Source organism: Anabrus simplex, chromosome 7 (assembly GCF_040414725.1).
Source record: "Anabrus simplex isolate iqAnaSimp1 chromosome 7, ASM4041472v1, whole genome shotgun sequence".
In the NCBI taxonomy this organism is placed as follows: domain Eukaryota; kingdom Metazoa; phylum Arthropoda; class Insecta; order Orthoptera; family Tettigoniidae; genus Anabrus; species Anabrus simplex.
Genome location: NC_090271.1, coordinates 218,770,966 through 218,843,054, shown reverse-complemented (window position 1 = coordinate 218,843,054; position 72,089 = coordinate 218,770,966).

Here is a 72,089-nt window from a genome sequence, read left to right as displayed (position 1 = left end):
CAGACGAGACTTGTCAATTAAGTGTCAAAACTGACATTGATTCACGACCCATCACAGAACAGAACTTGACTCCATTAGCGTTGTTCTCATCTACAATATTCCAGTTTCAACGGGCTCTATATTTTTGCACTGGAAATGAGACACATCATGAGCCTTCGTATGTAAAGAGTGTTTTCACTGAGATAACCGCAGACAGTTTGAGATTACGTCCTGTGTCTTTTTCCCCGTTTACAGGACACGTTGCATGTTACAGACCCCGGTAAACCACGTTGTTGAGGAGGCATTCAACGACCTGCATGTTATCTACACACTTAAACTCTGCGTAACTATGGACGGTTAATGGGGTACCCATAATAACTTCCGCGGACCAGTAAGAAAATCCACAGCCTGTTTCCAGTCATTCGACCGGGTCAGGAATGGAATGATAGGATAGAAATTTTGCCGGCTGCTGAAGCCTGTCGCACTCTTCTGGGGCAATGAATAATGAATGACAGATGGAATAAAATGATATTGGAGAGTGTTGCTGGAATGAAATATGACAGGGGAAAACCGGAGTACCGGAAGAAAAACCTGTTCAGCCTCCGCTTTGTCTAGCACAAATCTCACAAGGAGTGACCGGGTTTTGAACCATGGAACTCAGCGGTGAGAGGCCGGCGCACTGCCGCATGAGCCAAGGAGGTCCGCAGAGCACTAATACTAATTAATTTTAGGTCGTACTGTCTCTGATGACCCATTAATTTAGACTGTCCGTTATCTCTTTAGTTTTTTTTTTTGAGCAGTGCAGCTTTGTACAATATACCAGAAATTTTTAATTTAAAAATTGAAGTCCCAAAACAATTTAATTATGCGTTTTTATACATTTTGCCGTCACTTACTGATTAGAATGTGGAAAGTCCTTCATGAACGATTGATTGATTGATTGATTGATTGATTGATTGATTGATTGATTGATTGATTGATTGCATGTGGCCTCCGGCAGTTCTAGTGCAGATCATTCTATTCGAGACCCATGGGCAACCTGCTCGTCTGGATGTGTGGTGATGATGATGCAGGGACAGGGTGAAACCTGGTGTTGGCACATAGCCTACTCCTGTCGAAAAACACCAAAGTGTCTGCCGAAGACTCAATGTATCCATCCGACGGACGAAGCACCATGAACAGCGTCATATGCCCTCACTCCATATGAGCACCGACGAGAGATTTCGAATTGAACCCAGTCTTTTGACTCCCAATCTTGTGATTATAAATTGAATACCACCACCTCTCCTACTCTTCCGCCCAGCATTCTGATGGTGACATCCTTTTTTCATCAACGGGACTCGAACCAGCTAACCACGGTATCAGACCATAGAGATTTGATGATTAAGGCTGCAATACGGTCAGTCTTTCATGATAGTTCTTAAATAGCTTTCCTTCATTTTTCATTCCACTTAACAACATATCTTAATTCTTAAAATAACAAAAATAATCCTCCAATGTTGAAAAATATTGAGCGATATATTGTTAAAGCCGGCCCTGCGGTCGAAGTATAGCGAGCTTGCCCCTTACCCAGAAGCCCCGGGTTCGATTCGCGGCCAAGTCAGGAATTTTTACCTTTATCTGACGGCTGGATCGAAGTCCACTCAGATAACGTGAGGAACATTGAGGAGCTATATGACATTGGGATAGCGACCCCAGTCTAAAAAGCCGAGAATAACGACCGAGAGAGTTCGTTGCGCTGACAACGGGTCTTCGCGCTGGTAGCCAAGGCCCGTCAAGGCTATAGTGTCATGAGGTTTAGTTTGATTTGATATATTTATAAAATGGATTTATACAGAATTCCATAAAACATAATACGAACATTATAAACTTGGTATGACATTTAATTCTGAAATAAATAAATTTTTGATTGAATGAAATTAAGCACTTTCAATTAGGAATTAATCCTATCGATTCCTAGTAATTTGAGGCTAATATATATTCCTTGCATTTAAAAATGTTCTTGTATGAAAATAGATGGACTTATTTTTCAATCTGGTGTAATATGATGAAAAGTTTACTTAGCAATCCACTTGTGGCATTGACTTTTCTCTCGCTGTTACTAGAGCGTGCGCAGTGTGTCCCAGTAACAACAATATGAACGAGGAAAGAGTCAATGGTGGCACTACCACCTAGTTTTTAGAAATAAAACAACTACGGGTGCGCACCAGGATGCCCTCAAACTCAATGTCAATGAAAGTAGCGCTACCGTCTTTTCTAAAAGATTAAGGACAGACCCCTCCCCCCCCCCCCCCTCCTCTAATCTTCTTTTCGGCGAAGTGATTAGGTGGACAAATAAAATCAAATACCTGGGTTTTACCCTCGACAGAGGCTTGACCTTCAAGCATCATACCGACCACATTATTTTCTGCTCAGGCACGTAGGCGCCATTCAGTCATTATTCCGCTTATGAAGGCTGATAAAGGCCTTATCTAGAAAACAGACTAACGCTGTATAAGTCCTCCGTAAGGCCAATCCTCGTGTATGCCAGTCCGGTCTGAGGAATGGCAGCAAAAACACATATATACAAAGTCCAGCGCATTCAGAACCGCGCGCTGTACTCATATAAGGAGCCCCATAACGAAATTGCGACATCCACTACGAGCTCAGGATCAACGAGGTTACTATCAGAATCAAGAAGAATTCCCAAAAATTCTATTCGGGACTTAACTCCAAACTCAACCCCCCTAATATCCTCCCTGGGCAATTATGATACCGAAGGTCTCAAATACAAAAGGCCTAAGGTCATACTAGATTAATCATTCATAGCGGGTGCAGGTCGCGATTTCGTTAACCAGGGCCTCCACATCCCACATCAATGAAATTTAGGTAATATATTGCAGAAGCAGCACTCAAAACGTAATGGATCGAAGGGCTCTAATGCTCAACAGATTCGGGCGCTATTGAGACATTGAGGTATGCCATGGCAGGCTGTGACATTTCGACTTGACAAGGGCTAACGCAGTGTAGCAGCAACGTGGACGCTTTTATGATATCTACCGAGCTCGATAGCTGTATTCGCTCAAGTGCGGCCAGCATGCAGTATTCAGGAGATAGTGATTTCGAACCTCACTGTTAGCAGCCCTGTTTTCCGTCGTTCCCCATTTTCACACCAGGCAAATGCTGGGGCTGTACCTCAATTAAGGCCACGGCCGCTTCCTAACCACTCCTAGCCCTTTCTTGTCCCAACGTCGCCGTAAGACCTATCTGTGTCGGTGTGACGTAAAGCAACTTGCAAAAAATTGCTTATAACATCTACAACGCCTAACGTCCCGAAAAACAATCTAAGCATGTGGAATGCTCTTTTGGGGGAGAGGGGAAGGGAGGGGGTTGGCGAGTGAAAGTTTTCTCTGTGGTAAAGTAAACGGAGAGTTGCAGGGCAAAAAACTATGCTATTTTACTCATCTTTTTCTGAGAATGTCTGATGAGTCGGAAACAACCATCCAGTCGATAAATAAACCCAAAAATTCTCCGCGTTGCACCTTCCGAACCAATCAGAAAGTAGAACTTCTGTCCAGTGCGGCTGTGCGGTAGTAGTTACCGAATTTCCGAACACTGGGATATACATGTTACGCCTGAAGTGAGCTCTTGTTTCTGTTTCTTCGCGGTGTTATTAAATATCGTTGATTTGTAGCGGTGCTGATAAATGTCACAAAAGAGATGTCGTTCGCTGAGTGAACGAGTTGTACCTTGCAGCGTTATTATAACGATGTACTCCAGCTAGAGAAAAGACCTTTTTGTCGTTTATGGACGTCCGTCAGTTCTGATGGATCAGGTTGTTAAGTGGACAATGAAAATATTAGGCTTCAGTCTGAAGGTTGGTTGTATCACTGACAGCTTCACCATAGAAAGCGCGGAAGTCACCAGAGGGGAATACGAAGGAAATGAGGAGCGAGGTAGAGCCACGCCTTCACACTTGCCTCCATGGCCGAATGGACAGTGTCCTCAAGGTCCTAAGTTCAAATTCCGGCCGAGTCGAGGGATTTCAAGCTTAAACAATTCATGTCTTTCCGTCAGGAACCCCCACACTCCTGTAATTCACAGACACCATTATCCTCTTCCGCACTAACACGAAGTTTACTGCCCATGGCAGATGTCGCCCTCGCTCGTCGGAAGGCCTGCCTTGCAAGGGCTGCGCCAATCTAACAACAGAAACAACAAATTATTATACTATTCATCACAGCGACTGGTTGCAAAAGAAATGGTATTACTAGCGACATACTTGCATCAAGTCACTTTTATGTTGTCAAAGCTAACGATAATACTGAGCCGGATTATTGAAAGTAAGAAACTCGATCTCTCTCAACTACTTGTTTAACGTCGAACCAACACATCGAAGGTTTTCGGCGGCAGAAGGACGAGCAAGAACTAGGGTTGGAAGGTAATGACTGTGGTCCCAGCATTTGCCTGGCATGAAAACAGGAAACAATATACAGTATAGTGCGCTGTCAACATTGTATCACACCAGAGATGATTCTGGACGGCGTACTGTTACTTTGTCTTACAATAATAATAATAATAATAATAATAATAATAATAATAATAATAATAATAATAATAATAATAATAATACCAGGCGTACACCTTAATCAGTCATTTAAACTGCGCGCCTTCTTTACGGCCATCTATGCCAACGGACTTGAACTTGTAAACTACCAAAGAATTTCGTCGTCTATAGTTAGGTGGCTCTACCATCGATTTATCTGCTCCTTCTACCGGAATAAAAACGAACTACTGATAGAGTAATGTTTATTTTAGGGGTTGGTAAACCTTTTTCTGAGGATTGTTTTTTAATGTACCGAAGTCGTCAACACTTCAGCTAGTTCCTCCTCCATTGTAATCTACTTGTCAGATGCTTGGAAATATGTTCTCAAGCCAATAGGGAACATGCATGATCCGGGGTTTTAGTTAAAAGTATGCTAATCTGATTCAAAATTTCATACAGAATTCAAAAATGTGATCAGAATGTACAAATAATAACTCCAAACATGACAAAAATGTAAATTAAAGTACGAAAATGTCACGTGACGCAAGTACGCGATCTCATTGGTCTGACGTCATCGTACAGGTTGACTGAATTAGCAGACGAAATAACACATAGTTTGCTGTGAGAAGCAGGATACACTTTGCGTATTTCTACTTTATGTTAGTGTCTGATATAGTTAAATTCGAGGTCTGTACATTGGATAATAATCTGAGTGGTATATTTTAGACTTAAAATGAATCTTGCGCAGACAGTGAGGCAGAAAACTTATAAATGGTGTATAGTTCCGATGTGCAATAGCACATCGCATACCATCCCAAACAAATTGTTTATAAATGTTCCAAAGACGCTAAAACTAGGGAGAAATGGATTTTGGCGAGCCGGAGAAATGCTGGTGGTATATCGGAAAAGTCTACAATTTATTTTTTTGAAGATAATTTTTTTTTTTTTGCTAGTTGCTTTACGTCGCGCCGACACAGATAGGTCTTATGGCGACGATGGGACAGGGAAGGGCTGGGAGTGGGAAGGAAGCGGCCGTGGCCTTAATTAAGGTACAGCCCCAGCATTTGCCTGGTGTGAAAATGGGAAACCACGGAAAACCATTTTCAGGGCTGCCGACAGTGGGGTTCGAACCTACTATCTCCCGAATACTGGATACTGGCCGCACTTAAGCAACTGCAGCTATCGAGCTCGGTAAAGATAATTTTAACGTTAAGTTGAATTTGTTTGAATTTTCAATCACTTTCCATGTCAGCAGTTCTAGTGGTAAAACTTTAAATTTTAATGTATGATGATTTAATTAAATGCTTCAATTACATCTTGGAATATGAAAGTAATAAACAGTGCATTCATTAAAGCTGATTATTAAAATATTCTCTAAACCTAACCTATAATTTGGGTGATCATGTCAAGGTAATAAACCAAAGGGGTTATGAACCATACTGATAGCTCTAATTATACCAGTTTATCTTGGCATGCGACAGTTATTTATGTCTTTATTGAAGAGTTTACATTTGTAAAGAAACTTAGGCTATAGCTAAATACTCTATAATATAAAAAAATAGGCGTGTACGTCATGAAAGACAAAACGTGAATTTAATAAATGTATATCTGTACACAAAACCAATGCTTGTCTGTTGGGGTCTTATAAGTTAACAACGCTCAATTATAATTGTTACCGTGTTTTTGTGGTAGTTATGCGTGAAAGAAGGTGCGGGCGTGAACGGGTCTCAAACTACGGAATCAAAGTTAATGTAAAATTTAACAAGGTTATATTTTCTTTTTAAAATGAAGAAATAACAAGCATTGCAGGTACAGAGTAGCAAGTCAACAAAATGTAGGTACAATATTTACTGGATTTGGGCTCAGCGCCCTTACTTCACAATTCGTGGGCAATCAGCCCAACCTTACTTCAAAATAAGTTTTACCAGAGGGGCAGAAAACCCCATTCATGTTCAGGAGCACTTGCTCCAAATTACACTGAAAAGCCTCCACGAGGCATACAACACTCAATTTTCGAAAAAGAGCCACTCGCTCTCAACTTTAAGCCTCTCAAAGGCCACACCAAACTCCACCTTCAAGTTGTCCTCTCAGGACATAGACACAGGGGTAACATACCCAACCTACTGAGGTCAATTAAATGAAAAAGGGTAATTACAATGACCTCTAAAGAAACAATTTGAGAGGAGGCAATCTGCACTCCTAATGTATTTGTTTCAAAACCTAATTTGGCTCTAGGCCACTGATGCAAGGGCTAATCCCATACTACGGAGGTGACTTCAGAAAAGAAACAATTTTACATAATGTTAAGGAAGAATAGGTTGAGAAAATAAGTTCACCTCAAAACAATATGAGTGGGAGCTCGAGAGGGTTAAGCACTCTCTATCCCAATATGTAGTTTAAAAGATAGAATAGATACAAGTTTCTTTACATTTAAGGAAGGTTACATAATGGAAAAACTTCGGACCCGCCCCGAGAGTTAAACTGCTGAGCTAGCAAAGAAGGAAGTTATTAAGTGGCCATTACCTTGTTGTTGACCGCTGCCGGAGAAAGAGGCGCTTCCCGCCCCCTGCTATGTACTTTACACACTGAAAGATGGAACAGAAGTGGCCCGGAGACCCTAAAATCAGCAGTTTATATTCTCTCGCGGAAGGTTCGAGGCGTTAGGGGAATGAAAACACCCTCCCACAAACTCTTTATTGGGTAGGATACAGCAACATATTCAAGTTGGGGGAAGATACATCCTATTGGTCAGAAATTACTAAAAGAAATTCGGGATTGGCTAAATACAAAACAAGGGGAAAAAGAGGGGTATACAGCCAACTTAAACAATAACAGAAAGAAATTTAACAAGAAACAAACTTTTGAAATAAAAACTTCTCCAAAAAATAGTTCTTTCACTCCGCACTAGGGTGCACTATTGTTGATCTTCAGTAGTGTCCTCTAGAAGAGAAAGTTCACACTTCTTACTACAAGCAAAACAAAATACGTCGAAAATGACACAGTTCAAAAACTCCAAAATTTCCAGGTAGTGACATCTTCTGAGAAACTTGAAAATTTATACCGACAATAAGGTTCAGACTTCCTCCAGCAGAGGAGTTTCAACTGGCGCACATTTTAAATTAGCGGCGTGGAGGTGTACCGCCCGGTACAGACCTCCCCCCCCAAAAGTTCCTCCAGGGGTGACACATGCAATTGTTTGGAGACAAGGTCCAAGTTTTGATGTTGATATGGAGATTGATTGCAGAAGCATTTATAAGATTTTCTTAATTTGGTTTGATTAAATTTCAAAAAATCTTGTAGTAACAGCGGAAGTACTGTCTTAATGTTTGTAGAAGGTTGAATAGAGAAGAAAAACTTTAGTTTTAAAGTTGAGGAAAAAATTTTCTAAGTCCACCAGATAGAGTTGTTGAATTTCCCTTTGACTGGGGGAAGGGTCCTACATAATCAATATACAGGCGTTCCATGGGGCGCGACGCTTGATGCGAAGACAAAAGGCCTACCTTGGTGGACATGGTGGGTTTACTGAGCAAACAAGATTTACCCCACAAGTACCCTGAGATACCGCTCGCCCGCACTATGAGGGGAGCAGAGGTGTTGAAGCACGCCGCGCCCGCGGTGAACATATACAAGCTGCGGGCAAGTAGCAGGTCGTGCGCCGCACATCAGCCTTGGCCGGGAGGAGAGCTCCGGCTCGCCGTGCACATGTCGTCCTCGCTGGGGTCGAGGGGGCCCTTCCTCTACCCCAGTCGCGGCACGGCGCCGCGCGGCTGCGGGGGGCACTGAAACATTAAAACTAGGCGGCAGAATTTGTTGGACCATCATCATTTTTGAGGGCACAGGCTTTGTGGAGAGGTTGAGGGGCCAGCGGCGTGCAGATATCCATGGCATTTAATATAAGCAAGCCACAGTGTGTATAGCAGGAGACGGGAGCGTGGTAATGGCCGTGGTAAGGACAGAATGGCAGTTTAACGAATCGGGGGAGGTTTACAAAAATGCTTAAATATAGAAAAATATTATAGAAGCGGCAGAATGCCTTAAAAGTGAAAACTCAAAAAAAAATATAACCTTCATATTCCTTTCAAGATAATATGAAGCAAGTTAACACAGAAATTACACCGGTTTCACCTGGGACAGGTGAACCCTAAATATCCTCTCGGTGGCTGGATTACTTAATAACAACGTAACCGGCGTAAGGAAATCGAGAATGACACACGGCCCATGGAATCTGGGGGCAAGCTTGCCCGCGGGAACAAAATTCTTGACCATTACTTGGTCACCTACCTTCAAAGGGGTGGGTCTCCGTCCACGATCATACCTTTCCCTAACCTTTTCATGAGACACTTTAAGATTGGCTTTAGCCTTCTTCCAAAGATCTTTAATGTTGTTCGGATCTATTGTCTCGGGTAGAATGTCACTCAGAGACCAGAGGTTAGAGAGCGGCGTGTTGGGAACAAACTTGAACATCAAAGAGGCTGGAGTAAATTTATGTGATTCATGAACCGCCGAATTCAAAGCAAAAGCTAACCAATGCAGGGACGTGTCCCACCTGGAATGATCTTCATGATGATAGGCAATAAGCGCGGACCTGAGATTACGGTTAACCCGTTCAGCCAGAGATGGTTGAGGGTAATAAGCAGAAGTAGTAACATGAGAGATGGACAAGTCAAAACAGAATTTACGAAAAAGATTTGATGTGAACGCCTTAGCATTATCAGACACAATATATTGGCACGGACCAAAAGAAGCAAAAATAGAATTTAGGCAAGTAATGGTGGACTGAGCGGTAGCCAGCTTAGTCGGAAATAACCAGGAAAATCTAGTAAAGCCATCTACGCATACAAAGATGAACTTGTTAGCATTTCCCTTTGACTGGGGGAAGGGTCCTACATAATCAATATACAGGCGTTCCATGGGGCGCGACGCTTGATGCGAAGACAAAAGGCCTACCTTGGTGGACATGGTGGGTTTACTGAGCAAACAAGATTTACAAGCTTTTACAAGTTCACGGATTTCACCGTCCATACCTTTCCAGATGAACATTTCACGAATCTTCTCACGAGTTTTAAAGATACCAAGATGCCCTCCTAATGGAGTCTCATGATAATACTTGAAGATGATAGGTACAAGAACAGCTGGAACGACAACTTTCATCATCTTATCATGCCTCGATGGGCAACATAAAACACCATTCCTCAGAACATAAGGGACGACATGTTCCCCAGAAGAAAGGGTTTCCATTATCGGAGCCAGCGTCGGATCTTCACGTTGGTATTTCTCGATATCCCTAAAGAGCATGGGAACATCTGTTAAGATGGCATTAACATCAGATAGTATGGACTCGGAAGGTGATGAATTGTCGACCGGTTCATGAGTCTCGACGTCGTTGGAAAACATACGGCTGAGTCCATCAGCAACATTTTCGGTTCCTCTGATATGCCTGACATCGAATTGGAAGGCACAAATACGGATGGCCCAACGGGCTATGCGACCAGTACGACGCGGCCTACCTAAGACCCAGCTTAAGGCTTGATTATCTGTCTCCAAGTCGAATTTGACATGTTCCAGATAGAGACGGAACTTTTCTAAGGCAAATAAGACTGCCAAACCTTCGAGCTCATAGATGGAATACTTGGATTCTTGAGCCGACAAGGTCCTAGATGCATAGGCGATGGGTCGCCTCCCTAGTTCAGTCTCTTGAAGAAGGACTGCAGCTACTGCTGACGACGACGCGTCAGTTTGGACGATGAATTTCTTTGAGAAATCAGGCATAGCAAGGACAGGGGCATTACAGAGAGCTAATTTAAGATCTTCAAAAGCGGCTTGTTGAGAAGGTCCCCACTCGAATTTGATGCCTTTCCTACGAAGAAGGTTCAAGGGCGCCGCTCTATTAGCGAAGTTAGGAATAAACTTCCTAAAGAAATTCACCATACCAATGAACCTGGCGATACCTTTAATGTCCTTGGGAGGTTTAAAATCACGGATGGCCTGTGTTCTAGAATGATCGACTGCTACACCATCAGGTGACACAATATGCCCTAGGAATGACATAGAGGGCTTAGCAAAGGCAACCTTGGACAACTTGACAGTTAACCCAGCCTTACGAAGGCGATCGAGAACTTCTCGCAGATGATCTAGATGTTCTTCAAAAGTCTCTGAAAATACGACGACATCATCCAAGTAGTGATATAAGTACTCAAATTTGATGTCGGAGAAGACCCTATCTAGTAGCCTAGTGAGTACAGCTGCTCCCGTGGGGAGCCCGAAAGGCACGCGGTTGTATTCGTATAAATTCCAGTCCGTGGCAAACGCTGTAAGATGTTTAGACTCTTCGGCAAGGGGAATTTGATTATAGGCCTGATTCAAGTCCAAGATAGTAAAGAACTTGGCCTTACGAAACCATGAAAAACAAGAATGAAGGTCAGGAAGGGGCACGGATTGCAACACCACCTTCCGATTGAGAGCCCTATAATCAATGACAGGCCTGAAGCCTCCTTGGGGTTTCGGGACTAGAAAAATAGGTGAAGAATACGCCGACTTAGAGGGCCTAATAATACCGTCCTTCAACATCTGATCGATGATTTCTTTCAGAGCCTTCATTTTAGGTGGAGATAGCCTATATGGTGGAAAACGGACAGGAATCGAATCCGTGACCTCAATTTTGTATTCAATAAGGTCAGTAACACCAATAGTATCAGAGAACACCTCTGGAAATGACTGACATAATTTACGAATGCTATCAGCCTGCTCCTCAGGTAGATGTCTAAGGTCTAACAACATCTCATCCTGGGTAGGCGAAATAGATGAACATGATACAGAATTACACTTTAACAAGGGAATTTTACAATTGGACGCAAATTTGAATGTGCACGACCTACTCTGGAGATCGAGCACAAGACCAGTGTGAGAAATGAAGTCCGCTCCCAGTATGATGGGGCAAGACAAGTGCTTAGCCACAAACAGTTTGGTTTTCCATGTAAATTTAAAAATACGAATTTTGACCTGTACAGAACCTAGAATTTCTAATGGAGATGAATTAGCCGAAACATATGGGTCATAGTCAGGTAGTTTACAAACAGATTTCAATTTAGAATACCATTCAGCCGAAATAATCGAACAAACACTGCCTGAATCTAAGAGAGCTGTTACAGGTTCATTATTTAACTCAATCTTAAGAAAAGGAACAGGTGCGGGGGTATCCGCCGCAATCCTAAGACATTCTTTGGGGCATTCGAAAGATGAATTTGAAGATAGAACATTCCCTGAATTTTCGACCTGTTTACCAGGGGCTGAGCCTCGGGAAGAGGGATTAGTCGACTCAGCCGAAGCCACTAGTCATTTTTTATTATTGGCATTGGTGGAGTTTGCACCAGAGGTTGAGCAGGAGGGGGTGCTATTTGAATTGGGACAATTCTTGGCGATATGTGAGAAAGCCCCTCATTTAAAGCAGCCTTGTGATGAACCAGCTCCATTCCTTGTCCCACTAGACTTGAGCAATGGGCACTTGTTCCGAAGATGGTCGGGCGACCCGCAAGCATAGCATTTACGAGGTGTGACTGGTCGGCGAGGAGGAGGAGGCCGAAGATTACCAAAAGAAGGCGGGGGTTCTTTCGCGACACGCAAGGAATCGGCGTATCTATCTCCTTCCGCTGAGACGACCAAGGCTTCAAGTTCAGAGAAGGTTTGCGGACACGCCGCGAAACACAAATATGACCTATAGGATGGTGAAATGCCTTCCACAATAGCTTGTACAATTTGATCCTCAGGGAAGTGAAGAGCAAACACCCTAGTGTAGAATTTAATGTCTAGTATGAAATCAGCCAGATTTTCATCCAATCTCTGTACTCGATAATAGTATTTCTGAATTAGAGATGACCTCGCGCGAGCAGGAATAAAATTTGCAAGCAAGTGTGCATGAAAATCTTCAATAGATGACTGTTCGGCTATGGCTCTTACTATTTTGTCAGAGAGAATACCTATTGCATAGGGATAGATAATTTGCAAAATCTGACATGGGGAAAGAGAAAACACAAGGGCATGATCCTGAAATTCAACTAAAAATCTTAAAAATGAAATTACTTCACTGGTGGTATTAACGGAAAACTTAGAGATACCTCTAAGCAACATTGCCAATGGATGAGGCAAGCTGCTAAACCCGGGTGACATCGTCGGTAAAGGTTTAAGTGGCAAAGAAGCTAATTCAGAACGTACATTATTCAATGAGTTACGGCGTTCAGACTCGTTGTCCAATGGGGCAGAGATGGTTTGAGCAGCAACGGTTATCCTGTTGACTTCTCCCTTAGGAGGCTCTTCCTCGTTACCTACATTCACTGTGGTGGGTAGATCGCTTTTGGGAGGAACCTCCCCAGTTAACAATTGAGTGACCTTGCTAGATAATTCAGAAATACTTTCAAGCAGCGTACTAGCTTCCTTCCTCTGAACGTCATTCAACTTCAGAGACAACAGATCGTTAACTCTATTTGAAAAGTGATATAGCCTGGCTTGCACACGCTTAATTTGATTAGGAGAAGGATCATTTTCATCAAAAAAACTAACTACAGAAGCTAGCCCAGTAGTATTCTCAGTGATCGTGGAAAGAGAGTCGTCAATTTCTTTCTCTCCCAAATTGGGGATGGAAATAGGCAAATCAAGGGACTCTCTAAGCCTGTTAGTGTCTACTGCAACCGTGCCTCCAGATTGCACATTTCTAATAGTTAATTCGTAGATTAACTCCTCCTTGCGCAAATAGTTAAGATGGAGAACATCGCGAGGGCCGGGCATGATGACAGAACAATTTTGAAAAACTCAAAAAATTCCAGCAACTGAGAAAATGGGTAGAGTTCGGATCAAAACAATGTTTAGCCGTCAAAAGGGGCTAAAATGAGTCTCATTCAACCACGCTCTGCTACCACTTGTTACCGTGTTTTTGTGGTAGTTATGCGTGAAAGAAGGTGCGGGCGTGAACGGGTCTCAAACTACGGAATCAAAGTTAATGTAAAATTTAACAAGGTTATATTTTCTTTTTAAAATGAAGAAATAACAAGCATTGCAGGTACAGAGTAGCAAGTCAACAAAATGTAGGTACAATATTTACTGGATTTGGGCTCAGCGCCCTTACTTCACAATTCGTGGGCAATCAGCCCAACCTTACTTCAAAATAAGTTTTACCAGAGGGGCAGAAAACCCCATTCATGTTCAGGAGCACTTGCTCCAAATTACACTGAAAAGCCTCCACGAGGCATACAACACTCAATTTTCGAAAAAGAGCCACTCGCTCTCAACTTTAAGCCTCTCAAAGGCCACACCAAACTCCACCTTCAAGTTGTCCTCTCAGGACATAGACACAGGGGTAACATACCCAACCTACTGAGGTCAATTAAATGAAAAAGGGTAATTACAATGACCTCTAAAGAAACAATTTGAGAGGAGGCAATCTGCACTCCTAATGCATTTGTTTCAAAACCTAATTTGGCTCTAGGCCACTGATGCAAGGGCTAATCCCATACTACGGAGGTGACTTCAGAAAAGAAACAATTTTACATAATGTTAAGGAAGAATAGGTTGAGAAAATAAGTTCACCTCAAAACAATATGAGTGGGAGCTCGAGAGGGTTAAGCACTCTCTATCCCAATATGTAGTTTAAAAGATAGAATAGATACAAGTTTCTTTACATTTAAGGAAGGTTACATAATGGAAAAACTTCGGACCCGCCCCGAGAGTTAAACTGCTGAGCTAGCAAAGAAGGAAGTTATTAAGTGGCCATTACCTTGTTGTTGACCGCTGCCGGAGAAAGAGGCGCTTCCCGCCCCCTGCTATGTACTTTACACACTGAAAGATGGAACAGAAGTGGCCCGGAGACCCTAAAATCAGCAGTTTATATTCTCTCGCGGAAGGTTCGAGGCGTTAGGGGAATGAAAACACCCTCCCACAAACTCTTTATTGGGTAGGATACAGCAACATATTCAAGTTGGGGGAAGATACATCCTATTGGTCAGAAATTACTAAAAGAAATTCGGGATTGGCTAAATACAAAACAAGGGGAAAAAGAGGGGTATACAGCCAACTTAAACAATAACAGAAAGAAATTTAACAAGAAACAAACTTTTGAAATAAAAACTTCTCCAAAAAATAGTTCTTTCACTCCGCACTAGGGTGCACTATTGTTGATCTTCAGTAGTGTCCTCTAGAAGAGCAAGTTCACACTTCTTACTACAAGCAAAACAAAATACGTCGAAAATGACACAGTTCAAAAACTCCAAAATTTCCAGGTAGTGACATCTTCTGAGAAACTTGAAAATTTATACCGACAATAAGGTTCAGACTTCCTCCAGCAGAGGAGTTTCAACTGGCGCACATTTTAAATTAGCGGCGTGGAGGTGTACCGCCCGGTACAATAATAATTATCATAATATTAATGAAAATAGTGATGTTGGTGTTTAGAATATTATCCAACTTAGCCTAAGTTTTAGATTATACAAGCCAAGGCAATAAACCGAAGGGTAAAAATGCCGGGCGAGTTGGCCGTGCGGTTAGGAGCGCACAGCTGTGAACTCGCATCCGGGAGATAGTGGGTTCGAACCCCACTGTCGGCAGCCCTGAAGATGGTTTTCCGTGGTTTCCCATTTTCACACCGGGCAAATGTTGAGGCTGTACCTTAATTAAGGCCACGGCCGCTTCCTTCCCATTCCTAGGCCTTTCCTGTCCCGTCGTCGCCATAGGACCTATCTGTGACGGTGCGACGTAAAAAAAAGGTAAAAGTAACAGCACCCAAAGACATTCCTGTATTGAACGACTAAAATGTCACCAAGACACTTTTCTTGCGTGATATGCTGAGCTTGTTAAAAGCCAAATGTAATTAATGTTATTGGCTTCACGCCCCGCTAACTACTTCTACAGTTTTCGGAGACGCCGATGTGCAGGAATGTAGACCTGCAAGAGCGTGCCAGTAAATCTACCGACACGAAGGTGACGTATTTGAGCACCTTCAACTACCACCGGACTGAACCAGGATCGAACCTGCCAAGTTGGGGTCAGAAGGCCAGCACCTCAACCGTCTGAACCACTCAGCCCGACTTGTGAAAACCAGATGAAGTCATATTTATCTTTATCTTTATCATGTTTAACTTTTTCCCTCCACCAAGATATTTAATGTTTCTCTTTCATGGGCCCCGGAAGTGGGTAGGCCAGTTGCCCCAACCATAAATATATATATTTTTTGGGAATGATAGATTATAGACCTATAGTACTATGATCTTTCTTTCTTTCTTTCTTTCTTTCTTTCTTTCTTTCTTTCTTTCTTTCTTTCTTTATTTATTTATTTCTTAATCAGTTTATCCTTCAGGGTTGGTTTTTCCCTCGGACTAAGCGAGGGATTTCACCTCTACCGCTTCAAGGGCAGTGTCCTGGAGCGTGAGACTTTGGGTATGGTGATACAACTGGTGAGGAGGGCCATTACCTCGCCCAGGCGGCCTCACCTGCTATGCTCAACAGGGGCCTTGTTGGAGGATGGGAAGATCGAAAGTGATAGGCAAGAAGAGGGAAGGAAACGGCCGTGGTCTTACGTGCCTGGAGGAGAAGTGGGAAAATACGAAAAACCACTTCGAGGATGGCTGAGGTGGGATTCGAAATCCCTCTACTCAGCTGACCTCCCGAGGCTGAGTAGACCCCGTTCCAGCCCTCGTACTATTTGTTCTCAACTTTCATGGCAGAGCCGGGAATCGAAACCGGGCCTCCGGGGGTGGCAGCTAATCACATTAACCACTACATTACAAAGGCGGACTAGTACTATAATGCTACCTATATGTTTATGTTAGTGCTGAAATCCGATTTCTTACTTTACTAATGCTGAAAGCCCGAAAATGTAATGTTATTCTTTAATATGGGAATCAGTCTAGAAGGAAATGTTGAAAGTGATGTGATTTCTGTCCAGGTTCGTTGTTATCCTAATACTATGAGTTACAGTACATTTGAGGTATATAAAAGATGCCACTTACAAACTTGCTTTTTATCCGCGAATATCTGCGGCCACAAAAGTCGCTATTTTTCAAGAGTGATGACATCTACACATGGTAGATTGTCTGACTGTGCTGTTTTGAACCTTTCTTCTGTTATTTTGAAGTTATTCGCGATCACTAATAATAAACAATCGGCTTTTATTAACGGCTGATGCACAATGGCTGGTAGAGCTGCATGCGTACTGTATCGTAACGTCACAGCGGGCCGCTTACGTCAGAGGCCGTTCAACTCGCCTTGCGGAAAGGCACTTTTAAATATTTCTTTAATGGTAAGAAACAAGGCAACTTAACACAATGTAATACGTTTACGTACTATTTCATTGGTGTACTTTTCAAAAAATTATTTTTGAAAATTATGCATGTTCCCTATTAAAACTGGGTGTATGTACAGTAATTCATCCTATCAGTAAATTGTTTTTGGAAGCTTCCCCTTATGGAACTATAGCACTTTAGGGCTGTCTTGTCTGAATTGCTACAGTGCTTGGGACTGTGACTTGACGGAAGCCCAGGAGGCAGGGGCGAGGCCTGCTTGAAGAACATCCAGCGATAAAGGTAATGCCAGAATTTTCCTAGACATGTGATAGTGCCTCCGGGTAGTTTGAGAGAAAGGTTTCAGCCGTTTTTGTCTTCTAATGTAATTTTATAAACTGGTGGTTTCAGTGTAGGATTATCGGCGAAGTCTGAGGACTATGTTTCTATTCCCAACTGGGAAATATGTAATGTAAGGGAACAAAGAGTGACGACCCTCTGTCGTTTCCCATTCAACCTTGCATTGGGTGACTAAAGTTTTCAAGCTTAAAATTCTGTTTCTTTATTACAATTTGTTTCACGTAGCACCGACACAGGTAGGTCTTATGGCGACGATGGGACAGGAAAGGCATAAGAATGGAAAGGAAGCGGCCGTGGCCTGATTTAAGGTACATCTCCAACATTTGCCTGGTGTGAAAATAGGAAACCATATTCAGGGCTGTCGACAGTGGGGTTCGAACCCACTATCTCCCGGATACGAGCTCTCAGCTGCGCGTCCCTAACCGTACGGCCAATTCACCCGGTATTCTGTAAATCTTGTCTCAGTTTTAAATGTGTCTCCTTTAGTCACACCTTGTAGTTAAGGATTGGCCATTGTATCATTGGGCCATAAGCCCACTTAAGTTCTTAGCAATTTCTATAAGGAGTGCATGTGTTTCTCCTCCTTGCCTTTTGTTTATGGCCGGTTATGTGCAACCCTTTCTTTTTACCATTAAGGCCACGTAGTACGGGCAATTACGCCCCTGTTTAGTCTGTACCTGTTTTTGCGTTTTGGTTCCTTTTAGGAACAGTGCTTAATGTTATTGTAAAACAATTGATGAACACTTTAAAGTGGGGTCAGACGATGGGTTGCCTAGTGTAATTTATTGTATCATAGGAAACATTGCTTCTGCTAGGCTAGACTATATTATCTTGGAGCTCATACTCCTGTGTAATGTACCTGCTAGGAGCAAACTTTGCTCTTTTAGAATGTTGTACCTCTTCTTCTTAATATGTTTACCACCTATGGTTGGTTTCTCCCCCGGAGTCAGCGAGGAATCCCACTTCTACCGCCTCAAGGGCAATGTCCTAGAGAGCGAGATTTTGGGTCGGGGATACAACTGGAGTGGAGGATCAGTGCATCTTCCAGACGACCTCACCTGCTATGCTGAACAGGGGCCTTGGTGGGGGATGGGAAGGTTGGCAGGGATAGACAAGGAAGTGGGAAGGAAGCGGCCGTGGCCTTACGTTAGGTACCATTCCAGCATTTGCCTGGAGGAGAAGTGGGGAAACCATGGAAAACCACTTCCAGGATGGCTGAGGTGGGAATCGAACCTTCCTCTAACTCAGTTGACCTCCCGAGGCTTTGTGGACCCCATTCCAGCGCTCGTACCACTTTTCAAATTTCGTGGCAGCAGAACCGGGAATCGAACCTAGGCCTCCAGGGATGGCAGCTAACCACTACACCACTGTGGCTGAGGTATGAGCGACATTCTCACCGCAACCAGACCTTCTGATGAACTGTGTGAAAATGATGCTCTTAGGTTTGGTTAATGTATGCTTTTCGGTGAGCTTGGCAGACTCGTATGTAACAGCTCGGTGGGAAAAGCAGTAAGAAACTAAACTCTCTCCTCATTTCTGTAGTACATTTTCTTCATGACACCGAGACTACCTGTGGCAGCTGAAGTGGACCTGTTGAGGATCTAATCAGCCTGTGAGGACTTAACATACGTGCAGGTGTCTCACTAGTACAGAAGAGAGAACTCCTTAATAATAATATTATTGGTTTTACGTCCCACTAACTACTTTGGCGGTTTGCAGAGACGCCGAGATGCCAGAATTTCGCCCCGAGGGAGTTATTTTACGTGCCACTAAATCTACCGACAAGGCGCTGTCTTTTTGAGCACCTTCAAATACCACCGGACTGAGCCAGGGTCGAACCTCAACCTCAACCGTCTGAGCGACTCAGGCCGGACAAACGACACCTCTACCGCGTTGCAGTCCAGAACCACACTAGTTATTTGTTAGCCATGCAGCACAACGATTTTAATATCTCTAGATGGTGCCGTTGTTGGATTACGCAATGAGGTCATACCGAGATGATACTCTTGTTGCTAGGTACACTTGTCGTCGCACGCTTTGTTCAGAAATTATTTTCATTTTCATTTTCATTCATTTTTGTATCGCTCACCGGCCCAAATCCTATGTCAAAATCACGCGTTTGCCACTAATTCAGAAGAGCCAAATTAATTCATTTTCCTCATTCGCATAATCCTCTGGTTCAAACCAATTTCCGCTCGTGACATTTTAACTGCTTTATTTAGACCTACCACATTTTAATCCATGAAGCTTTCCTCTGGTTTCCGGCGAGCTCTATTTATACATAGTATTGCTCCTTTTATATTATATAATATCTTTATATTAATGCCGGAGTTCTAGTCTAGACGTCTTTTTCATTAATATTTAGCCAGCTTTATTAAAATGAATACAGTATCGCATAATATACATACAAATCCATATTTAAAATTAAAATTAAGCTTGGCTTTTAAATCATTGTATAAACGTGTTCTCCTATTTCAAAACAATTCAATGAATACATTACATTGCTTTTCGAATGTATGTATTTAATAATTAATGTAATATGATCTCGCAATATAACAGCTAGTGGGGAAATGTAAGTCCAGCTACTGTACACTTCTGATGTTTACAATGCTCAATATCTTTTATAAGGCTTCTTCAATTGGAACTTACGTACAGGTGGCAATACTGCAAATAACTGACAGGACAGCCAAGAGGTGGCAGCACTGCATAGTTTGGTGTTTGTAGTAACACTTAGAACGTGGTCAGTCTGACAATGGGAGGTCACGATGTCCGCATTAGGGATTTTGTTCAGACTTTGTAAGTTGGTAGTACTAAATGACGAAAGCACACTGGCAAAGTAGTAGCGCGCAACTCTCAAAAATTTCCGAAAAAAATTATTTTAAAAATGTCGAGAAAAGTTACGTGAGGTTTAGCATCAAGCGAGGGACTGTGGTCCGGTGGTCATGTTGTTAAGGTTCTCCACTTCAGTTATGAAGATGGCGAGTTCGGGTCACGCTCGTCTCAACTCTTTTATTCTGATATTTCCTGATTCCCATTTTCCTCGTGTTGCGAATGAGAGCAACAGTTAGTCACTGTCTGACCGCGTTGTGTCGTGTAACTGTTGTGTGCGATGTAACCAGACGTGCTCATCATAAGTTCGTTCGGTATAGAGATCTCGCATGTTGAATTATGTTCGAACGGAAGTGTTTTGAAATGTGAAGCTACGTAAAGTGCAAACGAGTTCCCGGGAGAGCAAACAACAAATGAACAGTTGAAAAGGGCCATGTATTACGTCGAGCACCTTCTTTGTATGAATCGCTTACTGGATCCCGGCGACGCTGTATAGAATACAGAAGAGGCCGAATTATTGGGAAAGAAAAATGTTAAATCTATTTTGACCGTAATAGAAGAAAATAAATTTGTAATAGATGAAAAGGGGGACGGGGGGGGGGGGAGTAAAAAGCTGGCAGCAGCGTGACTCGAACTCACCATCTCCATAACTGAAATGGAGAACCTTAACCACGCCATCACCTCGCCACAGTCTCTCGCTTGATGGTACCTGGCATACTAAACCTCTCGTAACTTTTTTCGACATTTTCAAAAAGCTTTTTGCGAAAATTTTTGAGAGTTGCGCGCTACTTCTTTGCCAGTGTGTTTTTGTGATGTATTACTACCAACCTACAAAGTTTGAAAAAAATCGGTGATGCGGATATCGTGACCTCCCCTTGTGAGACAAGAGTCCGCTAAGTAGAGGAAGAAAAGTGTGATAGTTCTTCACGGTAATGCACATCTACACACTGTCAGAACAAGAATTAACAGTCGGGGCTGTTTTGGGTGGGGTCTTATTCGAGGGCTGGAAGAAAGTGGAGACACCATTCATTTTAGAACCACGTAACCTAGCCTCTTCAGACCTTCAGTGCAGTCTCCTGCAACATGTTGCATCCATTGCCAGATGTCTGAAAGGAGCAGGATACCAATAGCAGTGCCGCGTTTGCTACCTTCCCAATCTTAGGCTTTTCCTATCTTTCCATCACCGAAAACTTTCGATGTTTTAGTGCGAAGTTAAACAAGGAGAAAAAGTTCTTAAATTATAATAAAAATGACCTATAAAATGAGAATTACGGAAAATGAACTGCAATCATTCTGTATGACAGAGTGGGTCGTAGCAAGTGACATAAATGAGCATTTGAATTTTTGACGTGAAATGTCTGTATCTTCTTTTTATGTCGCAGTGGTATCGGTGGTGGTGATTATTAATTTAAGAGGAAGTACAACTAGGCAACCATCCTCTATATAACGCTACTCAGAGAGAAAATATAGAAAGGATTCGGACATTTTGAAAAATGAAGGTATCGGATAAATGAAAGACAAGGGCCACGAAGGGCGTAAAAAGGCCTCCAAATGTACTCCATCGGGGCCGGGAAAGAACATGTGTTGACCAATTGAGGTCGGATATGATAGATGAAAGTGAGGAGTTCAGCACACGTAAGAAGCTATGCCAGGACTCAACTAAGAGCCCCATGTTCGCCAACCCACGTATCCAAGTTTAGAGCCCCGTGGGCCCCTTTTAGTCACCTCTTTCGACAGGTAGGAGATACCGTGGGTATTATTCTACTGCCCCACCTACATCGAAGTTAACAGCATGCTAGAAGAGTCAGAATGAACTTATCTACTTATCTAACCAAGTCGAGTCTAAACAGCCACACGACACAGATAGTCCTTACGGCGACCATGGGATAGGAAATGGCTAGGAATTTGAAGAAAGCGTCCGTGGCCTTAATTAAGATACACCCCAGCATTTACCTGGTGTGAAAATGGGAAACCACGGAAAACCATCTTCAGTACTGCCAACAGTGGGCTTCAAACCCACTATCTCCCGAATGCAAGCTCACAGCTGCGTGCTCCTAACCGCACGGCCAACTCACTCGGTAAAATGTCTTTCAGACTGTCGTTCTATGGGGGTGGGGTGTGGTGGTCTCAATCAAAAAATCTATTAAACGCTTTTAAATTAAACGTCATCAGAAGATGGTCGCGAAGTTTAGGTATGTTTGTGACTGTCGAGGTCGCGTACCGCACGGTGTACCTTGGCTTGTAAATGTCGTGCAGAGGCGAGTGAGGTGTCATTTAATTTTTCTCAGTGCATTCTGTCAGAAAAGGCTAGAAAAATTAAAAGTGACATTGGATTTTTAAAGAAAACATTTCATATTTTGTGACTGAAAAATTATGAATTTTGGTATACTTAAAAAAAAACTTATCGAAATGTAAGGCTAATAAGCGGATACATATTCTTAATCTGTTTACCCTCCAGGGTTGGTTTTTCCATCGGACTCAGTGAGGGATCCCACCTCTACCGCCTCAAGGGCAGTGTCCTAGAGCTTCAGACTCCGGGTCGGGGGATACAGCCGGGGAGGATGACCAGTACCTCGCCCAGGCGGTCTCACCTGCTATGCTGAACAGGGGCCTTGGTGGGGGATGGGAAGGTTGGAAGGGATAGACAAGGAAGCGGCCGTGGCTTTAAGTTAGGTACCATCCCGACATTTGCCTGGAGGAGAAGTGGGAAACCACGGAAAACCATTTCCAGGATGACTGAGGTCGGAATCGAACCCACCTCTACTAAGTTGACCTGAGGCTGAGTGGACCCCGTTCCAGCCCTCGTTCCAATTTTCAAATTATTTTTGCAGAGCCGGGAATCGAACCTGGGCCTCTGGGGGTGGCAGCTACTCACACTAACCACTACACCACAGAGGCGGACAAGCGGATAAATGCGGATGTAAAATGCATGCTCGGTAAGGGGTCGCCATAAGACCAAAAGCAGGCCTATGTCTGCAAACCGAACGAGGCGACTGTCTAAGCGTCACAAACTTTATCCTCTGTAAAAGCAAATGACAAATCAAATGATGTTTTAAACCACGAATTTCTTACTTTTCACATCTTTAACAATTCTTCAATAACATGTTGATTATTGCTAAAAACCGTGCAAGTAGAAATTTAAATGAATAAATAAAACAATGTAAAAATTTCAGTCCGCCTCTGCGGTGTAGTGGTTAGTGTGATTAGCTGCCACCCCTGGAGGCCCGGGTTCGATTCCCGGCTCTGCCACGAAACTTGAAAAGTGGTACGAGGGCTGGAACGGGGTTCACGCAGCCTCGGGAGGTCAACTGAGTAGAGGTGGGTTCGATTCCCACCTCAGCCATCCTGGAAGTGGTTTTCCGTGGTTTCCCACTTCTCCTCCAGACAAATGCCGGGATGGTACCTAACTTAAGGCCACGGCCGCTTACTTTTCTCTTCCTTGTCTATCCCTTCCAATCCACCCATCCCCCGCAAGGCCCCTGTTCAGCATAGCAGGTAAGGCCACCTGGGCGAGATACTGGTCATCCTCCCCAGTTGTATTCCTCTACCCAGAGTCTGAAGCTCCAAAACACTGCCCTTGAGGCGGTAGAGGTGGAATCCCTCGCTGAGTCCGAGGGAAAAACCAACCCTGGAGGGTAAACGCATTCAGAAAGAAAGAAAGAAAGAAAGAAAGAAAGAAAGAACAATTTCGAGTTTTTATCGAATTCAATTATAATGCTGGTACCCGAGAAACGTTTCATGTACATAAACCTAATAGCTACAAGGAAACATTGAGGAACGTGGTACTGTACGCGGCCGAGACGATGACACTAGGAAGGCAACTGGAGAAAGAAGAATTCTGAGAAAGATAATGAGACCAAAAAGAGGAGGTGAAAATGGGAACGAAAATCAAGGGATGAACTGTACCAAAACATGAGAACGATTTCCGAAGAAACAAGACTAAAAAAAAAAAGCAAGATTTACTGACCATGGAGACAATGACTAGAAGAGTATAGGAGACAAAGTGTAGAACGAGAGGAAAGACGGGGACTGAATGGGATGTCGAACTCCGGAAGGACTGGACTGTGGTGGGGATCAAGGTTTAAGTGACAGAGAACTGGAGAAATAAATATACACCAACCAACATGCCAGAGCTCAATGACAGAGAAAGATACATGAATAGGATAGAGAAGCACCAGTGGGGGAGACAAGAGAAGAGGATACTGAAAATATCAGCTGAAGAACGGGAGAGGAGAAAGAGGATGAAGAGGTTCTGAGAGGAGAAGAAGAAAATCCAAACCATGAAAAATCTGCCCGCGGTCCCACAGTGGCCTTAACGAAAGAAGAAGAGTAAGAAGAAGAATAAGAATAAGAATAAGAAGAAGAAGAAGAAGAAGAAGAAGAAGAAACCTAGCAGTTGTACCTAGTAGAGTCAACCAGGCTATTTTCGCATAATTAAAAATAATATATCGTCGCTGCCGGGACAAAACCTCCTACAGTATGTGAAATATTTTACCTTAGAACTTTGGTCGGTAAGGTTCTGTCATCTAAGGTGCAATGTTGTGTGAATATTGTCAAGGCATTCTTGTGGATCCACAAAGAACACTTGTTCTAAATAAATTCAGGTTACTCAATCGTAAAAATACTAGCGTTTCACCCCGGTGCGGTACTGAGTTCGTGATTTGCAATGCCGCACCTCTCCAAGTCACTGGCCTGCTAGTACGCCGTTGTGAACCACTGAAATGTAAATGAAATGTCGTATGGCTTTTAGTGCCGGGATATCCCAGGACGTGTTCGGCTCGCCAGGTGCAGGTCTTTCTATTTGACTCCCCTAGGCGACCTGCGCGTCGTGATGAGGATGAAATGATGATGAAGACAACACGTACACCCAGCCCCCGTGCCTTTGGAATTGACCAATTAAGGTTAAAATCCTCGACCCGGCCGGGAATCGAACCCGCGGCCCTCTGAACCGAAGGCCAGTACGCTGACCGTTCAGCCAACGAGTCGGACTGCGATACCATTGAAAGCCATCTTGTGTTGAGTCCAATGCAGTGACGATGTACTGCTTTCATTTCACTTGTGTTTTTTGCATTTATTGGCTTTTGGTAACAAATCAAACAGCCAGTTACAAGTACATTTGAATCAAAGGAAAAGACAAACAGTGAATTTACTCTTCCAATAAATACACACATACGTATGAAATGTTCGCTCATGCTTAGATCTATCCCGTAAGTTGTTAGTTGCTAATAATTCTCACCTTACTTCATCCACAAGGTTTGTTATTGATACAGAAAGTTGTTCGCGTGTTTGTATAATGCATCTGCGCATCTATATCAGGTCGTAGCAAAATTATAGTTCATGAGAGCTCTAATTACACGAACCAATTATAACTTCATTAAACTACGGCACAGTAAACCAGCACGAAAGTTTTCGGGAACTGTGTTTTAGTTCTTGTGATAATTTACATCATCTATTAAGTAAATATCAGATGATTCTTGGATACAAACAATTACTGTTACAGTCATGCAAACAGTAATGAAGATCTTAATTATTTTGTTTAATTTATATAGTAAATATATGGCCGCATATTTTGGGACATAACAACTTTGGAATAATTATTTCTGTCTTGTTCTATTTGCCAGATATATGAATACGTATATATTACTCTACCACATTACTTCTTTCGTACACTGAAAAAATGGAAATTGCAACACCCAGAAGGAGTTGTGCTACATTGCTGCAATTGAACATGCAGGATGAGTGTTCGGTTGTGATTCGATGATTACACTTTCAGGTCCCACTGACCGCAAGTTTGGACAACAATCAATACAGGATATGCCCACCACGAGCTGCAATACATTGATGAATTCGTCGAGGCATGGAGTCAATAAGGCCCTGGATCGCTTCCTGAGGAATTGTGGCCCATGCTTGCTGCACTGCACGGGTCAGTTGTTCCAGAGTTGTGGGTGGCTGAGGACGGGTGGCCAGTTGTCGACCCATCATGTCCCACAAATGCTCAATAGGACTGAGGTTCGGTGATCTGGCGGGCCATTTTAAGGTTGTGATGTCGTGGAGAGCTTCTCTGGAGATGCGTGCAGTGTGAACCCGGGCATGGTCCTGCTGAAACATCCCATTAGCAATGTTCGCTATCATAGGGACAACCACTGGATTGAGTGCCCTATCAACGTACTGTGCCCTCAACAACCACTAATTGTGATTTCACATTAAAGCCAATAGCTCCCCAGACCATAATGCTTGGTGTTGGCCCTGTGTGCCTCTCGACAATAAGATCTGGGCGGCCCCTCTCCCCGGTACGTCGGCGCACACGATTCCGGAGATCACTGTGGGCAAGACAGAAGCGTGATTCATCACTAAAGATGACCCTATTCCATTCGTCGACCAACGTCGATCTTTCTCGACAAAAGCCAGCCTTACACGTCGCTGTTGTGGGGTCAATGGAACACTTTCTGCCGGGACACGGGATCGTAAGCCAGCTGCACGCAGGCGATTACCAACTGTTTGTTGTGTAACGTGGGGTGCCACAGCTGCTCGAATTTGCGCTGCTGTTGCATGAGGTCCCATCCGAGTCATCCGAATGTTGCGGCGATCCTCTCTCACAGTTGTCTGTCGCGCTGGGCCTGTGCCAGGTCTACGAGTGTGGGTACCTTCATTTGACCACTGCTGCCATACACGTTGTACCGCAGATGCCTGTCGGCCAACACGAGCAGCGACAGTCCTTAGTGATAATGAGGGAGGAGTTGGAAAGTTTGAGGGAGATAACTAGGATTCTCACAGAAGACAGGAAGGAAGATAGGACTACCTCAAACAATGTACAGGTTACAGTAGGTATACAAGACGGAGGGGAAGGAAAGGGAGGAGTTGTAGAAGACAGGTGGTCTAATGTTCTAAGGGGAAGGAGATTGCAGGCTAAGGGCTCTATTCAGGATCAGAATTCAGGACAGGTGTCTGTGCGAAATCGGTACGAGTCACTCCAGGTAGAAAAACAGAGGGAAGATGAGGGACAGGGAACTGTTGCTGAGATGCGTGGAAGTAGGAGGAAGGGAAAAGGTAGGAAAGGGAAATGTAGAGTAGAGGATAGGAAAAGACAGGTGGAACAGGCTCATGGGAAGGAGAAAAGGGAGGAGGAAGTAGCTTCTGCAGCAGTGAGAGAAGATAGGGCTGACCAGGAGGGGAGGGGATCAGCTGAGGTGGGGAGGGTTGAGGCTCTGGTCATGGGGGATTCCATCGTTAGACACGTGGGGAAAGTGTGTGGAGGAAAAGGAACCAGGGTAGAATGTTATCCAGGAATTAGGTTGAGGCAGATGTTGAGGAAAGTAGAAGAGAGGGAGGAGGGGAAGGAGAAGGTGGTAGTGTTTCACGTTGGTACCAACAACGTAAGGCAAGCTGATATAAGTACCAACATAGTTGGAGATGTGTGGGATCTGGTAAATGCAGCACGGGTGAAGTTTAAGAAAGCGGAGATTGTTATTAGTGGAATACTGTGTAGAAGGGACACTGACTGGAGGGTGATTGGGGATATAAATGAGACTATGGAGTGGGTACGTGGGAAACTGGGAGTGAAATTTCTAGATCCTAATGGGTGGGTAGGAGATAGGGATCTGCGCTCAGATGGCCTTCATTTAAACCGCAGTGGTACATATAAGTTAGGAAATTTATTTGGAAGGGTAATAGGGAGGTACATTCAGGGAAACGGGATGGCCTAGGGAGCGCTGATAAGGGAACAGGGAACTGGAAATCAAGTAGGGATGACATAAAATTGTTAGTGTTGAACTGTAGAAGTATTGTAAAGAAAGGAATAGTTTTAAGTAATTTAATAGATATATATTTACCAGATTTTGTAATAGGAGTTGAATCATGGCTGAGAAATGATATAATGGATGCAGAAATTTTCTCACGGCACTGGAGTGTGTATCGTAGAGATAGGATAGGAAGGGTGGGAGGGGGAGTGTTCATACTGGTGAAAGAAGAATTTGTAAGCTACGAAAAAGTTAAAGATGAGACACATGAAATTCTAGGTGTAAGGCTAATTTCTAAAGATAATAGGCAACTTGATATATTTGGAGTGTACAGATCGGGAAAGGGTAGCACTGACGCGGATTCGGAATTATTTGATAGGATAGTCAGCTATGTGGGAAACGACATGGAAAGAAATGTGATTGTAGCGGGAGATCTGAATTTGCCAGATGTCAATTGGGAAGGAAATGCGAATGACAGGAAGCATGACCAACAAATGGCAAATAAGTTACTAAGGGAAGGACAGCTGATTCAGAAAGTGATGGAACCAACCAGAGGGAAAAATATCCTGGATGTGGTGCTGATAAAACCAGATGAGCTCTATAGGGAAACTGAAGTAATAGATGGTATTAGTGATCATGAAGCTGTTTTTATGGTAGTTAAAAATAAATGTGATAGAAAGGAAGGTCTTAAAAGTAGGACTGTTAGGCAGTACCATATGGCTGATAAAGCAGGCATGAGGCAGTTTCTAAAAAGTAACTATGATCGGTGGAAAACGGTAAATAAAAATGTAAACAGACTCTGGGATGGGTTTAAAGAAATTGTTGAGGAATGCGAAAACAGGTTTGTACCTTTAAGGGTGGTAAGGAATGGTAAAGACCCACCTTATTATAATAGAGAAATAAAGAGACTAAGAAGGAGGTACAGACTGGAAAGAAATAGAGTTAGAAATGGCTGTGGAAGTAAGGAGAAATTGAAGGAACTTACTAGAAAATTGAATCTAGCAAAGAAGGCACCTAAGGATAACATGATGGCAAGCATAATTGGCAGTCATACAAAATTTAGTGAAAAATGGAAGGGTATGTATAGGTATTTTACGGCAGAAACAGGTTCCAAGAAGGACATTCCAGGAATAATTAATGAACAAGGGGAGTGTGTATGTGAAGATCTTCAAAAGGCAGAAGTATTCAGTCAGCAGTATGTAAAGATTGTTGGTTTCAAGGATAATGTCGAGATAGAGGAGGAGACTAAGGCCAAAGAAGTAATAACATTTACATATGATAACAATGACATTTACAATAAGATACAAAAGTTGAAAACTAGAAAAGCGGCTGGAATTGATAAGATATCTGGGGATATACTAAAGACAATGGGTTGGGATATAGTACCATATCTGAAGTACTTATTTGATTATTGTTTGGTCCGGGGAGCTATACCAGATGAATGGAGAGTTGCTATAGTAGCCCCTGTGTATAAAGGAAAGGGTGATAGACATAAAACTGAAAGTTACAGGCCAGTAAGTTTGACATGCATTGTATGTAAGCTTTGGGAAGGCATTCTTTCTGATTATATTAGACATGATTGTGAAATTAATAACTGGTTCGATAGAAGGCAATTCGGTTTTAGGAAAGATTATTCCACTGAAACTCAACTTGTAGGATTCCAGCAAGATATAGCAGATATCTTGGATTCTGGAGGTCAAATGGACTGTATCGCGATTGATCTGTCTAAAGCATTTGATAGGGTGGATCATGGGAGACTACTGGCAAAAATGAGTGCAATTGGACTAGACAAAAGAGTGACTGAATGGGTTGCTATATTTCTAGAAAATAGATCTCAGAGAGTTAGAGTAGGTGAAGTTTTGTCTGACCCTGTAATAGTTGAGAGGGGAGTTCCTCAGGGCAGTGTTATCGGACCTTTATGTTTTCTTATATATATAAATGATATGAGTAAAGGAGTGGAATCGGAGGTAAGGCTTTTTGCGGATGATGTTATTCTCTATAGAGTGATAAATAAGTTACAAGATTGTGAGCAACTGCAACGTGACCTCGAAAATGTTGTGAGATGGACAGCAGGCAATGGTATGTTGATAAACGGGGTTAAAAGTCAGGTTGTGAGTTTCACAAATAGGAAAAGTCCTCTCAGTTTTAATTACTGCGTTGATGGGGTGAAAGTTCCTTTTGGGGATCATTGTAAGTATCAAGGTGTTAATATAAGGAAAGATCTTCATTGGGGTAATCACATAAATGGGATTGTAAATAAAGGGTACCGATCTCTGCACATGGTTATGAGGGTGTTTAGGGGTTGTAGGAAGGATGTAAAGGAGAGGGCATATAAGTCTCTGGTAAGACCCCAACTAGAGTATGGTTCCATTGTATGGGACCCTCACCAGGATTACCGGATTCAAGAGATGGAAAAAATCCAAAGAAAAGCAGCTCGATTTGTTCTGAGTGATTTCCGACAAAAGAGTAGCGTTACAAAAATGTTGCAATGTTTGGGTTGGGAAGAATTGAGAGAAAGGAGAAGAGCTGCTCGACTAAGTGGTATGTTCCGAGCTGTCAGCGGAGAGATGGCGTGGAATGACATTAGTAGACGAATAAGTTTGAATGGCGTTTATAAAAGTAGGAAAGATCACAATATGAAGATAAAGTTGGAATTCAAGAGGACAAACTGGGGCAAATATTCATTTATAGGAAGGGGAGTTAGGGATTGGAATAACTTACCAAGGGAGATGTTCAATAAATTTCCAATTTCTTTGAAATCATTTCGGAATAGGCTGGGCAGGCAACAGATAGGGAATCTGCCGTCTGGGCGACTGCCCTAAATGCAGATCAGTATTGATTGATTTGATTGATGATTGATAATCCAGCCTCATACAGCACAATTATCCGAGCCCTCTCAAACGGCGACAGTTGTTGATAGCGTGCTCTTCTCTGTCGTTGAGGCATGTATGACGAGGAACACTTCACTGCACAGACTGCAAGTTAATTACGCTACACCAGAGTCCGTATACTGGAGTTGATTCCTCCGCGACCAATCACGTGGGGAGACCGGAGTAGTATAATAGGCGGATTCGGCCGCCACCACCACCACAGGCTCCCAGAGGCCTCCTCCACCACCACCACAGCCAGAGGCCTCCCAGAGGTCTCCTCCACCACCCGCGGGAAATTTGAATTTGTAAACAAAGCCACGTGCTTTTTGACAGCTGTCATCGACAACAACGCATCGCTAACCTCAGTGCTGCCATCTTGACGGGCCTAAACCTCAGTGGTACCAACTTAACCTAACTAGCGCGAGGTAAACAAATCCACATGTTTTTTGACAGCCACGTGCTTTTTGACAGACAACAACGCATCGCCAACCTCAGTACTGCCATCTTGACGGGCCTGAACCTCAGTAGTACCAACTTAACCTAACTAGCGCGAGATTTGAATAGTAAACAAATCCACGTCCTTTTTTGACAGCTGTCATCCGCCATCTTTAAACCACAGAGCACTGTGCTGCCCTCTTTATCGCAGTAGCTGCAAATTCGTCACCTGTCATCCGCAGTGCTGCCATCTTAACGGGCCTAAACCTTAAATGCTACCAACTTAACCTCACTAGCGCGAGATAAACAAATCCACGTGCTTGTTTGACAGCTGTCATCCGCATCTTTAATCTATAGAGCACAGTGCTGCCCTCTTTAGCTACTTACCTTTGAAATGTGGTGGCGGATAATTTGAAAAATGCTTTTTGACAGCAGCCATCTTTAATCTAGAGAGCACCGTGCTGCCCTCTTTAGCTAGATACCTTTGAAATGTGGTGGCAGGCAATTTCACATGACAGCAGTCACCTTTAATCAAGAGAGCACCGTGCTGCCCTCTATGTGGTGGCGGCAATTTGAAAAATTCTACATGCTCTTGTTTGGAATCAAACTCATGCGCTTTTTTTGACAGCCGTCATCAGCCATCTTTAATCAACAGAGCACAGTGGTGCCCTCTTTAGCTACATACCTTTGAAATGTGGTGGCGGCAAATCCCACGTGCTCTTGTTTGGAAACAAAGCCATGTGCTTTTTTTGACAGCTGTCATCCGCCATCTTTAATCGACAGAGCACCGTGCTGCTATCATGCGGGCAATTTCGTCAGCTGTCATCCGCCATCTTTAATCCACAGAACACCGTGCTGCCCTCTTTATGGCAACTACCTTAAGCACGTAGTAGCGGGCAATTTGAAAAGTTCTGTTAGCTATCATCCGCCATCTATAATCAAGAGAGCGCCGTGCTGCCATCTTTAGCTAGATACCTTTGAAATGTGGTGGCGGCAAATTGAAAAATTCCACGTGCTCTTGTTTGGAAACAAACTCACGTGCTATTTTGACAGCTACCATCAGCCATCTTTAATCAACAGAGCATAGTGCTGCCCTCTTTAGTTAGATACCTTTGAAATGTGGTGGCGGCATATTGCACGTGCTCTTGTTTGGAAACAAAGCCATGTGCTTTTTTGACAGGTGTCATCTGCCATCTTTAATCAACAGAGCACCGTGCTGCTATCATGCCGGTAATTTCGTCAGCTGTCATACGCCATCTTTAATCTACAGAGCACCGTGCTGTCATCTTTAGCTAGATGCCTTTGAAATGTGGTGGTGGATAATTTAAAAAGAAGAATTCTACAGCAGCCATCTCTCGACGCTAATTGCATAAGATGGTGGCTATTCATGACTCCTTAAGGGTGCTTACGCAAGATGGCTGCTATACATAGGTCCTTATGAGACGCCCTTGGGATGCTTGCACAATATGGCAGTTATTCATGACTCCTTATGAGATGTCCTAGGGATGCTTGCTCAAGATAGCGGCTGCTCTTATAGGACGGCTTAAGGGTCCTTGCACAAGATGGCTTGAGACACCCTAAGGATGCTTGCGCAAGATGGCGGACACAAGATGGCGGCTATACACAACTCCTTATGAGACGCTTTAAGGGTGCTTGCGCAAGATGGCTGCCACTCTTATGAAGAAAGCTAGCTTAGAGGCTAACGTGTCGTGCTAGTTCGATTCATTAAATTTAGGGCTTAAATGCAAAATGTTAAATATCTCGAAAACGGTGCACCGTAGAGCAAAATGGACAAAATTTTTCCGCCTAGTACCCAGGTTCGCAGTATGAGGAACAAGAAAACCATAGTCTAATGATGGGATCAACGGTTCGGTTCCTACTTAGGCCCTTTGGCATTTGCTCTGTTTTAGCTTGTATTGAAGCGAGTCTTCGTAACATGATCAGGTCTAGCTATGGTAGAGAGTATAACGTACCGTGCTGGTTCGATTCATTAAATTTGGAGGCTTAAATGCAAAATGTTAAATATCTCGAAAACGGTGCATCGTAGAGCAAAACGGACAAAACTTTTCCGCCTAATACGTAGGTTCGTAGTATCAGGAACAAGAAAAAACATAGTCTAATGATGAGATCAACGGTTCGATTCTTACTTAAGCCCTTTGGCATTGGCAGCTATCTATTTCTACAAGATGGTGGCTGCTCTTATGAGACACAAGATGGCTTGAGACGTCCTAGGGGTGCTTACGCAAGATGGCGGACACAAAATGGTGACTATACATAGCTCCTTATGAGACAGCCTAGGGTTGCTCGCACAAGATGGCGGCTACTCTTATGAAGAAAGCTAGCTTAGAGGCTACTGCGCAAGATAACAGCTGCTGTTATGCATGCGGTGGAGGGTAATTTGAAATTCTATGTGCTTAATCAACAGAGCACCCTGCTGCCCTCTTTAGCTGAAATGTGGTGGCGGATAATTTGAAAAATTCTTTTGACAGCTGTCATGTTTAAACAATGGTGACTATACATAGGCTGTTAAGGCCTTATCATTCTCCTCCTCCTCCTTCTCTACCTCCTCCTCCTCCGCCTCTTATGTCAAGGCATAGCTTTATATCGAACAAGTTTAAACCTGCATCGCGAAGCTAAGCGTGTGCAGCGATAACATTATTGTGCATGTTTAGACTTTCGAAACATAAGAAGAGTAGAATCAAACGCTGTACTCGATACAACATGTGATCAGAACATTGATTGATGTGTTCAGAAAACAAAATAAGTGATCAAGACTAGAATCGAACACCGTACTCAATACAACATGTGTTTAGAACATGTTAGGGGGTACTCATGTTCTAAGAAGATCAGAATGAAACATAACAAAACTAGAAACGAACACTGTAATCGATGTTGTTAACTTCAACATATGATCAGAACATTGTTTGATGTGTTCAGAGCAAAAGTACAATTTTGATGATTTGCTTAGTGTAAAATCAAGAACTATGGAAACACACTGTGCACATATCGCGTAGCTAACTCGCTCAGTAAGCAATATTGCAAAACTACAACTTCAATGATTTGCCTAGTGTAAAAATCAAAAACACACTGTACCCATACTGCGCAGCTAACTCGCTCGGTAAACGATATAGCAAAAGTATAACTTCAAATTATTTACCTTCCATCATTCGTCTTGTGTGAAAATCAGTCGAACAAGTTATCGCATAAACATGTAACATGAAATATCAGTCAATCTGTTGGCATGGGTTACAAGCATGTAGCTTATGCGGGAAGTAAAATTAAACAGAACGCTAGTGCTATAAGAAATACTCTGCTTACATTTAAGTCCCTAGCTGTTGAACAAGTTATTACATAAATATGTAACATGAAATATCGGTTCGGAAACATATTGTTTCAATCTGTTGACATAGATTACAAGCATGTAGCTTGTGCAGGCGAGGGCTACTATGCAAAATGCTAAGCCGAAAAAAAAATCGTGATAGGGTATGGAACCCAGGGGTTACATCTCATCAGAAGGGCAAAAAGGATGAAAGGACTCTTCCTCCTCCTTACCGCACATTCCTTGTAGGGCTAATTGGCTAAAGGGCTAATGGGCTAAAGGGCTAATGGGCAAAAGGGCTAAAGGGCTAATGGGCTAAAGGGCTAAAGGGCTAAAGGAGCAACAACCTCATCGATCGCTATCAGCAAGAACGCTTGTAATTTGTTAAGTGTAGAAAATTAATCTTTATTGGTAAATGGTTTTATGTTCAGAACAAGGAATGGAACCTAGGGATTACGTCTTACCTAATAAAATCCCCGAGGTGCGATGAGTTACGTTTTTCTAACTAGTGTTTGGAACACTGAACTTTTCAAGATGGCAAGAGTGAGGTTAGCAATGTTCTGTTGTTGGATTTAAAATTCTACTCTATAACATGCATAAGGTGGCAGCCTTAAGGTTTACCGCCGTAAAGATGGCAGCAGTGAGGTTAGCGACGATCTATTGTCCTTCAAGGTGAGGTTAGGGTCCGTCAAGAAGACAGCTGTCAAAAAAGCACGTGGCTTTGTTTACAAATTCAAATTTCCCGCGGGTGGTGGAGGAGACCTCTGGGAGGCCTCTGGCTGTGGTGGTGGTGGTGGAGGAGGCCTCTAGCTGTGGTGGTGGTGGAGGAGGCCTCTGGGAGCCTGTGGTGGTGGTGGCGGCCGAATCCGCCTATTATACTACTGGCCTGTAGCAACAATCCAATGGGTCTGAATCTTTGATCGTTTACATACCTACATGGCATCGTCCCATATCTTGAAAATCAACACAAACGACTAATGCCTTCATGGTGTTGCAATTTCCATTTTCGTAAGTGTATATTCCAACCTTTAAAAACGTACTTCATATATTTAGTCTCTTTTTACAATCAGAATTCTCACTTAATTCACACAAACGGTTCATATACACATTCGTGTCCATTGCTGTTAACTCCAATCGGAGAAATGAAATGGAAGAGGTTCGATCCTTTCAAGAATTATGTTATTGGTGGAAAAGAGGGTAGGGCTGTGAATGGCGGAAGAATGAAGGACTCCATAGACTTCGCAAATCTAATACCGTCGGAGTAGGAAGAGCAAACGTGTAGACCAAGAGAGGTTTGTTAGGAAATATGAAAGCGAAGAGGCTGGAACAAGTAAGTAGGAACAATGTGAGGTTCAACTAGAGGGGCTGTGGTCACCAACCGACGCTTGCAAGTTCACAACCCTTGAGAGTCTCCCTTTTGGTCGCCTTTTACGTCAGGTAGGGGATACCCTGAATGCTTTACGTCCCACTAACTACTTTTTCTTACGGTTTTAGGAGACGCCGATGTGTCGGAATTTAGTCCCGCAGGAGTTCCTTTACATGCCAATAAATCTACCGATACGAGGCTGACGTATTTGAGCACTTCAAAAACCAGCGGGCTGAGCCAGGATCGAACCTGCCAAGTTGAGGTCAGAAGACCAGCACCTCAACCGTCTGAGCCACTCAGCCCGACTGGTGAATACAGTACACTGCCCCTGCCCACAGGGAAATCCGTATTATTAATGAAGAAATTATACAATAAACTGTACAAAGACGAATCACTACCTGCTAGTATCCAGAGTAACCACCCTTCGCAACACAGCAGTGCGCGTCCCGCTGCCAGAAGTGGATGTGAATCGGATTAGGGGCGTTTATCTCGATAGTCCTAAGAAATCAACTACGAGATGTAGCAGGGAACTGCATGTTCCTCAAACCACAGTATGGCGTGTGTTTCGAAGGCGCCTAAAGCTAACGCCCCTAATCCCATTCACATCCGCTTCTGGCAGCGGGACGCCCAATGCTTTTCCCTTTGCACAAACAACCTGTATCCTCAAATTGTGTGTACCTTCTGCGAATAGAGGTGTCGGAAGGAGGCTCCTTCCCGTATTTTGTCCGAAAATGGCGCTGGACTCTGGTAACGGATCGGTGTTGATGAAATTCAAGAGTACAAAAAGCTTTCCTTATCGCTAACCGCCATTTTGTTAAACACTGCTATTGCTGCCATCTGGTGGTAACTTATGTACTACAGTTGATGCAAAACAAAACTTTGAGAGTTTGTCTAACCGTTACCGCAACAATAAAAATGGTACGTTTTCCACGTTTTCAAAAAAGAATTCACGAAACCCCGACAATCATTTAGAATAACCCAGTTAATTCTTGAACGCTTTTTGCGAGCGCAAACGACAGGAAGAACATCATGTTTTTATTTATTTATTTATTTATTTATTTATTTATTTATCTGAAAGTACACAGGTTTTACACCCAATTAAGTACCTTCTTGCCATTCAGTAACAATCTGTATCTATGAAGTTTGTAACGGTTCAAATCCCGTTACAAGATGATATCTGTATTTTTATTATTTTATTATTTTATCTGTATTATTATTATTATTATTATTATTATTATTATTATTATTATTATTATTATTATTATTATTATTATTATTATATCAGTATTGTTATTTCATCTATGAGATTACAATATTTTGTTATAATTATTATTCAATTCCATTACGCAAAGCTTGTCGCATGCGTATTTGTAATTGAGTGTATGCATATATACGCATATGTAGAATAACATTAAATACCTGTACAGTGAGAGTTTCGATGTATCAGATGTGGATGTGACGTCGTTATATTGCTGGCATTTCTGCCAAGTCATCGCCACGTCATGGCTACGTCATCGTATTTAGTTAGCACTGAGCTCACTTTCTTTGAGAAAACCAACGAGCCGGCGGCGGTTTCACAACTGTATGTAATGTTTGAGGCGTTATGGGAGTATGTCATTGTTATTTCTGGAGATTACGTAGCTGTGTCAACCAACGTCTATAAAAGGTGGATGCATATTGTAGCGTCAGTCATTAGTTAAACGGAAGCTGAACAGTGAAGTAGTCTACTAGATGAAGAGGCCTCAGTCGGTCAGTCAACGAGTGTGAACGAGAGATGGTGAAGACTCAGTGAGCCATTAATCATTGGTCATTGAGAGAGTGAGGCCAAAGGTTGGTCGGTCACTTAGTTGAAGACACGGACGCAAGGGCTTACCATGGAGTCAGAGAGGGCAACACTGGACCTGCCATGAGGTGATATCATATTGACTTACAAAGAAGTCAGATGATATGGAGAAGAAGCAGTCACAAGGATGTATCACCAAGTTAGGCGTGACACATCTACAGTAAACACCAGATCAAAGGAATACGTCGTAATTGCACTCAATGTGTTGAAGGTACAGTCAAGTGGATCAGTGAGGGAAATATTTCGTATAAATTGTTAAATGTTCGGTCAAGAAGAATTCAAATTCATGCCTAGTTTCTTTCAGTTGCAATGTCATAATTTCATATTCTCATCTGTTTTATCGCAACAAGACTCACTATTTTTTATATATTATTTAAAGAATATGTATTGTTCTATCAAACGAATTCATAGTTTTATTTCAATGACAGTAAAATATCTTAACCTCAAAATTAACGGGGAAACCGAACGCCAATCTCCTTTTCCCAGGACGTATATGGTATGTTGTCAAAAGTAAGCTTATTACCCCACACCCTAGAGATAGTCAAAATTCTCATTCTATTATTGCTACACTGAGTGGTAGCTGGCGCCCTTCAAATAATGTATGTGTAAGTAAGCAGGTAACAAGTAAGTGTGAGTACAAGGTTCGACGATTGTGTATTTTATTTAATGAATGTTAATTTTCCAAATTTTCATGTTAAATGCAGATATTCAGAGTTTTCAATATAAATTCAGATTAATATGTTTCAAAAGTAAGTCAGACAGTTAGGAAAGACACACGTTGGGCGCCAAAATGAGACTTTCCTAAGTCGCTGACTAAATTTACAAACATATTATAATCTGGATTTATATTGAAAAATATTAAATACATATCTCCATTTAAAATGGAAATTATGAAAATTAACATTCATTAAATAAAAAAAATACACACTCGTCGGACCTTGTACTCACACTCACTTGTTACCTGCTTACTTACACATACGTTATTTGAAGGGCGCCAGCTACCGCTCAGTGCAGCAATAATAGAATGAGACTCTTGACTATCTCTAGGGTGTGGGGTAATAAGCTTACTTTTGACAACATACCATATAAGTTCTGGGAAAAGGAGATTGGCGTTCGGTTTCCCCATTAATTTTGAGGTTAAGATATTTTGCTGTCAATGAAATACAACTATGAATTCGTTTAGTAGAACAATATATATTCTTTAAATAATATATAAAAAAATAGTGAGTCTTGTTGCGATAAAGCAGATGAGGATATGGAATTATGGCATTGCAACTGAAAGAAACTAGGCATGAATTTGAATTCTTCTTGACCGGACATTTAACAATTCATACGAAATATTTCCCTCACTGATTCACTTGACTGTACCTTCAACACTTTGAGTGTAATTACGACGTATTCCTTTGATTTGGTGTTTACTGTAGATGTGTCACGCCTAACTTGGTGATACATCCTTGTGACTGCTTCTTCTCCATGTCATCTGACTTCTTTGTAAGTCAATATGGTATCACCTCATAGCAGGTCCAGGGTTGCCCTCTCTGACTCCATGGTAAGCCCTTGCGTCCGTGTCTTCAACTAAGTGACCGACCAACCTTTGGCCTCACTCTCTCAATGACCAATGATTAATGGCTCACTGAGTCTTCACCATCTCTCGTTCACACTCGTTGACTGACCGACTGAGGCCTCTTCATCTAGTAGACTACTTCACTGTTCAGCTTCCGTTTAACTAATGACTGACGCTACAATATGCATCCACCTTTTATAGACGTTGGTTGACACAGCTACGTAATCTCCAGAAATAACAATGGCATACTCCCACAACTCCTCAAACTGTTGCATGTAATGGTGAAATCCCCTGGTGCGGCCGACTCTCTGAGCGCATTGCTAAAAGCTCACGATGACGTAGCCATGACGTGGCGATGACTTGGCAGAATCGCCAGTAGTGCAAAATATAACGTCATATCCAACATCTGATATATAACAATTCTCACTGTACATGTATTTAATGTTAATCTACATATACGTACACTGACTGACAGTGAGAATGCAACACCAAGGAGGAGTGGTTCGAAAGGGATGAAAGTTGGAGAAAAAACAGAGTCGGCACGGAAGAATAATTGATGTTTATTTCAAACCGATAAGGAGGTTACACAATGCGCACGGCATCGACTCAGTAGGATGTAGGACCACCGCGAGCGGCGATGCACGCAGAAACACGTCGAGGTACAGAGTCAATAAGAGTGCGGATGGTGTCCTGGGGGATGGTTCTCCATTCTCTGTCAACCATTTGCCACAGTTGGTCGTCCGTACGAGGCTGGGGCAGAGTTTGCAAACGGCGTCCAATGAGATCCCACACGTGTTCGATTGGTGAGAGATCCGGAGAGTACGCTGGCCACGGAAGCATCTGTACACCTCGTGGAGCCTGTTGGGAGATGCGAGCAGTGTGTGGGCGGGCATTATCCTGCTGAAACAGAGCATTGGGCAGCCCCTGAAGGTACGGGAGTGCCACCGGCCGCAGCACATGCTGCACGTAGCGGTGGGCATTTAACGTGCCTTGAATACGCACTAGAGGTGACGTGGAATCATACGCAATAGCGCCCCAAACCATGATGCCGCGTTGTCTAGCGGTAGGGCACTCCACAGTTACTGCCGGATTTGACCTTTCTCCACGCCGACGCCACACTCGTCTGCGGTGACTATCACTGACAGAACAGAAGTGTGACTCATCGGAGAACATGACGTTCCGCCATTCCCTCATCCAAGTCGCTCTAGCCCGGCACCATGCCAGGCGTGCATGTCTATGCTGTGGAGTCAATGGTAGTCTTCTGAGCGGACGCCGGGAGTGCAGGCCTCCTTCAACCAATCGACGGGAAATTGTTCTGGTCGATATTGGAACAGCCAGGGTGTCTTGCACATGCTGAAGAATGGCGGTTGACATGGCGTGCGGGGCTGCCACCGCTTGGCGGCGGATGCGCCGATCCTCGCGTGCTGACGTCACTCGGGCTGCGCCTGGACCCCTCGCACGTGCCACATGTCCCTGCGCCAACCATCTTCGCCACAGGCGCTGCACCGTGGACACATCCCTATGGGTATCGGCTGCGATTTGACGAAGCGACCAACCTGCCCTTCTCAGCCCGATCACCATACCCCTCGTAAAGTCGTCTGTCTGCTTGAAATGCCTCCGTTGACGGCGGCCTGGCATTCTTAGCTATACACGTGTCCTGTGGCACACGACAACACGTTCTACAATGACTGTCGGCTGAGAAATCACGGTACGAAGTGGGCCATTCGCCAACGCCGTGTCCCATTTATCTTTCGCTACGTGCGCAGCACAGCGGCGCATTTCACATCATGAGCATACCTCAGTGACGTCAGTCTACCCTGCAATTGGCATAAAGTTCTGACCACTCCTTCTTGGTGTTGCATTTGCTCTGTCAGTCAGTGTATATATGCATACACTCAATTACAAATACGCATGCGACAAGCATGGCATAATGGAATTGAATAATAATTATAACAAAATAATAATAATCTCACAGATAAAATAATAATAATAATAATAATAATAATAATAATAATAATAATAATAATAATAATAATAATAGTAATAATGTCAATAATGATAATTTCGTGGAGGCAGGAATATGCTAATAATAGTGAATTAAATGATTGTCGACAACATCCTTCTGCTCGAGTTTTTGAATAATAATAATAATAATAATAATAATAATAATAATAATAATAATAATAATAATAATGATAATAATAATAATAATAATAATAATAATAATAATCATTCGTTATCTCGCTATCTTGCGGCTCCGCGCGAGTCAGGTTACCGTAATACTTTGTTTGTTTATTTTGCTTGTGGGGCGAGGAGAGGTCATCGGCCCGGTATTCCCATCGTACCTTGTTATCTCATTTGTGACAGTAACCTACTGAGACCGCTTGGTAATAATTTAGATCATGTGTGAATAACTTGTAAATGTTCGTTCCAGTGGTATGGCATCAGCTGGATATCTAAGATAGGACCTGTCCGTGTAATACATTTTCCCAAAACTCATTATGACATTACCCAGTCCGAGTACCGACCTCGGAAAAATGTAGATAGTCGGGGTACTACATCGAAGTTGAATCGAGAAGCCGACCATAAACGTGGTTTATGCTCGGGCTCCCGATAAAAGGAAGGCTCCTCCTTGGACAACGGTTCGATTCAAACGTAATCGATCCGTAAATTATACCCCAATTGTAATTTTCTTTCAGGATAAACCTATCAGCATATTGTCACCACTTACGGTGAAGCAAGTGACCTGTTTATATCAGGTGTTGTCAATCCAATTTCTTTTTGTTCTATCAAGTGTATCAAAATTAAGAGCGCCGGTTGGCGCAATAAACTGCTCTTTCTGGCAATTATTTCAAAGGAAACCATGCTCCTAATCTTTTTATTGTAGTTAGACGTTATGCCTTTTTGAAATTTAAATGTCACTTCCTAGTCCTATCATGGAGTCCTTAAATTCGTGTTTACAATTGAGCGTTCCCCATTTTATTTTTAGTTGCCCCGTTCACTCCCGTGTTCACTGATGCCTCTATATTTAGATATTTGATGACTTAAATAATGAACCGACACCCCGTAGATAAATGTTAGTCTGGGACTCGGGAGGTGGACGGGTGCAGTACCAAGGTAATATATAATTTATTCAGTGCAGAGGGCTGAGTAAATGGTCTCCTTGTTCTTATCAAAAAACCTAGTATTCGGTTAGCATTCTTTGTTATTGTATTGATATGATTGTTGAACGTTAGCTTACCGTCAAATATTATACCAAGATCCTTAAACGTTAAAACCCTATCCAATTTTCCCCCCGTATATGATAGGCTGAGAATTCAAATTCCTTACTCCTGGTAAACGTCATGTATTTACATTTACTAACATTCAAAGACAAATTATTAATTTCACACCAAGAAATGACATTAATGTCCATTTGCAACTCGTCTTGGTCGTGGTGGTCGCTAATGTATTTGTAAAGTTTCAAATCATCTGCAAAAAGTAAACAGTTAGAGTGGCAAATATTGTCTGGTAAATCATTAATTAAAATTAAAAACAAGGGAGGTCCAAGATTTGAACCTTGCGGAACACCAGAAGGACTGATAAAATTATCTGTAATTCCATTGTTAAAATAAACAAACTACTGTCGGTTTTTTAAATATGAACACATTAACTGCAACAACTGTTTACAAAAACCAAATTTATACATTTTTGTAATTAAAATTCTATGGTCGATTTTATCGAATGCTTTTTCAAAATTCATATAAACAACATCAGTCCTTCTGTTAGTATTTATGGTATCATACATCTTTGAGTATAGCCCAAAAGATTGGTGATAACTGATCTGTTGGGTCCAAACCCATGTTGAAATTCTGACAGAGCAATCTTAACATGGTTATAAATCTTATGGTGCAATATATGTTTGTATACCTTGGCTACGGCATTGATAATACACACTGGACGATAATTACATATCGTTACAAAACTGCCTGTCTTAAAAATGGGCGTAACTTTAGTGACCCTCCATTTTTCAGGAAAGGATGAAGTGCGAATAGAAAGGTTAAAAATGAAAGTTAATTGATTAGCCAATAAATCGGCACAAGCCCTAATTATATAAGGAGGTAATGCCATCAGGACCACTCGATATTTTAGGCTTTAGTTTACAATTAATAGCCTTTTTCACCTCTTCAACAGATATCTCGCTGACATATAATATGTCAACAGAGGGAAATAGAGGAATCTCATCCAAAGCCAAATCATCCAATATATAATTAAAATCTGATCTGACGTAAACTGACGAAAAATATCGAGCAAAGCCATGAACAACATTACCGCCCTCGTAGCTCTCACCATTATACTCAAACGTAGTTCCTCCTGATCTCGTGAGTCGCTTATTTCTAATGTGCCTCCAGAAATGTGTTATATCACATTTTAAAGTAACCTCTAATTCACTGATGTAATCTCGATATGCAGTATTTATTTTTACTTTCAATTCAGATCTGAGTTGTTTGAATGTTTCGTTATAGTACCTGGAGAATTTCCTCTTTTTGGCACACTTCCTTTTCTTTTTGATTGTCTGAATGATACCGTGATTAAACCAGACTGGAAATTTTGATTTTTTAATGACTTGACCCTTAGGTATGCAATTATCAAAGCATCTATATATTGACGAGTAAAGGAAATCCACAGCCTCATCCACATTCTGATACGTATACAACGGGTTCCAATCAATATCTCTTAACTCGTAATACAGTTGTAGAAAATCCGCTTTCTTGAAATCATAGTATTCTCGATTTATATTGTTGGTAATGAACACCTCTGTACTGGAGGTAATGATAAACAGAGTGGGGGATGATGTAAATCTTCAGACACAAGAGCAAATTCTTCACGTTTCACGTCAACTGTGAAATTGGCCAGTACAAGATCCAGCGTCCTAAAATTGTAATTAAAAATATTATTGTACGACGTTAAACCTACAGTAAATATGATATCAATTGACCCAATCTTTTACTAGTCACAGTTCCTTCTGTAAATGAATAACCAGTACCATTAATTTCAGGAAGATTGAAATCCCCCACGATAGCGCAATCCGAAATCATAAGATTGTTAGTGCTTTTAAATAACCAAAGAAGTCCTGATAAACTGTTAAATATGATGCTGGAGTAATGTATACAACATTTATAACTAACTTCCTGTTATTATTTGAGATGCAAATAGTAAGTGATTCACAATACTGTTTAGAGTACTTGGATAATAGTTTCGCCTTGAAACTCTTTTTGACGGCTATCAAAACTCTCCCGCCCCGCTCCTTACCAGATACTAAAGGATCTCTGTCATTTCTGAACACTAAATATCTACTATCAAATAATTCACTATCATATATACTATTTGATAGAGAAGTCTCTCAGTAAGTACAACAATATCGTATGAAGAGCAGAGGAGATTTTGGATAAATATATCAACCTTAGTTCTAAGTCATCTTACATTTTGATAATAAACGAAAAACTCCATGTTATGACTCATGAAAAATCAAAGTTGAAAGAGTAACAACATTACTATGAAACAATTACAATTTATCCAAATCTCCTTCACAACGTATAGCATGCAGTTGACTTCCATCAGTCTTTCTCATCAAAATTTTGCCACTCCTGTTCACGCTGCAACGCTTGTGCAATTTATTCTATTTCTCTGATGGTGCTGCTAATTAACACAGCTATCTGAAAACGTCGACAAGTGCATGCTTCCAGAATTTACGACACAAGGAATCGCCGGTACATTTTGGTTTCAACAGGAAAGCGCACCAGTGCACGTTGCCTTAAATATCTGCAGAGTCGCCTGGAGTCGCCGGGTTAGACGTGGGTCAGAACAATCTACGGTTCCATTGCTTTGGTATGCATAAAGCTGTGTTCTCACAACACATGGCAATGCGCTTTGGAAGCTTGCGAAGCAGAGGTGTGAAAACGCCGATAAACGAACAACGTGCAGCTGAATAACGTAGTTCATCCAGCGTTTGGAATTTTCACCCCTGGTTAACTGATACTGATGAACAAATGGACATGGAGACGCATAAGGCTATGCTATGCCATTGGAGGAACCCACTGTAACCTGACAACCCCGGTCAGATATATTATTATTATTATTATTATTATTATTATTATTATTATTATTATTATTATTGTTGTTGTTATTATTTATTCATGTGTATATTTCAATTATGTGTGTATTTAGCCGTCGCGGCTTAGTAACTCTTTTTGGAACTCTCATTATTGTATATAATCTCGATATTTATTTGGGACTAGCGTGTTGAGTTCACTCAGTTTATCTCCTGGTTGTGTACCTACGTGACGATTCTCCGAGTGGATGTTTACGTGCTGACGGAGCTGAGGTAGAGAAATTCCCGGAACTGGGCTATTTTAAGATGCTGTTGTGTTGGCTTGGGCTAGTGTGGTGCAAGCACGCGTCAGTAGTCTGAAGTTGCAGCTTGCAGTGTGCAGAGGTGATACTTGTGGTAATGAGAGAAGTGTTTGGTACGAGTTGAGGGAAGAGGCCCCATGCCATGTTGGGAGTTTTTGGAGATCTTCAGTTGACGGAACCAGGAAGAGTGATGCTGGAGTGGGACAATATTCTATGGTTAAGAATATCTACATCAGGTAACGTGTTGGGCCGTTCCAAAATACAGTATATCAACGCTATCAGCAAAAGGGAGTCCATTTTCGAAAAAGTCATGACTGCGTGTGTATAATATGCGTTTCGGGATAAACTGAGTTCCTATTGAGAGAGAGTTACTTCATAATATAGAGACATTAATTATTCATATTAATATTCTGTTATTTTGCTATATATATATGTTCAAGGGTGTATTACGACGAGCTATGCTCAGATTTTAAGATATATTCTGGTTTAATTGATTAAGTAAATTTGTGTGATATTAAGATATATTCTGTTTAATATTATGGGTGGGGGAAAGTACCATTGGACTCCTTTTCCAATATTATTTTCCAGGTATCAGTGATTCAGATCTCCTTGTTACAAGGCAACGACCCTGGAAAATGAGTCTCAACAGCCGGCAAATTTTAAGAATTATTTATTTGTATATTTATGGCTCCCAAATTCCATTAGTCATTATCAGTTTATATTTATTCAAGAGAAAGATTTCACCACATACGTGTTTTGGATCCATAGGAAGTAAACTGCACATAAGAAACTGAAATGAAAATCCACAGCCTGTTTCCAGTCATTCTACCAGGTCAGGAATGGAGTGAATGAAGACCCCATCTAGCGGCGCGGATAGGAATTGTGCTAGCTGCCGAAGCCTGTCGCACTCCTCTGGGGCAATGATTAATGAATGGCAGATGAATGAAATTATATTGGAGAATGTTCCTGGAATGAAATATGACAGGGAAAACCGGAGTACCCACAGAAAAACCTGTCCCGTCTCCGCTTTGTCCAGCACAAATCTCGCATGGAGTGACCACGGAACCCAGCGGTGAGAGGCCGGCGCGCTGCCGTCTGAGTCACGGAGGGTCTAAACTTTCTTTAGCTTATCCCAGGTATTTCTGGGGTCGCTGGAGCCTCCAAGGCTCATTTTGATTTTGGCCGGGGGTTTAAGACTGGATGCCCTTCCTGACGCCACATGATTCTTGAGACGAAAATCTCGACCCAGGATCGACTGGGATTCGAACGTCAATCTACCAGATGGGAAGCCAACAGCTAATCCACTGAGCTAATCAACCACCCCCCCGCTCGCCTGCACATAAGAACATAATTTTAAATTCGTTGTAAAAGGACTTTACGGCAACTGCACAAGTCAGCAGCATACATGAAGTAGCGGCGCTAACAAACTCGCCCTCCCTCGCAATAATTGAAAATGGGCCCCTATTTTCCTGAAAGGAAAGTTACAAGTTTATTTCGTAGTGCAAGGTGGCTTTGACCAGCAAAAACTGCTTTAAACCGACCAGGAATCGAAACCGCGGTTCAGCAGTAAAACGGCAGTGACTAACTGCTTCACTAACGTAGATCACTCGAAGTAGCACCAATTATAACATAAATAATAAAAAATAACAATATGATATTTAATTGAGCACTAATGAAATCCGTAAATGAGACTTCAATCCCGTACAGTAACTGACGATGGTAACCAAAACACGCTGACCGTCACAATATTAAATAATCTCGTTCCTAGGATCAAATAATGTACTACTATTTACAACTCAGCTGTCCATCGTAGGACTACTTAGCTGCACTGACTGCCGGGAGTTATAAGCAGGCTCGAAACTTCAGTATTTAAGAGTTTAGATACGGGTGATGTCTCTGTTATCGCATCTTCGCTGACTACCGGGTTCTCAGAATTATTTCAAAAACCTTGTTGATTGTTGTGAGTGGCAGTAAGGGATGGTTATCATCAGAACAGGTTGGAAAACCCACATTCTTTCTGAAATAACTACCGTACTCCTATTGACGAAGGAAGATCTGTCCTACGACGGCGTAAGTTTGGAATAGCCCTCTGTAATAGCCGTATTAGAAATGGCCATGTCAAAAATCAACTGGCAAAGCACAGGAATCAAAATCAATGGGAAAAGGCTGAACAATTTAAGGTTTGCAGACGACATTACACTTTTGGCCAACGACATCGATGAACTACAAACTCTAATACAAGATCTTGTCTCAGCCTGTCAAAAAGTGGGACTATCCATGAACCTTTCTAAAACCAAAGTAATGCTTAACAAATGGGCCCCAGCAGGAAAGCTGCATGTGGGAAACACCACATTACAACAGGTCAATGAATTTGTCTATCTTGGGCAACTTGTAAACATGAAAGGGGACTTAAGACCGGAAATCTTCCGACGTATCAAACTAGGATGGCAAGCCTACGGAATTCTTCAGTCTTCAAATCCAACATGCCATCCCACCTAAAGAAGATAGTCTTTGACCAGAGTGTCCTCCCTGTACTGACTTACGGTTGTGAAACCTGGACATTGAGCGAGTTTGTTAAGCAAAAACTCAGAACAACCCAAAGAGCTATGGAACGGTTCATGCTAGGCTTGACGAAGAAAGACAGAAAGAAAGCAGATTACATCAGGTCAGTCACAAAGGTCAGTGACATTTTAGAAAGGGTATTTACCCTAAAATGGCAGTGGGCAGGCCATGTTGCTCGGAGAACTGATGGTAGGTGGACAAAGCTTGTGCTTGAGTGGTGTCCGAAAGATCATCTCAGACCAAGGGGAAGACCACCGGACAGATGGGATAAAGACATCCGGAAGATTACTGGGATCAATTGGCAGAACATCGCTCAAGACCGTCCCAGATGGAGAGACCTCATGAAAACCTACTACCTTGCTTCGGACTTAAAGAGGCCACATCGTAAAAACGATTGAATATGGCTGATAGTGATAGTGAATAATACTGTGTTGTGTAAAATATGTAAAATCACTCTTCAGCTACTGAATTAAGAAACAGTCATAGCCCCTTCACAAGTCATGCCCCGCCCCGCGCCGCGGGTTCTGCGGGGTCCTTATCGCCACCACTCTGCATGACCTAAGTCAGTTCATGTACATTACAGAGATAGCACGGACCCAGTATTTCAATTCGCTGGCTTGTCACACATGATAGGGTAGGAATACATTGTCAGCAAGTGTAGGTGAGATATGAGATCAGTTCTCACGTGGCGAGGCTGGTGGCTGCGCTCAACGTGTTGGTGGGCATGTATTCCATACCAGGGCTGACGCAGCGACCAGTCTACTAAAGTTTTCTTTTTTAGGTGGTAGGTAGGAGTAGGGGAATAGGGTAGTTTGTAGTGCGGTGCTTCCTGCACGTATGCTGGCTATCCGCGTACGTATGGGAGGACAATGAGTAGATGTAGAGGTAGATAATTTAGTTAAGTAGTTTTAGGAGAGATGTAGTGCCTATTGTTTGTTTATTCTGTGTTTCGCTCTGTCTCTGTCTTTATTACCTGTAAACCGATGGTGTACACTAGGGTGGGTAATGTATGTATGTATGTATGTATGTATACATGTATGTATGTATTTCAATTCGGCTTGCTGAACTAGGCATTGTTTGCGAGAAGGTGGCCAGTTCCTTTGTACCATTTTATCAAAGATAGAAGCATAAGCTACCAAATCAAGTACTGAGCACCACACGGGGTGATGGTAGATTTCACATATCAACAGTGCAGTAGAACTGTTGTTTCTAGAGTTAGTCTCTTCAACCTTTGAAAACTCGTAATTGACGACCTTCATTCACTCGAAAGACATCATTATACTCGCTATAATGGTTGTGATAAAAGTAAAAAAGCGAAGTCATCTCCGTGTAGGCCGTAAAGGCATTTAAGATGGGTGGAAGGTAAAAGCTTCCACTATCCGTAACCTCGTCAACGGCCGTAGCCGTGTTGAAACACCGGATCCCGTGAGATCTCCGGAGTTAAGTAACATTGGGCGTGGTCAAGAGTTGGATGGGTTGCCACGCGCTGTTGATTGGGGGTAAGGGAATGGAGGAGTGGAAAGGAACTGGCCACCCTAACGCAAGTAAACTCCGACTCAGGAACACCTCTGCGGAGGTTCGGACCTGCCTTCGGGCAGAATTAAAAAAAAAATCCGTAACCTCGGCACTTGGTGGGGTAGAGTGGTCAGTTGTAGGCCCGGCCTCATTTGCCCCCAGGAATGAATGAGGATAATGGTCCGTAAACATTCTAGGCAAACTTTTGCGATTACCGAGATCCAGTGGTCTATTCCAGCGTAGAGATCTGGAGATCAGTCTGAAGAATGTCCTATTCCTTTCCGTCACTTCTTTAACAATTAACAACTGAGATTTACCTAAACAAGGATTTACCAAACCAACGTAAGTTCATTTTGAAGATAACACTATATCGTGTGTTTCATAACGCCAAACTCACTGAATGGTGACCTAAAACGTCTTCAGAAGACCTTTTTCTAAAGAAAGGAAGTTAGCTTTGCTTGAATCATTCTGGTATACAGTTTATGAAACCCTAACATTCTGTGAAAGTTTATCCCCTCCTGCTTCTGATGCCTCCACGTGTATTCCTTGTGAGTGCCGCGAGAGCAGCTCCATTGTTGACACGAGTGTGGAGAGCAAGCGGGAGGAGGTTGCCCGGGGCAACGGCACGCGACGTGTCGCGTAGGTCGCAGTCCTTGCTACATCTCAATAGTACGCGCAGATCAATAGCGCTTCCCTTCACTAACAGGTGTTTAGGGCCCACACACGTTGACCTTTCATATAGGTCTCCTCGTGGCTCGTAACAAACCGCTTGACCACAACCGGATTTGTTAAATCACATTAAAATACTCTGTGTTTGTCCACCTCCGTAGTGTAACTATTAGCGCGATTAGCTACCGTCTTCGGAGACTTGGGTTCGATTACCGGTACTGTCAGAAATGAAAGGTTTACAGGAGGGCTAGAATGTGATTAAATATTTACATGCAATTCAACTTCATTGGGGATATGCCTGAAAACAGCTGCACCTCCTCGGGACGAGGAGACGAATTTATATTTTACATGGTGATAATAATAATAATAATAATAATAATAATAATAAATTAATTCATTATTCATTCATTCATGTCGCATCGGTCAACTTCGGACCACGTCATTTCAACTGGCTACTTCTGGCTTTGACATCCGGCCAGTATTTCCGCATGCGTTCTCGGTGTCGTTCTTTCCTCTCCTGCTCCCATGTCTTTCCTGTTTTTAAACTTGTCTTGTCTCGGAATCCCTGGAACGCTTGAAGTTTCATCTTAAGTAGGACACGCTCCTTGATGTCAGTATGTGTGATACCCACTTCTTTAAGATCTCAGGCCACCTCAGTGAACCAAGCTCCTTTGGTTTTCTTCTATTGAAAGAAGGTAATGATGCGGTTGGTCAGCCTTATTTGGTGTATTCGTGTCACATGCCCATGGTATCGGTAATATCTACGTGGGTGTATAGTTCGTCGTTATGCCGCCTTCTGTATTCCCCACTGTCTTTGACGGGACCTAAGGTCTTTCTCAAAATCTCCCGTTCTTTGGCCTCCAGTTTTTCGGTCAGGCCTTTTTTGTTCATTGCAAGACATTCTGAAGCGTATAAGATCTCTGGATGGATGACACTGCAGTAATGCCTCAGCTTTGCTTTGAAAAATATGAACCTTTTGTTGTAGACGCCCTCGGTTAAGTGGTACGCCATTTCCGTTTTGTTCATCCGTAATGTAAAGGCTTCTTTCTCTGACAAGTTTGGTGTTACTGTTATTATTGTTAAATAAAATTATTATTGTTATTTAACAATCCGGCTCCTTGAATTTTGGTCAGCATATGGTCTTCGGTTGAGAGGGCCCTGTGTTCGATTTCCGGCGGGGTTGGGGATTTTAACTCTATAGGGTTAATAATTCCTCTTGCTCGAGGAGTAGGTATTTTTTTCACAGTACTGCATCTACACACAGCATACTTCCTTATGAATGAATGAATGAATGAATTTATTGAACTGAACATAACAGGCTTTCGCCCAGTTACAATGTTCCAATAAAATAAACACTCACAGACTATTTATAGCTAGACACTAACTACTTACTATTTAACTACTTCTAAATCTACTTTGTAGCATCCTGCACATGGGCGGATCGCCAGCTCCACATGCAGCACACCACCTAACTAAACTAACTACTTTACTACATGAATATACTACTTAACTACTTCTAAATCTATTTTGTAGCATCTTGCACATGGGCGGATCGCCAGCTCCACATGCAACACACCACCTAACTAAACTAACTACTTTACTACATGAATATATACTAAATCTATCCTAAATCTGTCTGGCCGTGACATCACCCCTGGTGAGGAACTGCTACCACCCTTCCCTGGGATGTCACGACCAGACATGTCTCATGAGGCTCGGAAACCGATACCTCATAGACCCTTTAAGCTGTCAATGTTATTTCCTCACCACTCCTTCCTGTAACAACCCACATGTGAGCGGATTGCCTAGCTCTACATGTAGGCTATCACACCTATATTTCACTGCCGAGACGGATACCATAACTCGGCTCATCTTTCACTGTCTCATTGACAACTTACTTCCTCTAACCTAACACTATTCACTACTTTACTCTACTTTACATGTGCAGACGTACCGAATCAACACTTTAGCTTGAGATAGGTCAGGCCTATCCCCGCCTCTTCCAACTCCACTGTACGTCATCAGCCAAAAACAAATAAACTAACAAAACCAAACTAAAATAAAACCAAAATAAAATAAAACGGGCAGACAAACAACCAACAATCTCATTAGAAGGTAGCCAAAACAAACTAACTAACAAAACCAAAGAAAATAAAACAGGCAGACAAACAACAATACCTAAGGAACAAGGGAACAAAACTGAACAGATATGAAAAACGAAAATAATACTAAACTTATAATTATTGTCGCCCTTAGTTATTAGTGAGTTAAACTCTATAATGTTCCATATCTGTGAATCAAAGTTGTTTTATGTACATACATGATTACAAAACTTCGTTATTATTAACCCATACAGAGATGATACTTCAGAGATAACTACTCTCCGTATGTTTTCTTCTACTGACTATAATCAATTTTAAACTTCTTATTCATTGTACGGGTAACTGGTCGATTTGGAGTCTCCCTCTTCCAACTTCGGTCGTCCGAATACTTCCTTATGAACAACCACAGAAGCGAGCAATAGTGAATACTTCCCTGTAGTTCGGATTCCACATAAAACTTAGGTCCTGTTGCTCTGATCACAATATCTATAATCGCGTTATAGTATTTCACACCAGGCAAATGCTGGGGCTGTACGTTAATGGAGGCCACTCCTTCTCCTTCCCTATATCCCATTGTCGCCATAAGACGTTGCAGAACGTGGATACGACTTTATTTTCTTTTATAATACATCTTGTTTTTACGTACTTGATGGTTATCAAAGAAGGACTGCATAGGCTTCCTCTCCGCGTAGTTCACGATCAAGCTTGACACTTGCTTTCTGTTCCAATCAACATTTCCTCAGCCGTGGAAATTGCCGTCTTGTTGTGCTCTCTTTTACTCAGAGACTCATTTCCGAAGAAGGAAGACGTGGGAGAGTGAGAAAGGAGAAGCCATTTGCCTGTTTGTTACCAGCCTGTGTCGCTGTTTGTTCTTGTGGCTTCTAACTGATTTTTAGTTTCCAGCTCGTGAGGTAATATTTTTCTCCCAACTTCCTCATAGAAGCCCGCACAGCGTTATGTTTTGTTTCGCTCTTCTTTTGCTGAGCACCATCTTGGAGGAGAGAATAAATTGTTCCCTTTGCCTTAAGCGATAGTGCCTACAGCGACCAGCCTTCTACCGGTAATGTTGTCATGGGTACAGTGTGCTAGATTTGTCTTTCACATATTCATGGTGAAAAAAGACCACTCAGAATGGCGTCAGTAATAAGTAAGAAGCTTTTGTTATCAACAGCGCAGAAACATTCCCTTGCAATGCTGTGGTTCTACACTCATTTGCCATTCATAATAATGTTACTGCTATTGTTTTAACCCAATTTGGTTTGAGAATTAACACTTTTTATGAAGTATTCTGATCAGAGTATTCCGCGGATGATGTAGAATATCCAAGCTGAAAACGACACTGCTAGAAAATCCACAGCCTGTTTCCAGTCATTCGACCGGGTCAGTAATGGAATGAATGAAGCCCCCATCTAGCGGTGAGGATAGGAATTGTGCCGACTGCCGAAGCCTGTCGCACTCCTCTGGAGCAATGATTAATGAATGACAGATGAAATGAAATTATGGTGGAGAGTGTTGCTGGAATGAAATACGACAGGGAAAACCGGAGTACCGGGAGAAAAACCTGTCCCACCTCCGCTTTATCCAGCACAAATCTCACACGGAATGACCGGGATTTGAACCATGGAACCCAGTGGTGAGAGGCCGGCGCGCTGCCGCCTGAGCCACGGAGGCTCACGACACTGCTAAAATTCTGTAAAATTATACAAAACATGTCAATAAGGAGATAAAGATTTCCTAACAGAGAAGCACGAGGAATGGTGGGGCGACTAATGGGAATATATAAAAATAAGGGACAGGTTGAGAGAAATAATGAAAATCAATGTCTACTCTGTGGATGAGAAATGGAAGAAGCGCATATATTAAGAGTTTGTAGGGTAACCGGAGCATTATAAGAGTTAAATATTTGAGAAGTGAGTATAAAACAAAAAATATAAAGAGAGAGAATTGTATACAAGAGTGGATTATACCCGGACGAACAAAACAATTTTTGTATTTTAAAAATTACATAGAAACAGAAAATTAAAAAGTCAAAACAAACACGAATGAGACTGTGATTTGGGTTCGGACCCCACTATCAGCAGCCCTGAAGATGATTTTTTCGTGGTTTCCCATTTTCACGCCAGGAAGGATAAGGATAAGATGGATAAGAGGCATGCCTGTCTTAGAATAATGAATAGGTTAAATATATCTACCGGGCAAATTGGCCGTGCGGTTAGGGCCGCGCCGCTGTGAGCTTGCATCCGGAAGATAGCGGGTTCGAATCCTACTGTCGGCAGCCCTGAAGATGGTTTTCCGTGGTTTCCCATTTTCACACCAGGCAAATGCTGGGGCTTTACCTTAATTAAGGCCACGGCCGTTTCCTTCCAACTCCTAGGCCTTTCCTATCCCATCGTCGCCATAAGACCTATCTGTGTCGGTACGACGTAAAGCCCCTAGCAAAAAAAAACTTGAAAGAAAAGTGGCACTATTGTACCCTTAGAAAACGTGAAATCAGGTACGTTAAGCAGATACTGACTCAATGGCGGGCCCTCCACGTTAATTCACAACATGCCCGTAATTTATGATACGTGATGTAACATTTACATTTAAGGTGACTTTAACTGTCCATCCAAAAATATAAGATTAAAGAAAATTGGCATAGTATATCTATCGGATGACAGCATGGCCACGGATGTAGTTAATTATTTACATACTAATTAAAACAACATTTCAATGATCTGGTACCCACATCATCCAAGCTGCGTCGTCGGGCTTCCCCATGCAACCCTTCGGCACCTTCGTTGGGATTTTAGGCCATGTTTAATATTAGCGTTGTCATTGTGAAGATTGTTGCATATCCAGATTGGCAACATTATTTGTACACTGATAACACACGCCTTATATTATGCACACACGTAACACTCTTCTTCAACTTAATTCTATGCTCTAAGACTAATTGTTATCTTAACTCACTCACGGTGGTATTCTCAATGATGGTAGTGTGACGCTGACCTAGGGTTGCGTAATTTCCCATCAGCTGGTCTGGGCTGCGGGAAAAGAATTGGCCCTTTAAGTGTTCGGTCAACAAGATACCTGTTCTCGCAGGCTGGCTAGTAATTATATACCTTCTTCTTAAGCTCATTATCCTCATGCTTGTTGGGTCACGGGAGTGTTCTTAATGAGCTCAAGGACAGGCTAGTGAACTTGGAGACTGGTGGGTATCAAGAGATTGTCACTTACCAAAATGTTCCCTTCTCTACCTACTAAGAACGTTCCGTTCGTCTGTACTAAATTTAGCCTGTCCACCTCCATTGTTTTTAAAACAAACCGCCTACTTTTATCTCGACGTTGTATTTGCACCTTGTCTCATGAAATCGTATATTGTCCTAGGCAACGGAACGTTATTACGCTAAGAAAGTCACCTACTTAGAGCCTGTTTTCTCCATTGAGGGTGAATCAATGTAGTTTATGGATATTCACTTACATTTCCGAATTATGTTGATGTAAGCCCTGAACAGTCGGTTACTTGGCGTTCACTCGAAGTCGGTTGGACACGCACACTGACTGACCGACTGATGGCTTACTGTCTGCTCATTCGCTGACTGCTCACTCTCCGACTGACTGCTCTCTGCCTGACTGTTCGGTTCACGTCTGTGGTATAAACCTGCGGTCCGATCACGTGATTCTAACTCAACTTCCGATGATATCGCGGAGCGTCACACATTAATTCAGTGGCTTCGACAAGTCATTAATAGGTGTCCGTTGTTCCTTGTTTTTCTGGTATCACTGTACGGAGCTGAAAGTAGGTGTACGATCGTACCGTTTTGTGTAATTCAGTTGGCGTGGGTTCGATTAAACTAATGTCGGCCATTTGTTTGATGGCGTCACATTTCCAATTCCGCTTGTCTTTACGCCATCAGCAGGTGAACAGTCGCACACAACGATTGTATTTCACCTACGTTACCATCAATTTAACTGAGTCCACCAAAAATAATATTCACTCCGATACAGTCATTAGAAGCCCAGTTGATGTTCAATCGTACACAAACTTCCGAGATAGACTAAAATATTCTCAGCGAAAAATTTAGGCGCTTAAGAATGAAGCAATTCGATTGACTGAGCCATTTTTCAATGGATTTCGGCTATCCTCTGTCCTTTTCGCAGATCTGAGGTTTCTCTGTCTAACAACGATGCGTGGAAAATTGAGAAAATTTCGATTCCCAGGGTGCGACGAATGTTCACTGGGACTGTGCAGGGTGTAGCTCTTGCTAAGTGAATTTATGATATAATTGCTTAACCACCCCCAACAGAACGTGCTTACCTCTGCAAAGGTGACTTACTTTTGCTGTACCGATGGACTGTGGCAATTCTGCAGTCCTTGCTAGAAATGTCGAATGCTACTTCGTTTCTACTCAGAAATTAATGAATTAAATATTCCACCATATCGCGTATGGCAATTTGGGTTCAGTAAGTTTTTCCAGTCAGAATCAACGATCTTAAAAACGTGTGATATGAATTTCGGCTACTGTGTGGAACTTTCATGGAGAAAAGTTTCTTCATTACACCCACACACCCAACAAATAAGAAACCTTAAATATCAGGATGGCCACACTGCCTATTGGGCAGATTTCAATGTTTATTTCTGGAAAGAGGTAACATTAATAAGAATCTAGTGTGTATGAAAGTAAATCAATCGAAACGATCTCTAGCAGTCTCTTAACACGACGCAGATACTCAAAGGTTGCTGTGTCAGTTTTTCAGTCTATATCAGTTACGTCCCTTAATCTGAAATCGTTATGAAACTTTAATATCCATATGTTAAATTCACCTGGATTTCCTCACATTCCAGAGTTACGGCGAGTACGCGGATAGTCAACTAAATAAGCACCACGAACTGAAGGAGGATTCAGCATTCTATTCGATCCTCTATATTTTGAATCCTACGTTCATCACCGAGCGTACAATCAATAGAATAGAGATTTAGAAGAATGAATGGTCATAACTATCCCTCATATGGGAATACTCTCTGGAAGACCATTAGTTTTCAAACGGGAACTCTCAACGAAGGTACTTGACATCGACCATTCTAATGCGGCTCAACCACAGCAGGTTTCGACGCAAATTTTTCGTATCAGTGTAGTGAAACTTCCACACTGTGTTGTGCTTATAATGGGCCGGACCATCAATACAAAGACTTACTCATATCTTTTTTCGTTGCCAACCTTTTAGAAAAATTAAACGTACAGTATCTTACTTCAGAATTAGTGAAAATAGAACAACTTCTTAGCTGTGCACCGCTTTTCTGGTATCCCATAGCAACGAAATGTATATCCCTGTAGGTCAGGCATAGAATGCATGTACAGTATAGTGGACAGTCTGAGTGCTTCAGAGTAGAAGTGCTGGCCTCCTTGTTGGGTAGTATTTGAAGTTACTCATTTTTTTTTTTGCTAGGGGCTTTATGTCGTACCGACACAGATAGGTCTTATGGCGACGATGGGATAGGAAAGGCCTAGGAGTTGGAAGGAAGCGGCCGTGGCCTTAATTAAGGTACAGCCCCAGCATTTGCCTGGTGTGAAAATGGGAAACCACGGAAAACCATCTTCAGGGCTGCCGATAGTGGGATTCGAACCTACTATCTCCCGGATGCAAGCTCACAGCCGCGCGCCTCTACGCGCACGGCCAACTCGCCCGGTTGAAGTTACTCAAACAATATAGTTTCGTGTCGGCAGATTCGCTGGCACATACAAGAACTCCAGCAGGACAATATTCCGGAACAACGGCCACTCCGAAAACCATAACAGTAGTTAGTGTGACATATAACCAACAACATTTTTTTTTTTTTTTTTTTTGCTAGTTGCTTTACGTCGCACCGACACAGATAGGTCTTATGGCGACGATGGCACAGGAAAGGGCTAGGAGTGGGAAGGAATCGGCTGTGGCCTTAATTAAGGTACAGCCCCAGCATTTACCTGGTGTGAAAATGGGAAACCACGGAAAACCATTTTCAGGGCTGCCGATAGTGGGGTTCGAACCTACTATCTCCCGAATACTGGATACTGGCCGCACTTAAGCGACTTCAGCTATCGAGCTCGGTACCAAAAATATTATTATTATTATTATTATTATTATTATTATTATTATTATTATTATTATTATTATTATTATTATTTATTCGTTTTACGTCCCACTAACTATGTCACACCCTCGTCTTAATTCTCTTCGGGGTGCGGTATGAAGTGAGATGAATCTTTGTAGCGAGATTTTTTGACCGGATGCACTTTCTGACGCCAACCTCATCAGAGGAGTTAATGAGATAAAATTAATTATGTGATATATGATAGTAGGAAGGGAGAGGGTGAAAACCGGTGCCGGCACATAGCCTACTCCTGTCGAATAGCACCAGGAGGCTGCCGAAGGCTTAACGTCTCCATCCGACGGACGAATCACCATCAACAGCGTCATATGTCCTCACTCCATATGAACACTGCGGAGAAGTTTGGTATTGAATTGCTGGCTTTTGACACGCAATCTAATTATTATAAATTGTATACCAGCACCTCCCATACCCTGTCGACCAACATTCTGATGGTGAACATTTTTTAGACCAGCGGGACTCGAACCGGCTAACCTACTTCAACGCCTTAACAACCATGGCCATCAGGAGGGGATTAACTAGTTGAGAAGGGTGGATAAATAAATAATTATGGACGTCAGAGGTAAACTATCGTAAGTGACATTTCACTAACTTTACAGGAGAGCAATATCTTACTTCAGAATTAGTGAAAATAGAACGACTTCTTGGCTGTGTCACCGCTTTTCTAGTATCCCATAGCAACGAAGTGTATACCCCATATACCTAAGGTATAGAATGCATCTATAGTGGACGGACTGAGTGCCCCAGAGTAGAACTGCTGGCCTTCTGAACTGAGGCGCATATTTTGCTATCTTTAAGCCAGGTCGAATCGACACTTGTCACCATATTAAACTATCGTTAGAGTCAATACATTAGTGAGTACCGTTGTTTATCGCTGGTTTCTTCTTGCCCATAGCTTATCTTCATTCCTGCGAAACATACATATACACATACGAGATCATCCAGAAATTAAGTTTTCCTGTTAAAAAAAACCAACATAATTTCATGGAAACCTTTATTGGCACGCGATACAGCAATGTTGGAGCTGTTTTTCGACATAATCACCATCAAAATTGAGACACTTGCCATATCGTGGGATCAACTTTTGTATGCCGGTGTAGTAGAAGTCTGCCAGCTGGGAATGGAACCAGCGTATGGCATTCTTCTTCAGTTCCTCGCCCGTGTGAAAAGTGCTGGCAGGAATTTCTTGAGGTGCAAGAAAACTGGGAGCAAGATCAGGGCCGTACTGTGAATGATCAAACCCCTCCCAGCCGAACTCCTGCAGAACAGTTGCTGAGCGCCGAGCCGTATGTGGGTGAGCATTGCCATGCATGCCTGCACTGAGCATTCCACGCCTCTTGTTTTGAATGGCCCATCGCAATATCCGTAGAAACTTTATCACAGACCGAACCTCGCAGGCGGCGAGAGAAAGAATACGAGCCGTCATTTCGAGCCACTGTTGCTGCGCTACTGACACCAGGCGGTACTTGTCCGGCCGGTATATGTCGCGCATGCTCAAATTTCCCGGCTAAATACGTTTACTTTACAAGACAACAAATACGAAGACTTAATTTATGGATAACCTACGAACAATAGTTTACCCATAAGAAGGCAAGACCAAAACAAGTCACACACGGAAAAACCTCAAAATCGTCGTTTTTCCATTTACAATAGTTTACCTCTGACGTCCAGAATTGGCGGACGTGTGAACACATCTTGAAACTACCGTTCCCTGTTTGTATTTTACAACGTTTTATAATCTTCTTCATTTTCGTCTGGATCAACTTTTCAAACTGGCATTCCGATTTATATTCACGTCAAAATTCGAATTGAGATCAATCAGAACGACCACATTGACTCACACAAACTACGGTTGCAAAACTGCATTACCTTTCTTTTCCTCAATAGACTCTGGATGAAACTTATGAGGGTGCGTACTGTGAGAGTTTCCTAACTGGCTAACTAAATTTTGTCCAATCTTATATAAATCTGCATTTAACTTGAAAAATCTGAATATCTGCATTTAAAATGGAAATTATGAAAATTAACATTCATTAAATAAAATACACACTCTTCGAACCTTGTACTCACACTTACTTGTTACCTGCTTACTTACACATACGTTATTTGAAGGGCGCCAGCTGCCACTCAGTGCAGCAATAATAGAATGAGACTCTTGACTATCTCTAGGGTGTGGGGTAATAAGCTTACTTTTGACAACATACCATATAAGTTCTGGGAAAAGGAGATTGGCGTTCGGTTTCCCCATTAATTTTGAGGTTAAGATATTTGACTTTCATTGAAATAAAACTATGAATTCGTTTGATAGAACAATATATATTCTTTAAATAATATATACAAAAATAGTGAGTCTTGTTGCGATAAAACAGATGAGAATATGAAATTATGACATTGCAACTGAAAGAAACTAGGCATGAATTTGAATTCTTCTTGACCGGACATTTAACAATTTATACGAAATATTTCCCTCACTGGTTCACTTGACTGTACCTTCAACACTTTGAGTGTAATTACGACGTATTCCTTTGATCTGGTGTTTACTGTAGATGTGTCACGCCTAACTTGGTGATACATCCTTGTGACTGCTTCTTCTCCATATCATCTGACTTCTTTGTAAGTCAATATGGTATTACCTCTTGGCAGGTCCAGGGTTGCCCTCTCTGACTCCATGGTAAGCCCTTGCGTCCGTGTCTTCCACTAAGTGACGGACCAACTTTGGCCTCACTCTCTCAATGACCAATGATTAATGGCTCACTGGGTCTTCTCCATCTCTCGTTCACACTCGTTGACTGACCGACTGAGGCCTCTTCATCTAGTAGACTACTTCACTGTTCAGCTTCCGTTTAAATAATGACTGACGCTACAATATGCATCCACCTTATATAGACGTTGGTTGACACAGCTACGTAATCTCTAGAAATAACAATGACATACTCCCACAACGCCTCAAACCGTTGCATGCAATGGTGAAATCCCCCGGGACGGCTGAGTCTCTGAGCGAATATTCTAAAAGCTCACGATGACGTAGCCATGACTTGGCAATGACTTGGCAGAAATGCCAGCAATATTGCACAATGTAAGGATGTCACACTCAACATCTGATATATCGAAACTCTCACTGTACAGGTATGTAATGTTAATCTACATATACGTATATATGCATACACTCAATTACAAATACGCATGCAACAAGCTTTGCGTACTGGAATTGAATAATAATTATAACAAAATAATAGTAATCTCACAGATAAAATAATAATACGGACATAATAATAATAATAATAATAATAATAATAATAATAATAATAATAATAATAATAATAATCCAGATAAAATAATAAAAATACAGATATCATCTTGTAACGGGATTTGAACCGTTACAGTACCTTCATTTTAATTGTGCGGACGACCGGGCGAGTTGGCCGTGCGGTTAGGGGTGCGCAGCTGTAGCTCGCATTCGGGAGATATTGGGTTTGAACCCAACTGTCGGCAGCCCTGAAGATGGTTTTCCGTTGTTTCCCATTTTCACACCATCGTCGCCATAAGACCTATCTGTATCGTGCGACGTAAATCAACTTGTAATTGTGCGGCCCCTCTTTAATATCGCCAGTTTATTGGACGATATGCTTTTCAATAGCCTGTATATATTCTCAATAACTCGGACGTTGGTACCTCAGACTTCGGATAATTCCGACATTTTAGAAAAACAAAATGTTATTCAGCAACTCATCAGCCTTATAGTCTATGCAGACATGTCAAGGTCACGAAGTGTGTGTGCATGAGAAACAACTGTTACGAGTGCTAGGCCAGGACGTTATCAGATAGCGCAAGCCTGGAGGGGTGTACATTACACTACGGGACTCCGTGCGTCCGACCCACTGCTTCAATGGTCACGGTAGAGGCCTTCAGTTCAGAGGGTCCCGGGTTCGATTCCCGGCCGGGTCGGGGATTTTCACCGCCTCTGATTAATTCTTCTGGCTCGGGTACTGGGTGTTCGTGTTTGTCCCAACACGTCCCTCTTCATATGCAGACAACACACCACACTACCAAGCCGTAAAACAGGGCCAAATCCACATGTTCGACACAGTCCGCACCCGCGACCCCTCAGGTGTGGAACAAAGTGGCAGAAGAAGGAGGACTACGGTACTCTGCGCAATACATGAATATATTCTTTCATATAAGGACACACTCTCTCTCCCTCTCGTTCTCCTCAACCTGATGGTTGGTAGGTAGCATGACTGTCCTCGTCCAACGACCTTCTGTCCTGAGCCAGCTGCTTTATTAATTGATATGAACGTCGATCTTTAATGCCTTCGAGGAACTCTGATCTTGGTCGTCCTTTTCTAGTCTTTCCTTCCACTTTCCCTTCAAGCAGTGTAGTGCACCATGATGAATGCTGGAGTAAATGACCTGTCCAACAACTTCTTTTCGCGATCATTTTCTCTAGACTGATGGTTTCTTCAGCTCTCTTGAGAACTTCATTTGTTAGCCTGTGAGTCCAGGGTATTCGTAACATTCGACATTTCGAATGAATCTATTCTTTTCATATCAGCCTTTAATAGAGTCCAGGTTTCAGAGCAATGCTCCAAATGAAGCTCTTAATGAAATGCTTTCTTACTGGTAGGGATATTGCCTTGGAGGTCAACAGGCTTTTTTTTATTGAAAGCTTCTTTAGCCTGAGCTATTCGAGAACGGACGTCCTTTTCACACCTCCCATAATAATTATAATAATAATTAATCATTAAATGTCCTCAACATGGCGTTTGCATAGAATGCGAGGAACACCATGCTTTGTAATCAACGCTTACTAGGAAAATAAATACGGTAATTAATGAAGTAAAAAAGAAAGGGCATTTAGTTTTTCAGGGGCTTAACATACCCAACTCTCCTATTAACAATTATGGAGCAGAATAATGCCGAATACTATGCCGCTTCTGTAGCAAAACGTAATGTTTTTATATTTTATAAACTATATAAGGGAATATATGCTTCGATAAAAGTAGCATCTCGTCAAGTAACCGTGTTGATACAAAAGTACACAAATACACACTAACAAATTACTGTGTCAATCATTCTGCTACAGTCTGTGTAGCTATAAGTTTCAATCATTACTTGTAGACTAAAACAGGTAACTGGAGTTTGTCATTGATAAGGTGCACAAGCCTGAGTCAGCAGCGTGAGGTAGTACAAGCCGTTTGAGAGGAAGAGGCAGGTATTTTTAGCAAGGGCACTGCACTTACAGCGAACAAGGTTTGACACCCGCGGTCTACTGGCAGGCTAAAGAATGTTAAAAGTAGCGTAAAGGATGAGGCTAGTGAACCAGACTGGTTGAGACGTGAATAGGGAATTACAGACCTTGTGTAAGTCGAAACTGTCAAGCGTTCGTGAAGCTCTAGGTAAACAGCCATTCTATAAACACTTCACGACATAGGCTAAGTAACATAAAACATATTTATAGAAGAAGATAGGTAACTTATTTAAACCAATATCTCTAAGCAAAATATTAGTGACCGATCAATTGTCACCATGCACATATACAAGGCATAGGCCTACTGAAATAGTGCATGAATCTGACCCTGACTAAAACATTAAGTGAGCTTGCATCCGGAAGATAGTGGGTTCGAACCCCATTGTCGGCAGCCCTGAAGATGGTTTTCCGTGGTTTCCCATTTTCACACCAGGGAAATGCTGGGGGCTGTACCTCAGTTAAGGCCACGGCCGCTTTCTTCTAACTCCTAGCTCTTTCCTGTCCCATCGTCGCCATAAGACCTCTTTGTGTCGGTGAGACGTAAAGGAAATTCTAAAAGACAAAAAACAAAAAATATTGAGTTCTTCCTGACCTTTTCCCCAGGTAGTTGTGGTCAGTACAGGATGTGTGTTTAGCTCAGTTTTACAGCCGAGTACCCTTCCTGTCGTCAACCCTATGTGGAGGGATATATTCCATATTGCGCATTTCTGTAATGTTTGGTAGTGTGGTGTGTGTAGATGAAGAGGAGTGTATTAAGACGACCACAAACGCCCAGTTTCCAAGTCAGAAGAATTAACCATACACGGTTAAAATCCTCGGCCTGGCCGGGAATCGAGCCCGAAGTCCTCGGAACCGAAGGCAGTACACTTACCATTCAGCCAAGGAGCAGTAAACTAAAACATCAAGTACTGATGCAGGAAATTAATGTTCCGGATGTACAGTACAACATACTTTGTGGATAATTTGCAAGTGTCCGGCTCCATGGCTAAATGGTCAGCGTGCTGTCCTTTGGTCCAGAGGGTCCGCAGTTCAATTCCCGGCCGGGTCGGGAATCTTAACCTTCATTGGTTTATTCCGATGGCTCGAGGCTGGGTGTGTGTGTGCTATCTTAATCATTAGAATTCCTCACAGACGAGCAGGTCGCCTATACGGCGTCACCTCGAAAGACCTGCACCCGGCCTCTTCCAAGACCACACGCCATTATTGTTATTTGCAGGAGTGCTGTTATCCTGTTGTAATCTTAAACTTCCCAAATCCAGTACAGTCGAACCTGCCCTTACGGACACCTTTATTCAGCGCACACCTTCCTGTACGAACATATTTTTTTTTTCTGCGGAACCGATTTTACTTCACATAAGACATGTATTATATAAGCTTCATTAAGCGGGCAGCTCGGACCCTGGACAGCTAAATTTACACAGACAAAGCTGAATGATTGCGTCCCGAGACTGCAGTGTTTGTAAAGGCTATTAAATCACTTATTTTCTTCTTTTTTTACAAGTTGCTTTACGTCGCACCGACACAGATACGTCTTATGGCGACGATGGGACAGGAAGGGGCTAGGATTGGGAAGGAAGTGGCCGTGGCCTTAATTAAGGTACAGCCCCAGCATTTGCCTGGTGTGAAAATGGGAAACCACGGAAAACCATCTTCAGGGCTGTCGACAGTGGGGTTCGAACCAACTGTCTCCCGAATACTGGATACTGGCCGCACTTAAGCGACTGCAGCTATCGAGCTCGGTAAAAAAAAATCACTTCTAATATCTTCCACACAAATGTTTGATTAGAAATTTAGGATAATCAAAATAAAGATACATACTTAAAGTAAAAGTAAAACATCTATTTATTGCCCACCCTAGTATACACCATCGGCTTACAGGCAATAAAGACAACGAAACACACATAAACAAAAACAAAAATTTAAACAAACAATATCTAATCTATGTCTCTTAAAACTACCTAACTACATACCCTAACTAATTTGGTGGCGTCGGCCAGGCGGATCACCAGACCATGGTCTGCGCCACCCTATACTAAACAAACAGTATCACTAAAACTAATATTCTACTAACAACTAACTAACAAAAGGAAAAAAAGAGACAACTGGCTGTTCGCGGTATCCCCTGGTAATGAGGGAACCCCTCCCACCCATGATATCACTATCAGCCACACCCGTAGGTCAGATGTCATCCCTACCTAAACCTCATGGCAATGTGCTTCCCTCCCATTCTTTGCGTGGCGAATCGCAGAGGTGGATACCAGGCCGTCATGCGATTCGTCACGCTCTTATCTATTGTCCCGCCTACTAATCTGAGTCGTCTTAATACACTTTGCCTGCTCCCATCTTGACTCTCCATTATTTCTATGTGCGGACATGCTTGTATTTTAAAGATACATACTTGTGTTTGCTATGATTGTTCTGTACCGTTTAAATACAGTTCGATCAATTTTTACAAACCTGTTTCAGTGAACACCTCTCATAACGGACATTTTTCTACGGAACCGATGGTGTCCGCAGAAGACAGGTTCGATTGTCTTCCTCCTAGGGTTTTTCCGCTAGCTCTGGGTCCACTTTGCGAGACAAGAACGCCATTTTCGACGGCCTTGCGCGACGTTGGGCTTCAGACATGATCTAGTCTGCCAGCGCTGCTTTGCTCGTCCTCTGGGCGTCCGACGTCGAAATGGACGTGGGAGTTGACAACTGTACCAGATGCTGCACGCTGGACGCGGCCGTACCATTGGAGGCCTTCCTCATTTTTCTGCAAGAAAAAAAAAAAAAACTGCACACACACATCGTAAGTCCAAGGATAACCAAAATGAGTCATGATCATCACCAGAACCATTACTTCAGTATTCTTCACCTGTATATATATATATATATATAAATAAAAAACCAACGTATCGGTGTAGGGGTAGCGTGCTTGCCTCTTACCCGGAGGCCGCGGGTTCGATTACTGAATCTGAGGGCTGTTTCGAGGTCCACTCAGCCTACGTGATTATAATTGAGGAGCTATCTGACGGTGAGATAGGGGCCCTGGTCTAGAAAGCCAAGAATAACAGCCGAGACTATTCGTCGTGCTGACCACACGACACCTCGTAATCTGCAGGCCTTCGAGCTGAGCAACGGTCGCTTGGTAGGCCAAGGCCCTTCAAGGGATGTAGTGCCATGGGGTTTGGTTTGGTGTGAACACGGGAAAAGTTACGATGTTAATACTTGGAGCCGTCGATATATTTTAATCATCAATATTGTTTAATTATTCTTTCTTCCTGTCATTTTTCTACAGTTTCTTGGAGTCGTTATTTCATTTAGATTAAGCCTAGTTTTAGAGCCGGATGATTTTCCTTATGCCAGTTCTATGAGGAGAGATCACTGCTGTGTGTTTCATTCGTTTGTTCATTTATGAATAACGTTATTAAACAATAAATTTCACGTTGTATGTATCACTGGCTGTTGAAATTCCTCGTATAATTTCTCACCCCTACCCTGTGCCCTGGTTGCCGACTATAATATGAATACCTCTGGTGTTGCCGAGAATGTGTTTCTTGTAAGGCTGGTCGATACACGCGGGAAGCAATCTGCAGATGATGTGGCCCCGCTAGCTGGCACAGTGCCTATACTGGCCTCCAACAATCGTAGCACTCCACTCCTCGCGAGCGGCTATAAATTAACGTCCTGTATAGTCTACTGTTCGTGCTGCGGAGAAAATGGAATGTTTTGAAAACAGATTCACACAAGGAAAACAAAGGAGAGAGAGTGAACTAATGCCAACGCTGAGATTATTCTCTACATTTATGGCCTGTACACGATGTTTAGCTTTCAGGCTGACATTTGGTGTGTTATATGTCTTAGCTTAAGGCCAACGAAGTTCAGCACCTTCCACCACCTTCAGCATAGCCTTTGCCATCGACCGACGTATTTTGGTCCTTTACACCAACGTGGCCACAATGAAACATTGACCTAAGCCCACATGAGAAACTTGATTTCAAAAGGTATCAAATCCAAAGAACTCAAAATTCGTTTTGAAAACCACCCCCGTTTACATAAATCACCGTGTATTATGACGAACGCAAACAACCAATCTCCAAGCCAGAGGAATCAACCACACGCGTTAAATTTCTTGGTCTGGCCGGGAATCGAATCTGGGGCCCTCTGAATTGAAGGCCAGTACGCTGGAAATACAACCAAAGAACCGTACAGCATTGTTTGTTGTTGTTTGTTTGACCCGTTTCTTGATATGAATTTGGAGTGCAACAATAATAATAATAATAATAATAATAATAATAATAATAATAATAATAATAATAATAATATGAAATGGCAGCAAAACAGGACTCCAAATTACTTACGAAGGGACTAGATCACGTTCCAAAAGTCAACCGTTATTCACCAAATATGGAAATATCACTCAAGTAGACAAATTTAATTATCTAGGTGAAATTATCGAACCTGCGGGATTAAATCAGCAAGCTAACAAAGAAAGAATTGCAAAACTTCAAAGAGCATACAAAATTAATTTGAATAGATACAAAAAAGAACTATAAAAATGCAAAATTACGACATTATAACACAGTGTTTAAAACAGAAGCACTTTATGCATCTGAAACTATTATAATTGGTGGAAAATCTCGAATAAAGATGATCGAAAAACAAGAGAGGAAAGTCCTCAGAAAATCTTAGGATCAAAATACGAAAATGGAATTTGAATAATAATTTTAAAAAAGGAATCACATGAACGATCAAGTTACAGAAAAACTCAGAGATACGATCAGGAAACGGCGATTACAATTTTATGGTCAGTTTATATACGTAGAATGGATAATAACAGACTTACAAAGAAAATTTTAAACTTAGCCTTATCAATGAAAAATCATAATAATTGGCTAAAAGGAATCGGTAAAGACCTAAATGAAATTGGCATTAATGAAAAAACCATTCAAGATAGAATAAAATTTAGAACCTTAATTCACAAACACTGCTGCCTCTGTGGTGTAGTGGTTAGCGTGATTAGCTGCCACCCCTGGAGGTCCGGGTTCGATTCCCGGCTCTGCCACGAAATTTGAAAAGTGGTACGAGGGCTGGAACGGGGTCCACTCAGCCTCGGGAGGTCAACTGAGTAGAGGTGGGTTCGATTCCCACCTCAGCCATCCTCGAAGTGGTTTTCCGTGGTTTCCCAATTCACCTCCAGGCGAATGCCGGGATGGTACCTAACTTAAGGCCACGGCCGCTTCCTTCCCTCATCCTTGCCTATCCCTTCCAATCTTCCCATCCCCCTACAAGGCCCCTGTTCACCATAGCTGGTGAGGCCGCCTGGGCGAGGTACTGGTCATACTCCCCAGTTGTATCCCCCGACCAAGAGTCTGAAGCTCCAGGACACTGCCCTTGAGGCGGTAGAGGTGGGATCCCTCGCTGAGTCCGAGGGAAAAGCCGACCCTGGAGGGTAAACAGATGATGATGATGATGATGAATTCACAAACACACATTTTCTATAAAGCCCACCCGACTAAAAACAAGATGGGCTGAACCCCGCAAAAAGAAACACAACGACAGAATGAAGAGACATTGGGAAGAGAAGAAGAAAAAAAGAAAAAAGTGCTAATAATTTCAAACTCGCTCCTTAGTTGGGCATAACGAATCAAAAAGTAATATAATAATTTCAGGATATATCATAGCCTGGATGCAGCTTTCCTTTGGCAGATCGTCTGTGGGGTGCTTGTGAGGTTCTGCGTGTAGTTTAATGGAGGAATGTGTTATCTGTGAATTGCAAAAAAAAAAAAAAAAAGGTAGAGGCAGTACAAACACCCAGTCTCCAAACCATTAGAAATAACTGTCCATGGTTGAAATCATACAGCCCAGCCAAGAAGTGAACTCGGGCCCCGCGCAGCAAAGGTTAGCGCGCTATCACTCGCCCAAACATGACGTACATCTAGGGGAAATGGAAATCACCGGGTACCAGGTCAGGATGGAATAACGGAGTACTCCGCTATGATGAACGCTTTAGCAGCAGAGACTTCTCTTCCTGAGAATGAGCAGATATTTGTTGCTACAGTACGCCACCTATTCACAGCAACTCAGTTCGTTCTTGACATATTTCATTTGACGATGTGCCGTCTAGGCGCCGGAATCGCATAACACCACGCACCTGAGTGCTTTACGATGTTTCCGTCAGCCTCGCCATTTGCTATCGTTGTTGGGATAGTATGAATTGCAAAATAGGAGATTTAATTACTATGAAGGTAAAACAGTGGTCTACCTCTCCAGATATGACAAGAAATTGGAATAAAATAGTGCTAAAATCTTTGTTAAACGTGAGTAGTGAAGGCTGAAGAGCCTTTGCTTTCGAGATATAGTGCTGGTGACAGATGCCGTGAGTACCATGGACCACCAAGAGAACAAATGTTTATGTCATCCACGCAGTGAAGGAGTGAAACCATCTCTATAACTGTGCGGAACAGAGAATATTACGACTGTGGTCACTTTATGGGGAGGAAACACGACAACCTGGATACATTAAATGCCCAAGGAAAAGTTGACATTGAAATGTTACGAGGACGACCCACAAAAATGGTGGGATTATCATGGAAAATTTACCGCTCAAAAAGTAGAAGATCGTCAGGATTTCTCCAATCCTGGGATGAAAAGGGAGCAATCTCACTCTTGGGAGAATTAAGGTATTACCAAAAGAAATGGAAGACAATGAAAAGCGTGAAAATGCTACACTACCTAGGTCATGGAAGTAGATATTACGAAGTATCAGGGTGGTACCGAGCAGGTTGACTGCGTGGTTCGGGCGGTGTAGTTGTTGGCTTGCATACAGAGAAAGTAGGTTCGAACAGCACTATTGGCAGCACTGAAGATGTTTCTCCATGGTTTCCTATTTTCATACCACGTTATTGCATTAAGGAAATAGTGGGTTCGAACTCAACTGTCGGCAGCACCGGAGATGGTTTTCGGTGGTTTCCCATTTTCACACCAGGAAAATGCTGGGGCTCTATATCAATTAACGCCACGCTCGTTTTCTTCACACTCCTAGCTCTTTCCTATCCCATCGTTGACATAAGACCAATCTGTGTCCGGTGACGTTAAACAAACTGTAAGAAATAAGTAAAAATACCACGCTATTGCTGGGGATGTACGGTATTTTATTAAGTTCACGATCGCTTTCTCTTCCTAGCCCTGTCGGAATTGATGCAACGTTAAACCACTAGCAAAAGGAAAACAAAAAATGCAATCAGAGTTGGATGCGAGAGTTGACCAAAGGTGAGTGGATAGAAAAAGATGAAAGCCAGGAGCATAATGTCAGGCTCAGTAGGAGCCTTGTGGTTGACACACCATGTTTCCAAGTTAAGGCTCCTAGAAGTGGAATGAAGTAGAGATTGTCCAGAACTGAAAGTCTGTCGTATAACGTTACTTATTGAACAACCTTCGTACATTTAATATAGATAAATATAACTCTACTCCAGCTTAAGTTCATCTTACTATTATCATAAAACATGAAACTCCTTACCTTAATGAAATTTGTTGTTTGATGTTATTACGTTATTACTTCAGAACTTGTCATCAACTCGAACCGCCAAGTTCATCTGTGCTGACGACATCTCACTGGTAGCACAAAGCAGATATTTTGGAGATAATATCCTCTCAGCAGACTTGAAGAAACTGTCAACTTTCTTTAAGTCTTGGAGACAGATTCCGAGCACCACTGCGACTGAGTCTCCTGCTTACATGTCACTAATCGCCTGGGAAATTACGAACCAACTGTTTTATTGGGACGACAACAGCTCAAGTACAGTCAGGTACAACTCTAGAAGACTAGACATAATTAATAGATTGTCGACACATACTCAATGATAAACATGAAAATGAATATATAAAAGCAATATAAAGCTTTAGCAACAACTGTATATTTCTGAGACGACACACAGCTATACTTGACCCTACATAGATGTAATCAATTCATGATGCCCACACATAGCCCGTACTGTCCAATGACATATTCTGTGAAAACAACTGTGTATCAAATAGAGCAACAATTGAATGTCACCATATCACAACATGACGGTTCAGCTTCGTGGTTAAATGGTTAGCATATTGGCGTTTGGTCCAAGGGGTCGCAGGTTAGATTCTCGGCCGGGTCGGGGATTTTAATATTAATTTGTTAATCCGTAGGACTCGGGGGCTGGGTTTTTGTGAAGTCTACAGCGTCATAAATCATCTTAGATAGGACCCCTTACATACATGCAGGTTTCCTATAGGCCGTCTGCTAGAAAATGACCTACAGCAGGGCTCTCCGGAACCCATACGCAATTATTAACCACCTGACGATAGAGTATAAGCTCGGAAACGCATCGTGGAATACAAATTAATACAAATTGTGATTAATA